Below are 72,089 nucleotides of genomic sequence, written 5' to 3' on the forward strand. Positions count from 1 at the left end.
AAAATTGGCTATTCCTTAGCTTCTGTTTGATCTTAAGCTTTTCCACCCTCAAGTTGTTCTTTGGCTTCTCCTTGGTCTATAGCTTCTCCACCCTCAGGCTAACCTTCTCTCTGATCTTCAACTTCTCCACCTTGAAGACCTTTCTCATTCTTTTGAACAGTTGATTAATCTTCATCATTGTCATTTGTCATCACTTGTCTCCTCTTAGTAGGTGTCTTATTTGCTTGCTCAAAGAACTTGATTTTCTTGAGGACTCTTTTCTCCTAGGGATTTAGAGGAGATGGATTAAATTTCAATGGAGAAAGCTCAAGTATCCCCTTCTTTTTGGACCCCTTACTTTTCAACCTTGAGGGCTTCTTTTGGTGGTTGTCTTTTGCTCACCTTTGCCCTTTGTTGCTGCTTTTTCATTGGAAGTTTTAGATGGGAGAGTGGAGTCAGGGTCCACTGGAGTAATTTCCCTATCCAAAATTAGTTTGATACACCTCTCATGTATCCACCACATGTATGACTCAAGGTAGTCTTTGCACTGCAACAAAGTATATAAGCTACTTGAATGAGAAGAGACTTTCAAAATAGAAAAGATAAGACATAGGAGACTTAAATTCACCTCCTCTACATTTAATAACTTTGAATCTATTGTCCTCGAAGCATTTAAACTCACTCTCCACCCACAACTATATATGTCATTTTGCAATGGAACCTCTTGAAGGAGAAACTTGAAAGGCCTTTGAGGATCAGCAATGTTTTCAAAGTTGGTATCCAAGTGGGTAGTAATAAGTTAAGCAGGACCGTGAATATTAACTTATTAGCAAATAATATAAACTTTAACCAATAAAAGAAAAAATAAAGAGTGTCCATTGACAATACATATTTGATTGGCCGTGAATTCCTGAAAGAGAATTCATAAAGATGACCTCTCTTGCATGAATGTCAATCACTAGATTAGGCTCCAATGCTCTCTGGGAACCAAAACACTCAAAAACTCTAAAGACAAATCATCAAGAGATAGAACATTGAAGGGATGTTCCTTTCAACATATGGAAAACATATATGATGGTTTGTGACACTATCAAAATGCTTAAAATTTTTTGTAATATTTGAACTAGATTTTGAAAACGAACCCACAAAGAGAAGTAGATCAACAACAAATATGCTCTTAACAATATCATTACTAAGAGAAGCAACATATGACCTATATACAAAGTAAAGAACGAATAAGAGAATGAATGCAATGTAAGGACCCTTGAAAAAATTCAATATAACAAAGAGAAGCAAAGGACCTTACCTCAAACAGCATAAAACTACTGAATCTATTAGTTGACAATCCTTTTTCTCGAATAGGGCCTTATCTTCAAGAGATATGCTGATGTACATTTACGAACATTTGGCCATACACTTTGCCCATCTTCACGTAGTTCACATGGCCAAGAGACTCAATCTTTCTTTTCCAAATCACATCTTTGTTCTCTATTATCTCTTTCCTCTTCTCCTCCAAGATAGCCTCTTGCTCACTTACAACCCTTGTAGGATACAAGCAAGTAACATACTCAACCTTGGGCACTGTGGCTCCTTCCATTTTCTAGAAACCTTGGGTGGAATATTGAGGATCTGAAATGCCTTTTGATCAGTAGTTGGTAGAGGCTTCAAAGCTTTTTCAAACCTATGCCCAAGTCTACTAACCATACTAAAGTCCTTATTCATCAATGTAATTCGATGTGCATGAGTAGATGCAATGTATGCATCATTCAAAAAATCAATTAAAATATTCCTATGTTGCCTCTTGTAAGCAAAGTAGGGCAGAAAACTACCATTTCTTATTGAGGCCATCCACAGAAGCAACTAAAGACAACCTATCAGATATCTCCGTGACCACTTTGAAAAAAGGAGCCTTATGAATGAGATGGCCAGTGGTCTTTTGAGATTTTTTTATCTCTCTAAAACATATCTACACGTAGAACCATCTAGATTTTCTCTTTCTCTTAAAAGGGGTTTCTTGGGAAGGATTAAGGAGGGAACTTGAAGGTTAAACCTCATCAATTGACTTGGAGTTCTCTAAGGATTCACCTTCACCTCCAACACAAGTAGGGGTAGCAGAGCAAAGAATGTATTCACGTGTCTCCTCGAGTGTTTCCTCTTCACCTTCCCTTGGAGGTTTCTTCAGGTAAACCTTACTTGCAATTTTCTTTGTCCTAGCCATCATTTGTGTAGGCTAAGGGTCAAGATTACCTAGAATAGGAAACAATCGGCGCGATGGGATGAGGCTCTTCATGTCTAACTAACACTATTGCATTGTATAAGAAAAATGCTAGAACCACAGTAAACACAGATGTTAAAGAAAAACAACACCAATGCCATGCATGAACAATGAACTTTTAGATTGAAACACATGCTTCATAATGGTGCGATAAGATCATGTTGTTGATGAAGAAATTGCACAATTGCTCCGTATCAAAAACATGCTAATACGAGGTGATTAGATGACAACTCTCATGTAGAAATCCCACAATCGCACCCATATCAGAAGAAATACCTATACCAAGCGATAGAGGTAATGAGAAGAACTCTGTTATGCATTAATCATGTCGCATGTGCATTGGTTGAGTGGTATCAGATAACGGATCAAGTGGTTGTGTTGGAGGATTTTGTGGGGCTTGTATTTGTAGCACTGTGTAAGCAAATCAGAGAGATGTTAGAAATTGTGAGTGTGTTGGATGTCTGACACGATGACAGATGGAATTGGCAGGAGTGTTGGACGTATGACAAGAAAGACAAAAAGTGTGAAACAATCTTCACGACGAGAAATGGTGGCCCTTATATATACCCGAGAGTTTTTGGACATGTGTCATTTATCCATTCATTCTCTAATTAGGGCTTCCCAATAGTTTGAGACTCTTCCACATTGCCTATATATTGAATCGATCTCTCACTTCATGCTCTTTTCGTGATTTTCTACCGTCATCGTTTGTCTGACGTCCCCTCCTTCTCCTGTCTTCTCATGTTGTCCTCCTTTTCGTATATTTGTCTCCCATTTATGTCACCTCCTTGCCATCATCGTCTTCTCACATCACCTCTTCTTGTTCACCTGGTCTTCTCCATGAACAATGATGTCCTTCAACCTACCCATGCTCCTTTGTGCTTATGTGCAATAGTTTCTGACATAGAGTGCTAGCACGATGCTGTGTCTTTTAGCATGTGACAATCACGTCGTTTTGAGGTTGATCTGATACGGCATGATAGGAATACATTCTAGGTCCTACTAGTATCCCTTCATGTTGTATCAGCTTGAAGTGGCATTGCATTAGCTCCGTAATTGTGCTAGTTCAAAAAGTCAAGTGAGAATACACTCGTGTCACCCTCCACAATTGGGAAAGGTAAAAATGGGCTTAAATCCACATTGTCCAGGGAGTTAGTTGACTCAAAAGTTTTAGTTACATCTCATTTTTCAGTAACAAGTGCTGTGACTACAAAGAAGGCTTCAAAAAAGGGAAAATCTTCTATGAGAACCCCAGGCCTCACTTAGATTACAGAGGTCAGAACATCAGAAAGACTTCTTCTCTTTCGCTCTCCCATCTCGAATTTATTCCACCTTCTTAATCTCTTGAGTCTACATGCGGACGATGGCTACTTGCGGATGATGGCCTCCAAGCGAAGAATGTCGCGTGTGGATGATAATCCTACAACCAGCAACAGAGCTTCGGGCAAAGGCATCACTATCAATCCAATTGTGGTACCGGTCATAAGTAATGTATTTTCAAATTGATAGATGCTTGTTTTAATGCTCGCAAGAGATACATTAGGCTCCCTACCTTGTGATGCTAGAATAGATCATTGAAAAGGATAAATTGCATCTCAAATATTCAAAGATGAAGTTTGTGAAGTGCTTGTATCAAAGGGAGTTAGTTGCAAACAATATTGACTTGTCCTTCTTTGCAACAGTTAGGGAGATTTTCAATCCAGAGTGGGATCTTAATAGGGTTGCGAACTACTCAAAGAACATTTGTAGGGAAGACTTTGTAGAGTTTAAAGAGTTGGCATATCTATTTTTCAGTTGGATTCCAAGTGTCGGGACCTAAAATGGGCATGACACTGGCTCTCTAGCACTAGCCCGGACCTCTAAGACACATAAGACTCCCCGCATGGCCTCACGATGAGGAGCATCTAAGGCTCACACTACACTAAACTCTAATATCGATTTTGCATTTGTAATAGGACACAGTCCAACATTTACCTTCCCTTCCTCCCCAAAGAGAGATCCCATAACATATAGGTATAATACCTCGTATCACATACACAAGAGGCAACCCCTCATCTGAAACACTGCAGCCTCACTGTAGTTCTCATACATATCGGCGATCCGCCCCTTGATGCGCTACCTCAAGATATATGACACATGATACATAGTCCACTCTTTGATTTATCGAATGATCCAAGAGTTGATGTTTCCTCACTCAAATTATCCCAAGGAACCGCTTGTCTAGCCTACAACAAAGGACTTCCTTACACTCTCAATGTTTGGCATATAGGTGCTATGAATCCAGGAGATTATACCATGTGGCATGAAAAATGCAAAAGTGTATGCTTATTGTGCACAAGCATTTATCATTTAAAAAAATCAGCAACGTGGAGTGTAAAATCAGCCCTTCAATGATTTTCAATCTACTCGTTGTTGTTGTATTGCTAGAGACTAGCACCGAGTTACCTCATACTACTAGCCTCTTAAAACTTAAATGTTTATCATCCTATATGACATGCACAAAAAAAATATTAGACTTTACTTCATTTTCTGCACTTAAACACTTACACAACCCTTTTTTCCCCCTACCGTTTATGTGTTGCATCGTTGCATAGGTGTAGGGTTTTTTTTGTCTTTTTTTAATGTATAAAGCAATAAAAATCCACTAAAACATAAAAATAAGGGTGATCTTAGGCTATATCTCATGCCTCAACCTTGCCAAACATGCACGGACATTAATCATATTTTCCCCTATTTTTCAGAGCACAAAAATCTATTTTTTGCTATTTTTCCTATTTATTTATCAAGAAAATAGAGTATTTACTGGTTTCTTCTGGTTTTTCTGATGATGAAAATTGAGAATTACTCATTTCCCACATTTCATCACATATGCATCTTTTTATCTCACCCAAAAAAAGTAAAAGCTTATTCTCCTTTATAAAATGCATGTTTCTCGGTCTTTCAAGAATTATTTTCAATACTATGACATTATGATTTTTTCTTTTTTTTTAACACAAGTATCAACACAAACAGTATACAATATTTCTACCAAATTTCCTCCAATATGAACACCATTTGACCAGTAAAATCTAAAAAAAGAGTCATTTTTCTTCATAAAAGAGAGTTACCATTGTTTTTGTTGCTTTCCAAAATCTGATTTGAGATAGCAAAATAGTCCAACATTGATGATCAATCCTTCTCCAATCACCCATCTTCAGCCCCACTCGATTCAGAAGCAATCCGGTACACCGTCGGACAAGCAATCTCACCAATCGGGCTTCTTCCACATGAATTTCCTCTTTACAGGAGAGAGAGGGAGGAGAGAGAAATATTGGTTTCTCATCTTCTAATTTAGGTAGCCATTTCATGGACCGAAGGTGGTAATTGGAAGTGAGAAGATAGAAGAGACTGATGGTAATATCAGATATATCAAGTGTATTGAGGGGCCATGTTGAGTCTCCCTCTCCCTCTCCCTCATTTTTTTGCGTGCATCATGAGGACATCTTTGTCTGCATCGCGTGTCAAAAAAATGCTTCCTCCCCCCCCCCCCCCCCCCCCGCCCACAAAAAATTTTTGGGGGGGCCCCAAGGGGAGCCCCCAAGGGTCACACCCTTTGGCATCTATAAAAGTAGTTTTCACACTAATTTCCCGGCCTCTCCCACAGCGTCCGACGGGCATTTTGCAAACCAAAAAATTATGTACACTCATCTCGGAGTCCCCCATTATCGGGCATTTCTTGAAGTCTCATCTGATATCCCGAGAAATTATGAAAACTTCCCAACCATCACTTGGTGGGTCTTTAAAGCACTTTTGGAACTCGTCGGCTGCTCGCTGCTTAAAATCGACCCAATTGCCTATGCTACCTTCGACGGAGTTTATTTTCCCCTTGAAATTCGGATTTTTTGGCAAATTTTAAGCACTTTCTTGGGCGAAAATCCATCACTCACCAAGGATTATGTTCACAATCCTATTGAGAGGTCAGTTGTGCCACACTGAGAAGTCTTCCTTCACCAATAAATGTGGTTATCATTCTCTTTGTAGATTCTATGCATCTGAGTTATGCTCTTTACACCCAAAAAAATGTGAGCTTATGCTTAATTTTGTTGCATTTATTGTATTTTCTCTTGTGAAGTACCCCATCAAATCTGATGAAAAGCTTAAGGAAACCTCAAAATTATCTAGCTATTGTCTTCTTAAAGAGTTAGCAGATGATGTGGATATTGAGGAGCAAGTAGACCCACAGATGGAAGTGTTAATTGCAAAAGACCTAGATATTGCTCAATTTAAAGCACAGACACTAATTGAAGAGAGCAATGCAGAGGTTGATGAAGCATCTGATGCCCCTTCCAGCCTCATTGTTCCATCCTTGCCAACTTTCCCAATTAAAGATAGAGAGTACATATTATTGTATGATCTACAAGTCTTTTTCAATTTGAGGGAGGATTATTGCTTGGCAGTTATTATAGAGGCATCTGCAAATGCAAAAGGCATAGTGGATATTGAGAATGAATCCAAGGAGGACTTACTAAAATTAGATACTCAAGTGCCACATGATAAGTTTATAGATACATCATATGCATTTTCCCTATATTTGAGCAAGGTAAGAGATGCTGAGAGAGAGTTATAGGCTACTAACAATGATTTTGACCAATTTCAAGAGAAGCTTGGAATCTCCAATTTTGGAAGGGAGGAGTCAGAATATGTTAAGGAACTCAAGGATATCAAGGAGACATCAATTAGTTTATGGAATCCAAGTAAACTTGAGAGTGATGAAAATCAAATGATAATGGTTTCTTCTGTTTTTGTGAAACCACATACATAATTTCATTTTTTAAGTTTGAGATTGTAGATGAGGATAATTTCTTGGGAAGAGGCAAAGGATCAAGAATTGGTGGTAGTTCCCTAAAGGATGTTGCACTTGGGAATTAGATATCAAGGATTGATCCCAATGTTCTATTGGTTTTGCATAGCACTTTCTCAGAGGAGGCCTCATGGACGATTGTCTATGTCAAAGCATTCACAAGGCTCCTTGGATACTCAGGTTTGCAGTACAATGTGCACAAAGTCATGTTCCTGGAAAAGGCAACAAGCATTTGAATAGTTGGTTATGGTCCTGGCTTCTCTACCTCCATGGCTGGATGCTTCCTAGCATTTTCATCTTATGATTTAGTAGCAAATAAAACAAATATCAAGTCCATAGCTAGATATAAGAGAAGAAATTTTTTACATTATAAAGGAAAATTTCCTGAGGAGGATAAGGATATAAAGGTTCTTAAAAGCTAGCCATGTATAAATTATTTTGAAAATAGTATGGGTATTCTAGATTCCATTGCAATTTTTTGTGTTCTTTAGTCTTTGAAGTTGTCTTCGAAAAAACCAATTGAATAACTCCTCAAGGGAATTGGTTTTAATTACTCCTCCTCCGTGTCTAATACTTTGAAAGAAACATGTACGTGCTTGGTGGTAAGATTTCTCCATACCTTGGATACTGTAAGTTGCTACTAGCCCTTGCTCTTCCACAAAATAAGGCCCATGAATAAGAACAATATGATGTGACAAACCATAAAAGAAAAAACGAGCTTGAATCATTAAACCTAGTTTTCAAAGCACAAAGACTCAAATTTATGTCTAACTTACCAAGTAAAAAGTAATATCATTTTCTCCCCAAGTTTCCTTTATTGCCTGAACAAGATTTACAATTAAACGTTTGTATTCTTGCAAATAATTGGATGTTCTCTTTTGTACCCTGAGTACTTTTAAAAATATTTCAAGATATCTCCAAACCTCAATTCTTAGGAATGCCACTTGTGGTGTACTAGCCATATTTGTTGTGACTACACACACAACTCTCTCCAACACTCCCACAATGCACTCATTTGTTTACCTCTATGATTTCCTAGAAATTGTTTAGCTTTTGCAACCCCATAGAGATGTGTGCTAAGATATCTCTTGTTTTCCCTGAGGCTATTGGATCATTTCTTAGGTGAACTTGACCTCCATGAAAACCTATTTTCGAGAGAAAAGCCTCATAGCATAGATCCTTCTGTATGAATATACTCCCCAAAGACATTTGGAATCCTACGATTCATGGATATCCTAGCAATTGAAACTGCAAAAGTCCGATGCAAACCAAATGCACTTATCCTATGACATCTAAGATTTGTAAACCACAATTTTGAGAGAGCATGATAACCTTTACGATACCCATACTGTCGCACGTCTTAACTAACTCTTTCAGAGCATGGCTTCTCAAGTCTATATTTTTAGGTGATTTTAGAATCCTAAAAATGTCCCTCTTTATCATGGTTTCTTTAATAATCTTAGTTCTCTCATCGTTCTCTTGAATATTAATGCCTGAAATATTAGAGACACATCTCTTCGCAAGATTTAGTCTCCTTTTTTTCACCTAACTACACAAGCCCATTATATTTTTTAATGGTCTTTTTCTCTCTCTAAATCCTATTGGAGTTTCATTCAATCATATTATTTTCTTTTGCAACGACTTGTTAGAATTTTCTAGAATATCATTCTTGTTTGTTAGTTGAGAAATAGTTTTTTGTGACGAGGTTAATGATTCCTTCGTTTCATGTATCTGTTCTCTAAATATATGAGATGCAGAATATAACCTCATACAATAGCCAAGCATCCCATCACAACCATCTCGAATGTACCTTATGAAGTCATGAATATTATAAAAAGGACAATGTTTAGCTGTAGAAGGGTTTGATGGGATAAATATTTCCATCCACCCATAAGTCTACATGCTTCTTTCCTTGTAATCATAACCTGTTAGCTTCATCCTTATCGAACAATGCTAAATGGTGTATACTCCACCAAGATGAATAAACATGATCTAGTTGAATAGTAAGTTTATACTTGTGTGGTGGGGTGGCGCTTGTGTTGCTAGAAGAGATACTAGCAAAACATTTTGGTGGAGAACCCTTAATGAGGCAACAATGTCGCAGAGAAGGGAAAAAAAATAGAGGAACAAAAATGAACATCGAGAAACAAACACATCTCTTTTGGTGAAAAAAGTTAAAAATACAATTTTTTGCAAGTTCAAAGAGAGTAAGACTAAAAAGGTGACCCTTAGCATCCATTAAACAATGAAGATATTTAATGGCCCACCTCTTCAATGAATCATATATTCTCTCATTAATCACATCTAGATAGCCAAATTTGGGGTTTTTAATCATTTTCTTACAAGTGCACTTTTGAAATATTTTTGGCCCTAATGTGGCTTCAAGGGAAGCATTGGCTATAATGGCAAGTGCAACATTGGTTTTTGTGAAATTTTTCATTCATTGATAGACATCACAGTTCTTATAGTAATCATAAGCATCTTTATGGAGAGTTGGCCACTAGTATCCTGCAAGTAGAGCTTTCCTAGTTGTTGCTTCTCCTACAAAGTGTCCACCACATGGCTCATCATGGCATGCCTTCAAGATGATTCCAATCTCGTCTCCTACTATGCATCTCTATAAAACTTCATCTTTCCCTCTCTCATACTACACAGTGCCACACCTTGCCATCTGTAGGGGGTTGATTTCAATAGAAGCTTCTTCTTCTCTCTAGGAATACTAGGGGGTATTGTTGTGTGGCCAATAGGTTGGCAATGTCTGCATACCACGGGGTCACAGGCTCTACTAGAAACAAATGCTACATCAATAAGTTTTGGATCATCTTGCTCCCCTTCATCTCTAAGGGATTCATGATAGATGATCAGCTAGTACATGGGAACAACCAGGTTTAATGACCACTTAAAAATCAAACTCCTTGAATAGAAGGAGCCATCTTGTTATCTTGCCTTTGACATTTGCCTTGTTCATCAAGAAAGATAGAGCTTCATGATCCACATAAAACTTGAAATGTGTTGATAGAAGGTAATATTGAAACTTCTCCAAGGCGGCAAACACCATTGCCAAGCACTTAAGCTCTATCACTATATAGTTCCAATCTCTATCAGTGACTTTTTAGCTTGCATAATAAATTTACTGGCCTATCTTTGAGGAGTCTTTTGGATAGAGATCTACACCTAGCCTTTCAATTGATGCATCAATGTGCACATGGAATTCTATTGTCCAATTAGGAGATTCTAGGATGGGTGCTCTAATCAAGAATTGATTCAAAGTATTAAAGGTTTCTTCATAGTCATCTGTCCAGTTAAACTTGGCATATTTCCTGTGCTATGAACCTCCTATAGTAGCCCACATGACCGAGAAATCCTCTCAACTATTTTAGATTAGTTGGTGTGGTTAGGGCTACAATCTTCTCAATCTTAGTAGCATCATCTATTACTAATCCTTATGGGGAAAAAATGTGACCCAATAAAATGCTTGAAGAGACTCCAAAGATACATTTGTCAAGGTTGAGGGCAATCCATACTCTTGGCATTGATCAAAGCACTTCTCTAGGTGTCCTTAATGCTTGTAGAGCAAATTAAAGACACAAAAATCATCTCAATATACCTTAATGAAATCATACATGTGGTTTTGGAATGTATCCATATGACTCACTAAAAGGTAGTAGGGGTGTTGTAGAGCCCAAACAGCATCACCCTATAAGCATCGGCCTCCCATTTTATGGTGAGGGTTATTTTGGATTGGTCTTCATTTGCAATCTACAACCTGATTATATCCACTAAAACCATCTAGCAAAGAATAGGGTTCATGACTTGTCATTGTGTTTCAGTGAAAGAAGGAATAGGGAAGTAATCTTTCTTTGTCTTGGAATTGAGCTTTCAAAAGTCCACACATATTTTGAGCTTCCCTATCCTTTTTGGTATGACCATGATTGGGTAGATGAATTTATCTTCCATTCATGTGGGCATAGCCCTTTTGAGTATATTTATTTTGGGAAGGTAGAACAAGCTGATACATCAATTTGGGAAAAATAGGATTGTGTTACATTCGGCCACAGGGACTGAGTAAAAATATGGCATGGGGTCATGGATTTTTAAGAATCGATAGGTCATAGGAAGCTTGGGGTATCCATTCCTTTGATACCCGTTTCTCTCATAGTGTCCCAGCACCTTGATTTTGTCGGCAGGGATTATTCGAATCACTTCCTCGTACACATATTTGTTATACTTGACCTTTCGATCGCCGACATGTAGGATTGCATTTGTGTGAGCCTCAACAAAGATGAACAACTTCACGATCTTTAAATCCTCCATCCACTTGATTCTCTTCAAGTGTCTGAAGATACGCAAGTCAGTGGGCCGCTATGTAATATATTCTTGATTCACCTGTCCATCTCCATTCCACGTACAGGGGTGAAGGATTGTAGATGTGGTCAAGAATATTCATCATGCCTAGCCTATATCGATAATCCAAAGCACGCATTGCAGTCATAAACATAACCTAGAACACCAAGAATTTGTTCCATGCTTTGTGACTCTACATCCCAACATCCATAAGTAAGTAAGGAGATGTTCTTAGCAGCAAAATTGCTATACTTCCCCTCGTTAAGTTCCCTTATAAATATTAGATCCCATTAGTTCGCTCTGATACCAACTCTAACATGTCTCCCTGTCCACTTATAGGACACGTCTTAGCAACCCATCGAGAAGAGAGTCTAGAAAGTGCCGCCCGGCACTCACAAGGAATGTCACGGGGTTTGCGATCTAGGTCTTCCTGAGTCTGCCACAAAGCGAAAGCATTCCGAACGTTCCCAGGGTTTTCCTAATGGTCAAGTTCCTAAGAGGTAGCTAGCGTCGAGCCCTATCCAAACTACTTTGCATAGAAACATCAAGGTCGAAGCAGATTTATACTGCACTTGGTTCAAGGAGAATGGGAAACGAGAGGGATGTGAAGCTCAACCTCTCTGCTCGTAAGGCATAGTCCCATTCCGTTCCCCTAAAACAGCATAAATTGGGACTCTAGCTCTATAGTTTCTAGGTCATTGTTACCTCACTGTCAATTCCTTTGAGAAAATGTCCTGGCCAATTGGGACCACCCTTTCATAGGACGGACCCAGAGTCACATCCACCGAACTTTCCTCAGATTTCTTTAGTTATCTAATTACCTACCACATTTAGTTTGACAAGAAAAAAACAGCTTCCTTAATTAATCAATTAAACACTAGATCCTTCACGTAACTTAAGCACTAAAACAGAAAAACAATGTCAAGCAAGTTCCTTTTTCAACATTTGATCTTTATTTATCTCTCCTTGAAATATATCAAATAACTTGCCCGAAGGCTATTCCAGCAATCCTCAGGGATCGCTATTCCAAGTTTCGCCCGTTGACTAGTATGCAGGCCTCAAGATCCCATCTCGAGTCACGTCGGCCTCTTGTGCAGGATCCGAAGGCAAGGGATTTACAGCCAGAGCCTCCCCTGGCACCCAAGCATCCTCTTGCTCCAAGTAGCACCCACAGAGAGACCTCTCGCGGCGGGTTCGGTCCACGTACCCGGCATGGCTAACAACCCCCTTGGATAGGGTTAGGCAGACAGTCGGAGGTAACTGGTACTGCCTCTCCTTCCAGGCTTTTAACCTGAAGCACTAGTTCATTTTCCTGAATTAGTTCCTTGAGCAAAGAAGTACAAACAGTGCACCTAAGTGTATAATCATGAGCATTCTAGTGGTCGTTTGAATGGCCAACTGCTAAGGTGTGATTCCTTCTCCCCAAATGCTTCCAGCATTCGATTCTAGATCAATCGCAACTTGGCAAGATTCCAAGGGTTTCGTAAGCTAAGTTGCTTGATTACCCTTTTTTCTTGGGTTAGGGTTTATACCTAGTTAACCCAAATTGTCACTACCTTAGGTTTCCTTATATTATAGTCAATAAATCTTGGGCAACCTTATCGCCCTAACTTGGTTGGTCAACTGCTTTCTTGGCAATTCGTAACTACCCTAGCTTGGAAAATCTGTTCCAAGGAAGAGTGATGTAGCAGGATGACTACTCAACTTTTAGAAAATTAGACTTGTAATTAGAACTCGCCAAAACTTGGTCTAAGGAGTAGCAATACTATTTTGTGATTTAGACACAAAATCATATGACGTTGTAGCTTGTAGCACGAGATAGGTGTCAGTATCTGACTTGTGGGGATTATATCTTTCTTTGCACGGTATTTCTTGATCAAGAATACCTTTGATCAAGATATAGGGTTTGGGAGTCCTATTGAGCCAATCCAAAACCCTAACCCTACTAGGCCGATAAACGTTTTGGTCCTAGGGTCCTTAAATTCATTGCAGAGGTCTACTATTTGGTCAACTGATCCTTAGGGTGAAAACCCTAGATCATTCTTGTACGGCTTTTAAATAATCCTAACATTTCGTGGATGTGGGTAGGACCTTTAAGATCAGAAATATTAAATCGGCACCCTAAGTGCGATACTAGGCAGAATTTTATCATAGCTTAACCCTACCTAGCACATTGAGGTGATCATCATTTGCTAACTAATCATACCTTTATGAATTTCATGTAAGCTACTTAATTACATGCGAATTACTTAATTTATCTAACCAACCCACGATTAAAGATGATCTTCCCTTTAAAGATGCAAATACTTTCTTCTAAACTTGCAAGTACTTTCCCTAAAAGATGTAATTAATTGCAAGATGAGTGAGATATATCATTCCATGCAATTTCAAGACCATAGACCTTTTTGCCTTTATGCAACTATAGGATCTTTCTTTTCCTTGCCCTATACTCTAATGATTTGCATTCAGAGCTAACTCTTATAAACCTATGTTGATGCATTGAATTCAAAGCTTTAGTATTTTAATGAAGATGCATTCTTTTCCAATTTCAAACTTTGATAAAAGAGCTCCATGCATGGGTGTATCATTCTTTCATGATGTGATGCCATGAATCCATCATTGATTTAATCATTTCTTTAGTACTTAATCCAATCTAGAATGTAACTATCATTACATGCGATTTTCAAAGTTCATAAATCCTTTCCATGCATTGCAACTATTCGGACATCATTTAATGGTCGTCTACGATTATCTTATACACGAGTCACAACCAAGAAATTATTACATAAGTGCATTATGTGTTATATGCCCTATCCTTTGCGTGATGCAGCAAGGACGCCTTTGCAAAATTTCATCTTTTTACTTATGTGTCATACATTCAAAAATGCAACTACCCTTGACCATGGAAGTACAAGCAAATGCAAGTGCTAGTCATGCAACTGAACTTTGTAAATCAAAAAAATATATAAATTTTACGATACATTTAAGTTTCCCTACATGAATTACAACATGCTTTATGCATCCTTTCCATGTGAAAATATTATTTGGAACCTGGGCTTTCAAAATCGGGGTGTTGTCCACTCTCGTACTTTGGGTGGAAGCTCCTGCGTGCGGTCCTCTCGACTTTTGCTTAGGAGCCATTGACGCAGCAAATTTCGACTCAGCGAACTCTCCTTTCCTTTTATCCAATTTCCAAAACTCCCTACTGCCTAAGATTTCCCTCGCGGCACGGAAAATAGGCCTTGGGGAGCATTGTTTAGAAACCCCGGGAGACGCGGGTGAACTTGGCTTAGAGAAGCTTCAATAGAAGCTTCTCAAGCTTCTGGATTACAGGGATGACATGGAAACGTGATGGGTTGAGATGATGATGATGGTGAAGATAACGATGAGGGAGATAATGACGACAACGACAACGAGGACGACGAGGACGATGATGATGATGATGATGATGAAGGCGACCGGGGGGCAGCTGCGGGAAACTCCTCACAGCGCAAGCAGCAACATGATCAATCCCCCCTCACCAAGCTTGGGAGGGGGGGTTTATATGAGAGGAAGGTGGGGGGTGGCCACACAAGTGGCAGGGTGCATGCCCTCTTCCCCATGCCCCTCCACAACTCTAGCTCATACTCCCTCTCCCTGCCATGCAACGGCTGAAGGGGAGGGATATTTTAAAAAATTTAGAAATAATCCTTTATCATTTTTTCCTTGAAGGGGTGTTCCCGCGGCGGACTATGGATTTTGAGCCACGACTTCCTATACACGACGCGGGGCTGGTGTTTGTTGATGCACGCGGATGGAGCACTTAGCCCAAAGTTATTTTATTGCGGGAGATTACTTTGAGTCGCTTTTGTGCGAAATCTAGGGCCTTTAATATTTTGTTGTAGAAATATTACATTGTCTTTGGCCCTTTCCTTAATCCTGTGATTAACAAAAGTGCATTTTTTGAGGCATTTTGACCCTAATGATATTTGACCATATACCTTATTCATGATAAATATATCATTACATTTTTTCATACCAATGATTAACCCACGCCTACAATATGAAGTCCTAGTGTCTACCAATTATCCTCCCTGACTATTGTATAATGGTAAAAATAGAGCCAAGTTGTTATGACAACTAACTTCATGGACTTCTACAAGAATAGAGTTAGATTAAGGATTTCACTTGAAAGAAAAGCCATAGTTCCCATAGAAGAAGGGTCGAACATGCAACATTTGTCATAGTCCATGGAAAATCAACTTAATAGAGAGATAACTACCTTCAATGTCTTCTACACAAGGTAGAGTGACAGGGATTTATTTGGAAGAAATGGCATGTTTACCATAAAAGCATTAGTTATAGCTCAAAGAGACATTAAGGGAGTTTTGAGGTCTCAAAAATGAACTATAAGTAATCCTAGAGAGAGAAAACATTTTAGGAAATAATTATTTTTAGAATTTTAAAAAATTCAATATTTTGGTAAAAAATATATCAAAAATTGTTAATAGGTCATTGTCATGATATTCTCGTGGTCACATCAAACCTAGAAATATAAGCTGCCATAAAGGTGAAAAAGATTGAAGATCTTACTCATCCTCATTAAAATGAAATATTCAATTTGAATTTTGTTCAATGTTTAATTACTTCTCTCCATTCTCACTCTCTTCTTTCTTTCCCATCCTTACTAGTTTCTTCTTTTGTTTTTCTTCTAATTCACATAGTTTTTCAATCCAATCTTCTAATCACATCCTTAGCTATGGATTATCCATCCAATTATCTCTATAGCTCTACTAAAAGACCGCTTTATCATCTTCATATTAAGTTGGATAGTAAGAGTATGAACCAATAAAGAAGAGAACAAAATCCATTACTATTACAAAGTCTACAAAACATATACTTATATTTGAAGGAAAGAAGAATCTCGATCTTTGGTTAGATGGCTATCTATATCCCAAAGATCCTAGCAAAAGTAGCACTCCGCCTTTCTATAGTAGTTCTTCATTGATGAGGTTCATTTGTGATTGTTATAATGGGTTTCTAGGTTATACTCTTGACTTGGTTGTAGAAAAGGATGTTCTCAGATTGGAGAACCATCTTTTATCAAAACATAACAATGAGTTGTTGCAAAACTAGAGGGCTTTCATCAAAGGATTCATTCATTGGAGAAACATATCAAATCTTATCAATGAAAGTAAACTATTTAGGTCTTTGAAATCAACAAAAGGCTCTTAAAAATATTGAGAGTCTCAAATGAGGAGGATGTGGCTATAATAAAAGAATCCTAGCAACAAGATACTTTTTTTTTCATTGCAAAAATATTAAATATGACTTGTTTATAATTAATTACATTGATTTGTGATGTTGATTTTTCTTAGGTCTCTTTTTCAGCCAAATGCAAGTGAAAGAGATTCTTTAAAAGTATCTCAATTTTGTTATCATCTTCTTTCTTTAGTAGTTTCAAAAGATATTTTGGAGAAGAATAAATTTAAAAAGGAAAAGAAACAATACTTGAAGTCATTTATAAAGGATCATTCTTTGCCTATTGAGTTAGTGCAGAAGACATTAGATAGTATTGGTATCAATTGAGATGCTTACATGTAGCTTTTCTAGCTTTTACAATCAAATATGAAGCAAGGATAGGTACGCAATTGCATACTTCCAAGGCCATCTATGGTTAGAACTATTAGACAAAGAGTGGATAACAAATGAGATTCTGGGTGAGCCTTTCCATATTAATGCTAGCTTCAAGGATAGGAAAAATGAATTTATTCAATGAATTTAACAATATTTTACTTGACTTGCCCATCCTAAAGAGTTTAATGATCATATTCTATGACTTGTCGCTAGAAGAGGCACAAGGAGTGGCTAGATTTGTGGTTAAACTTGATGAAAGTGAGATTCTGAAATGCACAAAAGTAGAGAGGACCTCAATTACCTTGATAAATAGAGCACTTTCATCAATTCAATGCAATCACTCAATGTCATTTAGTGTTCAATCTGAACACAACATCTGGTGGCTAGGAGCATTCCAAGTAGATAAAGAGGATATTGACATATTGTATTGGGTTTTTCATGGAACACTAATACATGATGTTATTAAGAGACAACAAGGAGGAGAAAAGCTATTTGTTGAAGGATTTGGAAAATATAAGATTGAGTGGCACATAGTTGGTGACTTAAAGACGCTCAAATGTATATACAATGTATCAAAGGGAGCCAAGTCTAAATCTCCTTGCTTATATTGCATGTTCCCATCTATAGAGTTGAACTCAAGAAATTGGAATAGAGCTCCCTCTAAGGACAATAAGGATCCATAGTTTAAGCTAGTCCTAGATATTCCTTTAGTGAATGCCCATATCTATACACTTCATGCACTTTGCAGGATAATTGAAAATCTTGTTTATCTTTATATAGGGTTTGCATGGAAGTTGAAGCCATTATCAGCTAGAACAGATGCTATAACAAAGATTGAAAAAGTCTTATCTACAATTGGTATGCATGGTGGTAATGCTATTATTGAACCAGATCTTTAAAAGTCTAAGGATAGAAATTGTGTCCCCAAAAAGTCATATATTGGTGGAGTGAAGGCTAGAAGATTCCTAGGCTTTCATGGGTGCCTTGGTAAGATGAGCTCTAGGAATGGAAGTTGAACTATTAGATACAATTAGTGATGGATGTCTAAACCTACATAATGTAATTAAGGATCATGCTAATAAAGGATAAGCTCGGAATAAAAGAACCAATGTTTGGGAAACACTAGACAAAGTATTCTTTTATTGTGATAAAACTGAATGGAATGATGATGATCTCAAAGACTTTGAAAACCAATTGAACCTTTTTAAAAAGGCAACGATAGAAGCTTGGGGTAATCAACACTTCACTTACTATATGGTAAGAAGTTTGCACATGTATGTATCTTTATTGTTTGAATCATATAATATTTTTTAATTAACTTTCTTTATTTGTTAACTATGTAGCATATTTTATACAACCATGCTCCATATTTTATTAGAAAATATGGATTATCTCACTAATCCAATATATAGAAAAATTGCATTATTAAGAGAGAACAAAATACTTTAGATACACAAGACATGGAGGTGGAAGATACAAAGCAAACATTTAATTAGAGGTCTTCCAATGGTTCCACAAACAAATTTGGCACAAATTCAAGCTCAAAGATACAACTATATCATATAATGCATCATCTTTGGCAAGGACGATACAAATTATCACCCAAAGAAGAAAAGAGGGATATTTAAACTCTTGTGTAAAGCAAAGATTTTCAAAATGGTTACAAAATAGACAAAGAGATGGAGAATGATAGGTTTCAAGAAACCCTTGATATCTTTTAGTCTAACTCTATTACAAAAGATTCTCTAATTTCAAGCAATTCACTAGGTCCTCTAGAGGAATCTTTTGTTTCATCCCACTCAATGAGACCTCTACATTTCAAGAACTCTTATTTTCTATGTCTTGGAAGGAGCTTCAAATTCTAGCATCTCCTACATGGGAGAGCAAATAAGAGCCAAGAACTCCAATGTATCCTCCCTTAGATCCATTATATCCAAGCATGAAGCCAAAAACTCTTAGAGCTTCTTCCTTCTCCACCAAAATTATCTTATCTGATCCTCTATTGAAAACTTGGGATCCAATCACCTTGGAGATAGCTTTCAAAGCCATCATTGGTAGGCTTGGAGAGCATGACAACCTACTATGATAAATTGTGACTGTTTGATTATTTAAGCTTCCAATATAATGACCAAGACCTTGGATTTTGCCAAACTTCAATGGCCTTGAGCCCTTGGCTCTTCGAAGAAAGTTGTCGAAATCTTCAACTTCTATTTGCACAATAAACCACAACAGTGTAAGATGTCAATAGATAAATATCCTATAATATTTGTCTATAATGCATAACAAACTCTAATATAAACCACAATGGATATCTTAAAATTATCTTTTATACCTTAGGGTTTTCATCTTCTTCAATAAGACTATCATCATAAAGATTTATTGAACTTTTTGGTTTCTTCTCTGATGGAGACTTCAATTTCTCTTTATACCCCATGTCATCAATACCAAGTCTTTGTTGAATTTGTGAGAACTCTTCCTCTATAGGTAGCCCCTCCTTTTTATATTCCACAATCTCATTAATACATGAATACAAGGCTACTGAGCTGTCTTGAAAATTCTGTTTCTCAACATTAAAACTTACTAGCAATCCTTGTTCATAACCTATAAAATTCTTATCATTTTGGCCCCATCCTGCAAGGATTGCTAAGTAGTAATCTTCTCGGAGATAAAAAATGTATTGAATATCATTTAGAAATACATATCTCTTTTTGTTGATGAGGTAAGTGGGAAATGTTGGGATATAATCAAGAGGACCTTCTTCAATATCTACACTCAACTCTATCTCCTTTTCTTCCACTTTTGTAATGTTCTCACTTTTAAACAAAGCAACGTAAAATCCTTGCACTAGTTGATTCTCAACATCCTCTTGAAACATTTCCCCCCTCTCTTCAACCTCTTTATCTTTACTTGCAATATCCTCTGTCTTGTTCTCTTTTATTGTATCTAAAGAATGATTGTCCATATATTGAAGATATATAAGAATTCCAACATCCTTGTGGACAAGAAGACATTGATACTGATTCTGATGAAAATGGCAATTTGCTTTCCACTTATTGAATTGCTCATCAATGAGGCTAAACCTTGTTTGCAAAGTTGTTCTAGCAGCATTGGTAGCTTCACTACATCACTATAGTGGGCAAATCCCTCAATCTCTGGGCCCTGCACATGTCTATCATAACACTCTCTATAATCCTTTAGTTTGTCTTCAAGATCCTTCCTAAAAATCAGAGGGAATATTGAGTATATCTCTGATGTAGTTGAATCTAGATGAATTTTTAGTTGCATGGATGAAATCAAAGAGCTTTTCATCACAAGTATCCTACACATCCTCTTCCTCCATTTCCTCTGGAAAAATCTTCCTTTTAGTCATCCTGATTACTCACAAAACCAAATTTTGAAAATAACAAGACAAGTTTAGGAATACAAAGTACCAATCCACATTTTCTCACAACTAAAAAAGTAATTTAAATTTATCTAAGCTAATGCATAGAACATTAGAACCACATCATTTTACATATGTACAAGATCAAAGCAAGATTGCTAGAACAATTCAGTCAATCCCTTCATGCCATTTTTGCCTTTTTGATATTTTGTGAGGCACTCACTCTTGGCTTTGAAGTTTACCATTTTCATGTAAGACATGCTCATTAAGGGAACTTGAGAAAGGCTTCAATGTTCTCTTCTTGCTCTTAGACCAACAAACACAGAACAATGGGCCACAATGACGCTTTATTTCATTCATCTCGCATGTCTAAATCAATATATCATACTCCACATTGAAAATGCTTGCATAACATATCATACATGTTAATATTCATTTTCATTACAACTCATAATTGGATGAAATAAAACAAATGTGCCTTATGAAATGTGAATTGAGTCTTTGGGTAGAAAAGTAGGCATGAAATTTTGTGTTTCATCAAGCAAAGTTAATTCTAGTTGGAATCCTTATGAAATATGATAACAAAGGTCAAAAAGCCTTTGTGGATTGATACTATTGCATTTCATAAGGCAATGAAATGCTTCAGAAAAAACATAACAAATTTAATCATTTTTATTTCCTAAAAATAGCTCATTCAACTATTTTTCAAAGCCTTCAGAAAAAAGTGACAAATATGAGTTTGTTACCTAAGAAATGTATTGCTTCATGAGAATAAATAGGTTTTGTTTGGAGTGTGCGTACTTTCAGCTTTTACGATACACAAAGGATATGGTTATAGAAGAGAAAACAAAATGCGAGGAAGAAAATTTTGCACAAGTATAAGCCTAAGTTCGTATATATATTTGTCAAGGATCATCATATGTTTATTTAGGTACCACACACTAATTCAAAAGAGTTGTATTTATAGTGAAAAGAAAGAGGCTAAATTTTCTATTTTTCACCTAAAAAGGAGTGCGATAAAGGTGCACGCCATCATATTAGAAAACATTAGTGACATGGCACAAGTTTTTAGGCAACAACTGTCTACCCACGGCATTTGTCAGTAAACTACACATTATAATAGCCACACATGTGAAGAAAGGTCCTTTTAAAACCAATTTTTGAACCACAAAAGCATTTTTTTGAAGACTAATTTATTTCTTACTCCAAAACACCAGCACAATGCAACTTCATCAGAGCTCGAAATTCTCCAGCACGCCCACCACACAGGGTAAGATTTCATCACCCAGCATACGTGCTTAAGTCTTGGAAATGTAAATTTTTCTGAAAAAACTTGGTTAGCTCAATAGTGATGTCATTTCCCAAATTGCTACTGAATTTTTCTTCGAAATTTTCTGTGAAAATCTGTCCAAATTTTCTCCAAAAAAAGTTGACATATGAAATGTGATATGGCATAGCTCTCCCCCATGTAGAGTACCCAATTTATGTTTCATATGTTGGGAGGGACTACAACGTTTGATGGAGATTCAAGCTAAAATGGTAGAACAACTATCATCAATCATTAAAACTTTAGTTTTATCATTTGGGAAAACAACTCCATTGACAAATAGTGAATGTAGGATTGTAGCCATTTTACTAGTGTTAGTTTACCACTAAGTGATTGCAAATGACATCATATCAAAGATTTGGAGGTCTTTGGCTAAATCTTGCACTACCTTGCAACTAATTTAGATAGCCAAATTTGATATGGTCCACTTGTTTTTGCACTTCTAGCTAAGTTTGGTTTAGGTAACTAAATATATTAGTCACCACACTTGTGTGTTCAAGGAACTGGAAATTAAAAAAATCTTGGCTAGCCCAATAGCGATATCATTTTTTGAATTGCTAGCAAACTTACTTTCAAATTTTTCTCTGAATCTGTCCAAATTTGACCAAATTTTCTCAAGAAAAAATTGACGTATGAAACATGAAAAGGCATAGGTCTACCTCATGTAGCGTACCCAATTCTTGTTTTATATGTCACATGGGTTGCATTGTTTGATGAAGATTCAAGCTAAAATGACAGGACAACTATCATGAATTATTAAAACTTTAGTTTTATCATTTGGAAAAATAACTCCATTGACAAATAATGAATACATAATTGATGTGGGAATGAGGCTATCTTAATAGTATTTGATTGCAAATGACATTATATCAAAGATTTGGAGATCTATCCTAATTTTGAGTTCTTTTTGTTTTATCTAGAGATTTCAAATGGCTAGAACTAAGGCCACTGTAAGAAATTAGAAAGTTGATCCTAGAGGCCTTGCTTCAAATATCCATCAGTCCTCCAAGCCTTCCAAACTTGCATGGAAATCAAATCTAGGGAGAAAGTTTTCACAACGTAGATGCTTGAAAAAGATTAAAAGTGCAATGAAGGCTCTGGATAATGCAATTCCAAAATTGCATTTTCAAAGGTTTGTCAAAGAAATTTGTGACAAGCATAGTCTTGATAGTTTTAGATGCATAGGGAAACTCTCAATTGTAGTCAAGAGGCTGCAAAAGATTTTTTGATGAGTTTTTTCAAGATTCCTATATCTATGCTGCTCATGACATAGGCTTACACTTATGGAAAAATACATGGTAATTCTTAGGAGGTTGAGATACATGTTTTCAGAGTCCTTGAGCCAGTCCCCCTTTGTGATGTGAAGACTTTCAATATTTTAAATGTGCCTCCATATAGAAAAAATAAAGGTGATCCAAGTCCTAAGGTTGAAGAGGTCGCCCATGAAAAGAACACAAGACTACATGAGAAAGAGGAAAATGCCATAGAACAGTAGGTAGATAAATGGAGGGAGTATAAAAGGAAGAAGACAGAAGAAAAGGAAGCAGAGCAACTCCCATATTTTAAAGAAGAACTATCTACCCTTCTTGAAAGGGTTGATCCTAAGAGCTTCAATGTCTGTTGCTTTTTACATGGTGATATTAACAAAAGATCCAATATGGTATTTTTTGACTGTGATAGTGTTCAAATTCTCAAGAATAAAATGAGAGAAGTAAATCACTCTCTTCTTGTTGGGATGAGGTATAATATACCCAGATTTGCTTTTAGTTACTATATTTTTCTAGCAATAGGCTTTCATGTTCATGATCATTATCTCCATTCCTTTGCTAGCTTCTCTTTGATATGCAACAAAAAATTGAGGTTCTTGATCCATCTATCTCATACTATATGAGGAGTGAGCTTTATGCAAGTGCATTTGATCATTGGTTCAATCCAATTGACTTTGAAACTTTAGAGGTTCTTTTAATTCCATACAATGAAAAGCAACTAATTTGATATTTTGTTAGATATTATGAGGATTTTTTTTGCTAAATTATTAAAATATATTTGTTTTCAATTCTCTTTATTGGAGCCTAATTGGAATAGACTATGTAGAGAGGCAATGTTTCCTCATCAATTCTATGAAGAGAAGTCATGGAGATGCCAAGTTGTGAGTTATATTGTCCAAGGTCTCCTTTTTTTTTTACAAATACTCTAAATATTTTGATCTTTTTTTACAATTACTCTTTTTTTTTGTACAAAGCTATAAAAAATTTGATTGAAGTGCTAGAGAAAAAGCCTCCCATACCTTCTAATTTATTTGCAATTATGCAATATAGACAAGTTGCAATAAGATCTTGAATTGAATGGTTGGAACACAATTATAAGAAAATTTATTTTATAAACTATCATAAACAAGTTTCATAGTTTTACTTTATATTGTTGGTTGCAGTGTCATTATCAGGATGATAGTCACTCTTGTGGCTAGAGAGTAATTTCAAATGCCAAAATATTGGTTAAGTTTATTTATCTTAATGATGATAAACTTATAAAGATAATGTGAAAGATACTAAATTTTAAGATAGAGGCTTATTGTAAAATAGTCAATTGATGATAATAGTATAGTCCATTGTAAAAAATAACAATGAACTAAAAATCTTTTCTTACAAATATATGACACTTTACAAGGAATTGCTATGCAAGTGAGCATTTTTGGTATATAAGAGCAAAGTTCATGAAGTACATAATGGTCAATTGTATGTAACTGACAAGAATGGACAATAGTGGGGAAACTTGGAAAATAAAGGAGAGGAGGTGCATGTAACTATAGCAGAGGTGAAGCTATGCCTTCAACACCCAAGGCAACCAAAGCATCAAAGAAAGGCAAAAGAACTCCTAGAGAAAGGATATCCCTTCTCCTAATAAAAGTTCTAAAAAAAAGTAGCTTTGCATCATTTCTTGTAAGCCCTTATGTGTATAAGTCATGGAGATGACTGACAAAAATTTACCAAAAATTTGTACATGTATTTTATATTGATAGTAAAGAGATATTTTCTTCAATATCCTTGCACTGTATATTCTTCTCTCTCCTTGTTGATATCTGTAAAAAATATGTTACAAATATTTATTAATCAAGAAGTGAAATTAGATATACACCTAAGTGGATATAACATGATATAAAAACTTACTCGTTTGTTATTAAGTTTGAACACAAATGATCATGGTAGTTCAATATCTTCATTCTATAAATCCATCCTCACTTGATGTAGCATACATGATTATATAGCCTTTAAGATTGCAATAATGTCCTCATTGAACCAAACATTAAGATCCACTATAGAATCTTTGCTAAAATTATCAAGATTTTGGTCTAAAGCAACCAAACTACCACCAACATAATGCCGCCTACTATAATAAAAGCTAAGGATGAAATTTTGAGTAGCAACCATATATTTACAAGCTATGGAGTCTTGATCTATCTTACATATAATTTTTCCCTCTATCCTAATGTCCCATCCCTCATCAACAAATTGCATGACATGATCACAGGTTAGTCTCTTCCACTGAAAGCATAGGCTTTGAAATTCTTATCTCAGCAATAGAAAATAAGTCAATAAATATATTAATAGGAATGAACAAAGTAACTTTGGTTAGCCTACTTAAGATATTAGGTTTTAATGCTCTCTATATCTCAAAAAAAAAAATTAATATCTATAGCCCTCACTAGTAGCTGGACTTGGCAAAGGCCACTCAAATGTTGAAAAATCTGGCAAAGAAAGGGGGAATATTGATTCCCATTGGCTACACTACATGGGGACAATATAAGAATGGCCATAAAAGAATATTCCATTCTCTACAAGCTATGTCTTCTTCCTACCTTTGTACATTTTTTCTCCAATCAAATCACACATAACATCGATAACATTAACAATAGACTCGACTGGTTGCCATTCCTCAAGATTAGAGGGGTAGACATCTACAAGATTAAAAAACAAATGTTATAATGGAAAACCTTAAACCAAGTTCAAGAAAATAAATACTTTAAGAATCAAATTCTTACAATTTGGTCTATGCATTGGAAGATTTCAAGTTCTATGTTCCAAATATAGCTATTTATGCATAAATATGTGGCACCAGTGAAAGTGGCCAAGACTGTATATTATTAGTGTAAAGAATGTCATAATCATGAATATAAGAGGCTAAAAATAGATATTGATAATACAAATTTGTAATATTATATTATATTTATTTATTTATAAAATGATTTTTTACCCCTTTTAAAATAGAAGTTTTGCTACGGAGGCTTTGCTCCTATTGGTATATAGCACTCTCTCTCTATCTCCTAAAAGCCATTTTTGAGACCTCAAAACTCCCCTAATGCCAAGAATGACTTGATATAATCAAGGTACTAAGGCATTTCAAAACATAGGAGTGGCCTTGGATTTTAATCCCATATAATACATTATTGAATGTTCTCCTAATGAGGCTTAGCTTCGTACCTTAGAAGCTTCAATCTTCATTCAAGACAATAAGGTAAGTTGAGGAAGTTTGCAACTTTGAGCCACCTTCATCTACTACTATAGAAGATGGGAGGTATTGCAACCCCGTTTAACCAAGGAGAAACCAAGATATAGAGCTTTGATATATAGGCATTATCATAGCTTGCTATGCATGTCGACGAGATTGTAGGGAGGCTATAATCAATAGTAACTAGGATGGTCATGAAGAAAAAGATGAAAAGTACAGTAATTGTGCTATATAATGGGGGTATCAAAGATAGCTTTGAATGGGGTAGTAGCCATTCGTTGAGAAATAGAGCCAAGAGGAAGTCCATGTCATTTGAATTGCAAAGTGGCATAGAATCTATTAAGTTGGTTGCCTTCATAGGATGTCTTCTTATCAAAGTGGGTATCATCATGTAAGGATGCACATCTTTTTTGTTGGATAGTGGTATATTGAAGAGGTATAGACCGTAAGATGAGAACTTAAATAGGTCAGTTGCAATCATAAGTGATTGCATAGTTAGCCAGCTATTATCAAGAATACTTAAGTAGCCAACCCACCTTAGTTAGTTAAGTACCCATCTATTTTTAATAGTTTGAATAGACCGTTCAAAAACTCCCCCATTCATCACGATAACTTTTTCTTTTACAATCCATTTTCCTCATGTAGAAGAGAATATTGGGTTTGGTAACCAATTGTGCAAGTATTGTTATTGATGCAAATCAAAGCTTTAAAAAGCTAGTGGTATGGATGCATATGTAAACAATTGTAAGGGATTTTTAGTTGTAATGATACTCATTTCCATTCCATTGTTTGATGGAGATGCATACTTAGAGGGTCCAAGTGAAGCTATCTAGCCAGTCAAGTGTCAAGAAGACTGGTGACCTATTTGCTTTACAACTAGAATTGTAAATCCCCAAATTGTTGGCAAATAGAAGAAGAGGAAAAACCTCAACTAGTATGTAATTGTAATGTTGTGGCATTTATTGAATCATGCAAGATGGATTCCATTTGAAAAAAGATAATGTATGTCATCATGTTAGAGATGTAAACATCATTTCCATTACAACATGGTGCAGAGAGTAGGGTTGATTAATTAGACTTCAATATTTCAATTTGGTGTATGATATGTACTAGACATGAACATGTATAGACAGGGAAGCCCCGCCAAGCATCCCATACTATATGTATGAGTGATCTAGGTCTGGGAGAGGCACAATCAGATGGGACCACCTCCCAACAAAGGTAGTCCCATGGTACACACATTTAATAATGTAGATTGCAAGTGGTATATATTTGGAGAAGGCTCACAGCTAATTTATCAAAGTTAAAGATTCCATTTTTTGAAGATGAACAATATATTGATTGTAGTACCAACTTGACAACATCACTAAGTGTTGGTAGACAAGCAAGAAGCGTTGTAGCTTGAATATTGGGAAACCTTATGTACCTCAAATTTCCTTATTTTAGGGTCTTGTAAAGGTTCCTTCAGTTAGATTTGCATTTTTCTACATTGGACTTTGAATCATATAAGCTATATTATACTTTGAAGTTTGGAATGGAAACAAGGCTACAACGAAACCTTTTTAGAGAAGATATGAGAGAGAAAGGGACTAGTGCAACTATTGTTTTTACTACTAATACCCCCTCATGGATCCTCCTTATAGAATCCACATTTCTCTACCTCATACAAGTATTGTTGAGAAATAGACAAATTATGTATGCTCTAGGAGGAGTTGTCCTGAATCCCATATGCACAGTGAGGAGAGTGGAGAAGCTAAAAAGCTATAAAGACATGTACGTGGTTCACTTTTCATATAATGTTATTTCGTACTTTGTACTTCATTGTGAGTCTTTTTCATGCCCTACTCCGGATTGTGTTTATGAGTCCAAGTATTCTATCTTGGAACCTAATTCAACCGAGTAATAGTTAGTGACAGTTACCTACATTGTCATGGTTCTAGTCAATACATTCAAACCTCCCTAGCTATAGCCATACTCAAGATCCATGTTTTATCATAAGTATTTTGTTGGTAGCACAACAATGTTTCAATAGCATGTTATCCCATGCAAGGCCCAGGATGGACAGGAAACCTTAGGTAGCCTACCCTATCTCTATTAAGCATGTTAATAACATGCTTCCATGACCCTAACATAAATCATCATTGGGTCAACTTTTACATAATATGCATTTGGTAAACCTTAATTATACATACCCTTATGTAAACCTAGTTTAGCACCTAAAGTCACAATATTAGCACAACCAAGAAAAAAAAACACACACACACACAATATATAAATATACACATGCCACAACCAATGAAGGTAGATCTTAAGTCAATTGCCTCACCATGAAGCAAGAATAAACTTGTTAGGTATCTTTACATGACCACCAAAACACCCACCATAAAACACATTGTTGAAGGCCATCAAACTTCAATATGACCTTCATATGTACCTTTGGGTGACCTTAATATACCAACATTTTGGCCTTCTATATGCTTACATCCAACTTTCATGCTTTACATTATGTAAGCATCTTGATATAGAGAGCAATAGACACACATTATAAATGAAGACATATAAACACCCACACCTCCATATGATATGTCATGGAAAAACTTCTTAAACTTGATACCTCCTACATGGTTTTCATATGATTACTCATATAACCAACTAGCTTTACATCTTTGAAAGAAAGTAAAAATGAACTCTTAAAGTACTCTCTTTCCCCACTAGCTAATATAGCTGCATCGAATGATATATATCTCCATTCCTTCACTAAAATTGCACCAATTCTCTCTCTCTCTCTCTCTCTCTCTCTCTCTCTCTCTCTCTCTCTCTCTCTCTCTCTCTCTCTCTCTCTCTCTCTCTCTCTCTCTCTCTCTCTCTCTCTCTCTCTCTCTCTCTCTCTCTCTCTCTCTCTCTCTCTCTCTCTCTCTCTCTCTCTCTCTCTCTCTCTCTCTCTCTCTCTCTCTCTCTCTCTCTCTCTCTCACATTGTGAATACCATATAACATGAAAGGGAGATTACCTAAACCCTATATCCAGTGAAAAAATATGTATCCATAATCCAGTTATTTATAGAAGGTGATTGCTCCTTTAACAACATGGAACTTTAGTGCATGCACTTTAACAATGATGATAGTGGCTTTTAGTATCAATGACCTCAAAGGTAGAATCCTCTTCTTCACTTTCAAAGAACATCCTCTTCTTCCTTTGAAGTCTCTCCACTCCCCACAGTTATGTATTTGTGACCAATAACCTCGAATGCCCCTATCCATTAAGCTTCAAGGCTATCCTAAATAAAGAGAAAGTAGAAGGGAAGAAATCTTATCAAATTATGTCCTAACATTGAATTATGATGAGCAAAGAGAAACTATTCGGAAGTTGGGACTTGCCTTGCATTGTGGCAAGGTTGGATATTATGATGCCTTATTGTCACAACAAAATTCAATGTAGTTTTATGGTGTCATAATAATGTGCATAGAACATATTATTTTATAATGTCACAACAATGTGTAAAAGAGCATGAGCAAAGAGAAGAGAAAATGAGATAAATTAACACCATGCAACTTTCTTGCATTGTAGGCTTGTGCTACGTATATACGTAAGAAGGAAAGAAAACCAAAGAATTCACAAGTACTACTTACTCTAGTGGAATTTGAGATCCAATTATGCATACGTATAGATAGAAAAAAACCCTAAATCCACAGGAATTTGGGTGGGTTACAATAATAGCCAAACCCCCTTATTCTTGTTCTTCTTCGAGCTTCCTTCGTTCTTTTCTTCCTTCCTTCCTAATTTGTTTGCAACACAATAACCTCCCCCCATAATAGTTTCAAATATTTTTTGCACTTGGTGGCATTACATAAGCGACACTATTGCTTATGCCACACTTTGTAATTTGCAAGCATCACTTATAATGCCTGTTGTTTGTGATACAAAAATATCATCACATAAGCAATGCAAAAAATGCATCACTTATGCAATGCTAAAACCATGTTTTCATAGTGCATCATGTATGGGAGTTGCTTATGTGATGTGTGCTATTTTACCTCACATCACTAAGCCCCCCTCTTTCTTGTAGTGTTAGCTAAAAGGGAATGCGCTAAGTCCTACGAGTGGAATGCCCTAAGGGTGAAACTAAGGTGGAAGCTCTACCTATATGTATAGATGCTAGTGTTGTCATGGAATGAAACTTAGACACTTGTAGTTGGAGCCAAGGTCCCCAACTAATCCAAAGGTAAGTCAAAAGGGATGGAAGTGCAAAGAGAGTGTAACATTAGGAGAAATATGGACTCTCTTTTTTGCACCTTAAGGAATTTCTCTCACCTCTCTCTCTCTAAAAGGAGAAAGAGATTCCAAAATAATATTATAATAAGAGTTCTACAATCAAGCAAATCTCGTATTTGTATTTACAATAGATTTCATCTATTATTTTATTCCCAAGCTCTAGGATAAGGTCACTTTTTCTCAAAATCCTCATGACTAAAAAATACAATTCTATTTTCTCTAAAAATGGAGCCAATCATTGATATATGACTCTTTAATGCCCTCATGACTTTTCAACATTAAAATATACTAGAATCATTCTCATTCTCGCTTCTTAAAAGGATGGAAGTTTAAATATGATATAAAATGATACACACATAATATTTTCAGATTTCTTTTACCAAAAGACACCTTTTTGACTCAAGAGTTTCCTTGTAAATATTTATCTTTTTTGGACAAGTATATGCATTTTTCGGGGCATTTTTTCATTCCCTCTCAAAGCTTTAGTTTTGTCCCAAATTTTGTGTACTCTTCTCCTATCCTCCAAAATATGGTTTCTTGCATACGAATTCTTCTAAAGTAGCACTCAGTATTATCTACAACATCTCTACCCTACTACAAGCAATATCAGGAGTGGTTTTGATACCATTTGTTGAAATCAAATAATCTCTATTTACAACACTCTCTACCCTCCTACAAGCAATCTCCCTCTTCAGTACTATTAGAGCAATTTGGGATTTGGTTTGGGTATGAGTTACTTTCTTGGCTTGAGGACTCATCTTTCGAGGATACATCCAAAAATGTCACATAATAAGAACCTTTTGATTTTTGTTTGAGGTGCCAAACTGGTGGTTATTGGCAAGGTGCATCGTCATCATCTTCTCGTGAGAGGGGTGGATTAGGGCAGCAAGAATCACTACTGAAGGAAGGCTTATTCTTCTTAATCCATTTCTTATAGAGATTTTTGCATAATATGTGACTCATTAATCAATCCAAAGGGTACCATAGTCATTTTGTCGAATAGCATGGGATTTTCTACTTCTGAGGCTTCTAGAACTTCTCCCTCATCTCTGTCTTCTACGAGTAGGATAGACTCTTCTAGATTATTTTCATAGTCTTATTCTACATTGTTATTTTCTTCCCCTTTAGACTCTGTTTCTACCTCTGTGGGGGCTTTCTAAGAGAAGAACATATTCTTTGTTATGCCCTCTACTTCTTCTATGTCTATCTCTGTCTCTACTTCTAGCTCTACTACAGCCATGTAACAAGTAGAACAGTACATCCATGCTTCTATCTTGCTGTTAGAGGTGGCTTCAGAAGTCAATTTGGGTTTGGGCAGGAGGTATTCACCCATTAACAAAGACTTTTCTTCCTTCGAGAGTTGGCTTACAACACCCATTGTCATGGACTGTGCCTTTGTTTTCTTTGAAAATATCTATTTGACGGCTTCTTCATCTCCTAATGTACCATCTATAACTTCATTGGAGGAGTTTGGTAAGACTTTGATAGATGTGGATCCATTGCCTTTTTGTGATGCACACAACTTCAACACCGCTTTTTTAGGTCCTCTACGTAGGGTTAGGGTTCCTTTGAACCAATATGTTCATACCCTTGCTTTAAAGAGCCAAGGTCTTCCCAACAATAGAGGATATGAGGTCCTGTAGGAATTTGGTTTGACCACCAAATATGTCAGCTAATAATCTCTTCCTACGAGGGTTGTCTTCACGTACGGGAGAATGCCCAAAGTTTTGATTCTACTTTGGTCCCCGCCAATCGGATAAGCCACTACATAGGCTGCATTCCTTGTAAGACTAGATCCTTCACTGTCACATTCGTTAATATGTTTACTGATGAGCCACCATCAATCAATGGATTTAATATAAAACATCCTTCAATACATATGCCAATCTCTAGGGTTCTAGGATCCAAGAGGGTGTTAGCCACATCCACTTCTTTTATGGGTTCTGGGGCTCTATTGGACTTGGTTGCTATAGAGGGAGCAATCCGTAAGCCTTGTCTTCTCATCAGTATGCTTTTTAATTTCTTTCGACAGCTAGGAGACAACATCAACAAAACTATTGGAGTGTTAGGTTTGGTTTGAAAGTATCTAGGCCTTTGACCAAGCCATATTTTTTAACAGGATCCACAGGCTTCTCCAATCGACTAGCGAATGGGGCCACAACCACTTTTATCTTCCCTTTTTTCTTCTAGGAGTGGCAACATCTGCCCTTCTTCTCCTTGAGGAGGTACTTTAGCATCCTCTATCTCCTCAACCTCTGGTCTTGTCTCTGCAATCATCTCTGTAGCTCTTTGTGGCTGTGTAATGCTTTGTACTACATTGTTCTATGTTGCATGGTTTTGTTTCTCCCTAGGAAGTTTGAACTTCACTATCTTGGCAGAGTGAATATTCTCCTTTAGAACTGTGCGTTCTCCTTTCTTTGCATGCATTATTGTAGAAACTTCCAATTCCACCAAATTGGAAGTAGGTTCTTGGATCTTCTATTGGGTATCAGGAGTAGATTTCATGGGGGTTGGACTTGGACAATCTGTGGCAGTGTGGCCTTCTCCTTTTCATCGATTGCAAAAGGGCTTGTAGTCCATAGACCTTTTAGGATTTGGACAGTTCGGTGAGATATGTCCCTTTTCTCCACATCTGTAACACTCCACCTTTGATCTCTAGCCACTGCTAGACTATTGTCCTCTATAACTGTGAGAGGGAAGCCTCCTTGGATCAAAATTAGGACCGAACTCTCTAGGCTTTGGTCCAATGTCTTGCGTTTATTATTTTGGATTCCAATAAGTTGAATCTTGCTTCCTCATCTTTCTTTCTTCTTCCATGCATCTCCTTCAAAGAGCAGATATCATGTATATGGTTCTTCCTCAAACAGCATGAACAAAAGGCTTAAGGAATGGTTGGTTTTCGTGTACATTCAGTGGTGACTAAATGTCGCGCTTGATGGCACTTTCCACACCATGTATTAGAACGCATCACATCTCTCCCGTCTCTCACACGAGTGGATATATTTGCAATATTTACCTTAAGCATCTGTAGTTGTTCTATAATCACATCCATAATCTCCTTCTTTGTGCTTGCAACTGAATTGGACAAGCAGTCCTTCATATTTTCACTTCCTATAGGACTTGTAGTAGGATTTTGGGAAGCTTCTATGATCACTGCATACACTAGTTGAGTTGATCCAGAGAGGGTCCTCCATTCAAATTTTGATTCAGAGCTCCTATTGAGACTACTGGTTGTTGATTCGAGATGGTAGGATTCCACTATTATTGAATCACCATTGGGGAAATTGTCTGAGGCCACTATTGTTGTGATTGAACCATCATTTAAGGCATTGTAATTTGTGGCCACTATGGATTTAGTGCATTGTACTGCAACACTATATGCATCTGAGGAGAGGGATAGGGAACTGTCCTAGGGACTGCATTTGGTGGGTATGCCATTCTTGGCATGGAAGGAAGTAGGACTCCTCTTCTCCTGAGGTCATCGACATCCTTGCTTCAACTTCATCATACAATCTTACACCTTCCACTACAGCTTGCAGATTGACTAGTCTTCTCAGTTCCACAAACTTACAAACTTTTGGTTGTAGGCCTCTAATAAAAACTCCCTTCTAGATGCCTTCATCCAAATGATGGTTGATCCATCTCTTAGTATGGATTCCATTCGCGAGACATAGGCTTCTACTCGTTCATGAGAGGACTGACTTAGGTTCATGAACTCCTCTCCCATCTGCTCTTCAAAACCTTCAAGCCTGAATTTAGTGAGGAAGAGCAACTTCAGGTCGTCCCATGTGCCAAGAGTTCTTGCTACTTCTCTCTCATACCACTGAAATATTGCACCTTTGAAAGTGGCAAAAAATATTGCTAACCAATGCTCAGGGTTTTTGGCATTGTTAGCCACACATGCTACCATAAACTCTGGTACATGAAGATCATGGTCTTCATTGTACTCTCCCTTAAAAGTGGGCAATGGGACTGCATTCACTTTCCTGCTCTATCAATATTTCCAAGATGGATATGACTAGCAAGGGGACCTTGAGTCGCCATGGGGACTTATGTAAAGAGTGCTACTAGGGTGTCAAAGGAGGCTTCTGCTATGCTAGCTCATTCTCGGCTTTGATTTTTTCCTTCTCTCTTCTCATGTATCTCTAGACTTATTCTAGTGCTTCTCTCTTGATTGCGTCATTCATCAGGGAGTTAGCTCCACCCAGTTGGTATGTACTCAACAGAACAAAATTAGGGGAGGTTTCAGTCTTTAGAGGACTCTCTTGCCAACATTCCTTCTACTTCCTTCTTTTTTATGTCTCTGAATTTAGCTTTCAGTCTACTATAGAGGGGAAGATATTCCATTCTAAAAGTATCAAAACACATTCTTTTGAGATTGTTTTGGTGCTATCATCATAGTAATCCCAGCTTCTTATGATGGTTTTAATAGTGTATGTTGTGAAGAACACTCTATCTACTACATTCCAATGGGTTGCTAATTGGACAAACATGAGATTATCAGTGCACCATGTGTCATGCGTGTCCTACTGTTGAGGATCCACGAACAAATTCCAACTATTTTCTTTCTTATTTTTGTGAACTTCCACTGACCACGACTCCTGAAGCTTCTTCATGATCTCCCACTTGATGATGTCTTGAAACTTCTTAATGAATGCCAAATCTCCCATGGATGATCATTCTCTCAGTTTTTGCACTTCTATTTTTTCCCAAATAGTTTGCCACCAAGATGCACGTCTCTGTTGCTTCAACAAGTAGAGGAAATAGTCCACCACATAGAGCCTGCATCATGATGGTAATATGTTTATGCCATGGTGGGATGAATTTCTTATAGAAAGTGGCTTGAGCAATGAGAATCTCCAATTCTTCTGTAGTAGAAGGAATTTTGCAAGCATCCATTGAATTCTTCTCCTCAGCAATGCCATTTCCTTCTTTTTGAGCCTCTTCTTATGCTTCTTGATGGTAGTTTTCCTGGCTATACACCAAAAGCATGGAGTCCCAAGAGAGACACCAAGGAAAATTGGGTTTCTACTATAAGAAAATCTATCTTTTATCATCAACAACCATATTTTTCACATTTTATATGATCTCAACAAGGAAAAGAACACCATGAACAAGAAATCTTCACTTAGCTTCATAGAAACAATTCTCCCACATCTTTAACTTTAACAAAATCTATCATACTCTTCATATTCTTCATAGAATTCTTTAATAGACCACAAAGACACAAGATAATATACCACTTTCAATGGAAAGATATCACATATGATTCATCTTCAAATATTCCATAGCTTTCTCTCACAATCGCTTATAGATAGATACATTGTCTTTCATAGAATTGGCTACCTCTCACACACTCTCTCTCAATAGTACATCATATCCTCACTACAATACTCAATAATCACTCAAAATAACCCTTATTTGGTCATGAATACCCCTCCAAATAGGTGTGTCTAATATGAAAGGTCACCAAAGCCACTACAGTGGCTTTTCATAGCTCATTGTTGTCACTTCACTCCAATCTTCACTTGAGAGTCTTCAGCAGCTACTTCTTCCACTTCTTTGAGCTCTTTTGAACTTGAATTCACCTCTTTCCAAATCTAGAAAACCTTTCCATACTACATCCTCATCCAACAAAACACATACAAAGGCATATAGAATATAACAGGAACAGGAACAGAGGCTCTACAAAAACTCAACAAAGGGTTACATAAAATCAACAGAAAGCGTCCAGCTTAACTAAAACCAATCAAAACCATCAAAAACCATTCAATGATCTTTCAAAAACCTCAAAGTTCATCAATCATTATTCCATCTTTCCATATAGAAGAAAAGCAAAACAAAACAAAAGTTGAACAAAAGCTATCAAAACCAATCAGACATTATCATGACATCATCAGAACATAACAAAACATCACAAGACCTCATATCTCTATTCAAAAACATCATGAGCTTATCAAAACCATTCCACCCTATTCAAAACACTCTCAAACCACTTCCAAACCAATCAATCATCATGTAAAATCAACCATTCAATCCTCAAAAACCACAAAATCAACCAAAAAATATGTCATTTTAGTATTCAACATTCATGCCTAAAGACATTGGGGTCTTGAACACTAGCAACCATGCCATGAGCCACCATGGAAAAAAGTGGCCGAGAACTAGTACTAGAGAATAAGTAGAGTAGCTTTGAATGTCAAAGCAACACTATTTTCTCCAAGCTGGAGTTGGTCGGGATGGTTTTGAACGGCCAGTGCCCTCAACTTCAGGAAGTTCTCAGCAAAATCCAAAGAACGTATCTTATGAAATACAATAATGTCACTCACATGCTAGCCAATGTACTTCTTCAATGCCGATTCCTACACCCTTCCTTGGCTACCAGATTGGCCACCTTGCCTAGATGAAAACTCATCTATATAGACAATGTCTTGTATCATACAAGTTCACTGTCAAACTCACTATGCATGGAGTGGGCTAAAGATATATACATTGGATTCATATGAAACTTCACCAGTAGGGCCTCTAGGGCATTGGGACCCTTGGAGTAAATTTTTGTTTTAGGTCCCCAGACATGAGCCTCCGACCACGGTTGCTCTAGGGGGCCGATCTTGACAAAATTTTACTCCAAGGGTCCAAATGTCCTAGAGGCCCTACTGGTGAAGCTACGTGCGAAATTGAGAACATTACCTTCTCTACATCATCTATCTGTTGCTGTAATGGAGCATCCAAGTCTGCTCTTGCAACTAGGCCGCCCTTATCTCTCTCCTAGGAAGGTACTGTGTAAGGTTTTCTTGCAACCGCTCAAACTCCTCATCTAAGATCTCATACTGTGGCGTCGCATCCTCAATCTGCTCTTGGATGTTGACAATGGCAGAGATATCATTGATGCTTGTGCCATCATATCGAGCTACCTGATCAACATGTGCTAGGACATCCTGTATATCAAAATATATAAAATCATTAGGTGCATCATGCACCATGATATAGTATAGTTTTCCTTCTCATAGCTCCAAAATTTCTAGTATATCATGCATGAGTAGATATTTCACCCCCTCGATGGTGTAACAACATGGAGAGAAGCGAGGGGTGGCTCATCACTCATCAGTGTCTCATCAGTGTAGGGAGGTGGATGCACAATGACTAAGCTCTATGCTACCGCTACGCTTGGATCGAGAGCAATCTCCTCAAGCTCCCTCTTGAAATACTCTAGCTATGGCCAAGAGGGTACGTTGATGTCTTAGTCATTGTCCTCTTGCACTATAGTACACAAAACATACATGGCAAATTCTACATCATGCTTGATGAGATCCATTGTGGCATGGCCCTAGGATGAGGTGGGCACTGCTCTGGTGCGGACATGCTACCCCACATGCACTAGGGCTCAATTTATCACCTTTGCATGGCTCAATCCGGCATATAAACTATACAAGAAATCTATAGGGGCCCACTTGAGAGTAGAGACTAGGAATAGAGCAAGTGAGAGGGTTTGTCGCATCACAAAATGATGCCACTATACTAGAGCTAGGGTCTACAGCAAAAAGCAAGCTCTCTAGACTCAAGGTCACGCAAAACCTAGGGTATATCTAGTCTTCTATGTGCACGTAGCATATGGATCTAATCCATGTGGCGAAGGCGGGAGTGGTAGCCATGGCACACAAAGAGAAAAGGAAGGAGAGCACAAGTGTAGGGAAGTAGAGAATGAAAGTGAAAATGAGTTTGGAGTTACAGCTTTTATATATCTAGGGTTTTAAATAAAGGTTCTTATAATTTTTTAAATCCTAAAGTTACAAATTAAAACTCTTACCTTAGTTTCTTTATTTCAATACTTTAAAGTCACCGCTAGAATTACTCATATAGGCAAATGCTTCGTTCTACATTATTATATCCTTGAATATGCTTAGATCGCTAAGTATATTCAAGTCCAATTAGAGAAAATATAAAATTTAAGAAAAGAAATCTAAAAGACCTTCAAAATCCCTTTGGATCCAATTTAATATTTAAATTTAAGAAATGAGTAGAAGAAATGAGCTACAATATATCATTATGCAAAGACAATATTCCATTGATTATAGAACCCCAGCCTGCCATTTATAAATTATGACTTTAACTAGCACGATTGACTAGTTATAGTATGTATTATCACACCCTCGAATCACAGTAAACTAAGATTATCAAAATTGAAAGTACTCAAAATTTAAAAAAACTTTGTATTCGTTCTTTATATAAAGAAATTTTACAAGGATTCTACTATCTCAAGGATATGTGGAGATAGACATTGTTTACATATCAAGGATTACTTACTACGAATCCTAACTTTTCTATTATTTAACTTGAAATAGAAGTTGCAGAGGGGCTCATTGGACATTCATTGGATTTCTTGTCTCAGAAAAGAAATGGGCCAATGACTCTCTACACTGACCACAAAAGGATTATGACCATTCCACAAGATAACCACATCTATGAGAGTTGTATATGTCTCATCTCATGTATCTTGATCCAAGTTGATCCACTCCCCTCGCAAAAGCTGCCATCTTCTATATCAAGAGAGAATGCACAATTTTTTTCCAGCCATGAAATACCTGTAATAAAAATAAAAATAATGGTAAGTAAATGTGACTAACACAATAATTCATCTAAGCAAGACCTATGTCAATTAAATCAAGGCACGCAAAGTAGTAGAAAAGATTTACTTGAATGTGAGATCAGATTGGTTGACCCTACACTCAATCATCTCATCAAAATGTGTTCTTTTGACTTGCCAAGACTCACCTAATAGCTAACTCATCCATTCCTCAAATGGACACTTACATTGATAAGTAATCTTTGTTTTCTTTAGAATATCACATGGACTAAACAAATGTGCAAACAATGAGAATGGAATAAACCAAGTAAGATACATATCTTTGGAGCCTGTGGTGGTTTTCATAGCACTATTGATGTCAGATTTTATCTTGGACTTGCATGCTCCTGACAACTCCAAGCTACCAATCAACCATTCACCACTAGATAGTGGTAGCAATGGGACATGCTGCAATCTTTGGCTTTCTACTACATACAATGAATTATAAAAAAAGATATTTTGAGTTGCAAGTTGACTTGCACAGTTATTATCACAGATCAAAGAACATATGTCTTCATGCCAAACATATATCTTGCCACGCTCAAACATTTCACATTCTACCATTCATGCAAAGTTGATGGATATAGAGCTATCAATAAAATAAGATTGAATTAAAACACTGCAAAGATTTTTAAAAGCAACTCTGATGCAAAAGAATAAACAATGATAAAATTGAAAAACTTAATGTTTTGTTTATAATTTTAAATGTAGTTCTTATCATGTACAAATATTTGTTTGTGCGTATAAATATGTTGGATCAATACTTCTATTACTGTACTTATTCCATTAAACACTTTTCTGAACTCTAAAATTCAACATTTCCAATGTTTGCTAGGGTTTGCAGCATCCTTATCCCTGACCTTGAAACTTCCTCGAGTACTTGGGTGCATCAAAATCCAATCCAACTTATAGTACTTATCACAAATCCAATTACCGCCACTATCTTTCCTATTGAAGACCTCCACTACAAGTAGATTACTAATGTTTTTCCTCCGTGAAGACATCTATAATAACCAAATAGAAAAGTTACCTATTAACATGTGTATAACTTGTAAATGTTCTCTCCAAATGAAATGAAATTTAAATGGAGTAATTTTTTTAAAAAAACATTGTACTTGTAATTCTTTTCACAAAGAAGCCTAGAGATGTTGAACAAGAAGTTGACTTATAACAAGACCATTTCTCCTTCACTGACAAATTCCTAGAGTACCAAAACAAAAGAAATATTGGGTCAATGCATACATATAACTTACATAGGCTTTATCCAAATGAGTTGAAACTTAACCATGGAGCAATAGAAAAAAATGACAATATACATGTGGCTCTCTTTGTAAAGAAGCCCAAAGATGTTGAAGAAGTTGAGTTTTTTAAAAAACATTTTCTCCGCCCTCGGTGATTCTTGGAGTTAACAAACAAAGGAAAGCTTAGTATACATATAGCTTGCATACATTTTGTCCAAACGAGATAAAATTTAACTATGGAGGAGCAACAAAAAAACAAGACAACATACCTATAACTTTGTTTACAGTGAAACCCTAAGATGTTGAAGAAGAAGTTGAGTGTTCAAAATATCATTGTTCTTGACTATAAGAGACTCCTAAAGTACCAAAACAAAAGAAATTACATGTCAAAGAATGCACATATGAGAGCTAGATTTTAGGAGTCGATTTTGAGCCATGCCTGAAGCATTTGAGGCCATTTTTAGATCAAGAAATGCCCCGTAAGTGCTAAAGACTGAATTTTCATGAAAAATCAAACATTGTTGGATGGCCAAGCTAGAATTTTTCTAGATGCGTTTTGACATCAGGAATCCAACGCAAGTCTCAATTTGTCGATCAGAGGTTGTTTAACCCCCCATTTAATCCCCACAAGATTTGGCATTATAAAGTAGCTACTAGATCTGAGAGCTGAAAAGTGCGCGATAGAGGTCAAGCTGATGGATTTCGATGTCTTGGAGCCGCCTGTCTAGACGGATCTCAAGTCTGTTTGCCCACCCAAAATCGAAATATCCACTTGCGGGACAATGTGAATACAAAAGACCGAACCGGTTATTTTAAAGATTAATCACCTTATGCTTAATAAACAAGGCCAAAACTAATCAAAATTTGACAAGCAAGGGGCACAAATTTTTTTGTGCCCTCTCCAAATCTGCTCGATGACACTTCAATTATGGGAATTCTAGAGAGAGAGAGAGAGAGAGAGAGAGAGTCTTAATCTAGACAGAGAGAGAGAAAGGAAATGGCTATGATTTTGCTGATTTTTAGGGTGAAATAAGAAATCTGATTTTCTAGTCTTTCTCTCTCCTCTCTCTTTGCTGTTGTTCATATGCATCAATTCAAGAGAGAATGAGAAGGGTTATGATGATGAATCCAGAGCAAATGATGGTGTTGGAGCAATGGAAAATGTAGATCAGGTTGAGAGAGTGCATTATTGGCAAAGGAGAAGTGTTAGTGACCTCCCATCTATGAGATACAAGCCTCGGAATTGCAGTTTCTATGCGTAAGTGAGCAGTTTTTTTGTTTTGTGAAAAATGATTGAAGAATGTACTTGATTTTGGTTGTTCTTGGTTTTCTATGTTGCATTCTCTCTAAAATATGAAAGAAAACTAAAAAATACAATGATGTAATAGTTTTTCGCAAAACTCACAAGTTGCGATTTTTATAAAAATAATAGAATTTGGAGTTTTTGTTGAGTGTTTTGGGGTCATATGGGATAGAAATGGATATGAAAATAATGTTAAGTGTCCTTGATCAATAAGGACTCATAATTTCAAAATATCTCATTTTTATCAATAAACAAATGGAAAAAAATAGAGAAAATATGAAAAATTTTAGTTTTTCTTTCAAAAAATTAGAAAAAAATACATTTTATGTTTGTGAGCATATAACAAGGTTGGAGCATGAGGATTGAGCCTTAGTCAAGCCTTTTTTCTATATTATAGTGTATTTTTATCGATTTTTATATTAAAATTTACATGAAAATGAACCCTACACCAACCCAACAAATGCAAAATCTAAACGGTAGGAGGGAAGAGGGTTTATGAGAGTGATTAGTTGCTGAAAATGATTCAAATTCTGATTTATTTGTCTATGAACAACATATAGGACGGATTATCGTTTAAATTAAGGAGACTAGTAGCATGAAGAAATTCGATGCTAGTCTCTATCAACACCGCACGTACGCTTAGTTGAAAAATCATTGAAGGGTTGTTTTTGCACTTCACCTAGTTGGTTTCTAATGATAAAATGCTTGAGCACAATGGTAATCCATACTTGCCATGAGCATAACATGATATCAAACTTGGACACATTGCAATTGCTTTCTAAACATTGATCTACGTGGAGTGTGTAAAGAAACTCGAGCTGTAGAGTAGATGAACGGTTTCTTGGAGCAAGCTTGGTAAGAAAATATCAAATCTCCTGGATTGTTCAAAATATATAAGAGTGGAGATTGTTTGTGTGTTCTTTATGTTAAAGCAATGCATCAAGGGGCCAATCCTCTCGATGTAGAAAAGCTACAGTGGGGCCACAACATTCAGTCGAAGAGGTGCCTCCTTTATGTTTATGTTACATTGTATATTATACCAAGATGTGTGGAATCTCCCTCTGAGGAGTAGGGAAGGGCAATCATTGAACTACGTTCCATTACAAATGCAATATTTATAGTAGTGACTAGGATAGTGTGCCCTTGGACGCTCTTGGCCGCGAGGCCGTGTGGGATTATCTTGTGAGTGTTATAGAGGCCTGGGTAGTGCCTATACCAAATGTCAAGCCCGTTTTAGGTCCTGACAACATAACTTGCACATGTTTTATCCAAACAAGATAGAACTTTTCCATAGAACATCCATGGAAGAGAACAATATACTTGTAAAGGTTTGTGAATAAAATCTTAGGGCTTTGGTCGCACAAACTCTACTCTCATGAAACATGTGAAACTCACTTTGTGTTTGTGTAAAGGAAATGAGATTTCACAGGATTACAGATAGTGCAAGCAACAATGAGGTTGTAAAATTTCATTAGGAAAGAAGAAGCGGGGAAAGAGATATGATAAATTTGAATTCCGCCTAAGAAAGAGGGAAAAATTAAAAAGGGGATAAATAAAAAGTCAAAACATTAAAAAATAAAAAAATAAAATTTAGAGTCACAAACTTCCAAGAAGTGGCAGCATTGTATTCCCCACATTTCCCCTTATTTTATTATTGAGGGAAAATTTGGGCCAAGATATGGCTAGAAGATTCATGTTACATGAATTTGGAATCCTAGCTCTCTCATTGGTTAGGCCTATATTTGTTTATTCACTCCTTGAGGGGCAAAAAAGAGAGTCCATATTTCTCCTAATGCTTGCACTAAGTGCAAGGGATTGGGATCATGTTGTGGTTGTAGGTGGTGGATACTCTAAGATGGGAAAGTCTAGGGTCTAACCCATGTGGCTCCTATGTATGTACTAAGAACCTTATGCCCTTAAGGTGAGAGGCTCATTGTGTCATTAGCAAAAGGAGGGTGCTCCTTAAGTAAGGGGGTATGGGAATGCAAGGACCAATGCAAGAATGTTGGGGCAAGTGTGGAGTAGAGGATAGAGACGTATGTGTGGGAGTTGGGTTAGGATGGGAGTGCAAGGGTATAGTGTGAAAGTCCTAGTGTGAAATTCCCACTGTACCAGTGCTAGTGCACTAGTGCTAGTCCTAATGTGCAAGTGCTAGGGTGTGAATGCTAGTGTGCAAGTACTAGTGTGAGAGTGCTAGAGTGCAAGTACTAGTATATAAGTGCTAGTGTGCGAGTGGTGATAAAACTTTGAGAATGAGGTGCCCAACACTTCTAAAGTAGATGATAACTTGATGACATATGAGAAGTAGAATGATAAGAAATATAAATCAGGTATGCTCACACTTCATCACTCTCTGTCTCTCACATATAGTCCCTCATACAATACACCAAAATAAGCTCAATATATATAGTAGTGAATTTTGGCACACTATTGTTGTGCCTGAAAATTATTGGAAGAGAGAGGAAGAGAGACAATGTAATGGAGCAACAACCTCACCTTCAGGTCATTCATCATCTTCCATTATTTTATAGACTACTAACATAACATAAGTGTATACAATAGTACTAAGGTCCGTAGGACCATTCACATTGGGTCTAAGACCACCGACTTATTTAATGTCCCACACTTGCTGATACAACTGGACAAGACTAATGTCGGTCATACATACTAGTAGGAGAATAGTATGAGCTTGATATTCTAACACTCCCCCTCAAGCTCAAATCATTTGATGAACTCCAAGTAGCTATCTAAAACTACTAAACTTATCTTTACCCAAAGGCTTGGTAAAGATATCTACAACCTATTCATCAGTCTTCACATGCATAAGATCTACTCTCCCTGCAAGAACCATCTCTCTGATAAAATGGTAGTGTACCTCTATGTGTTTTGTCCTAGCATGGTATACTGGATTCGTTGCCAGGAGTACACTACTGAGATTGTCACATAATAAGGTCACTGGAGCATCCACTTGAATATCCAAATCAGCCATAAGCTTGAGCAGCCATGAAATCTCACATGCTGCCAATGCAACACCCCTGTACTCTGCCTCTATGCTAGACAATGCAACCGTTGGTTGTTTCTTGCTACTCCAACTGATCATGCCACTTCCAAGGCCAAAAGCATAATCACTCGTAGATCTGCGATCATATGAGCATCCTGCCCAATCTGCATCTATGTATCCAACTAGTTTCAAGGGCTTATCTCTCATATAGAACAGCCCATAATCTATAGTGAACTTAACATATCTCATAATCCGCCTAACAGCATCCAAATGTGGCTTCTTGGGCTTCTACATAAACTGACTTATGAGCCCAACTGCATAACTCAAATCCAGCCTAGTGATGGTCAAGTAGATCAGACTTCCAACCATCTGCCTGTACATAGTCACATCCTGAATTTCAGCTCCAGTTCTAATGTCCAGCTTGACATTCTGATCAAGGGGTGTATCCAATGGTTTGCATTCAACAATGCCATACTTCTTCAGCATTTCCATGGCATAATGTTTCTGCATCAGCCATAAACCATTTTCAGCCTTGATTACCTCAATACCCAAAAAGTATTTCAATTCACCTAGATCTTTCATGTCAAATTCATATTTCAGCATCTTCGTTACATGCTGTATGCCCAAGTCATCATCACCAGTGATTATCAAATCATCAACATATATGACCAGCACTACCAAGCCACTGTCAGTCTTCTTTGTAAATAGGCTGTGATCAGCTCTACCAACAATAAAACCCAACCTCTGCAAGTAGTTACTGATCCTAGCATGCCAAGCTCTCGGAGCCTGCTTCAGCCCATACAGTGCCTTTTTCAGCTTGCATTCATAATGCTGAAAATCAGGGTGAACATACCCTTCTGGCTGAACCATATAGACATCCTCTGCTAAGTCACCGTTAAGAAATGCATTCTTAACGTCCATTTGCTGTAATTTCCATCTTCTAGCAACAGCCAAAGCAATCACAGTGCGTATGGTTGCCATTTTGGCAACAGGACTGAATGTTTCCTCATAATCAAGTCCATACAGTTGGGCATACCCCTTAGCAACCAGTCTGGCTTTGTACCTTTCCACACTGCCATCTGACTTGCATTTGATTTTGTAGACCCATTCGCAGCCAATGGTCTTTTTTCCTTCAAGTAGTGGCACAAGATCCCATGTCTTATTTTCAGCCAAGGCATTCATTTCTTCATCCATAGCTGCACACCAGTTCTCATTTTCCACTGCTTCAACATATGTACCTGGTTCTTTGATCTCCATCACTTTTGTCATGTAAGCATAATGCTTTGCAGTGTAGCCACTATATGTCAACCTATCAGCAGGGTATCTAACCCTCTGTGAGAGTCTAAGCTGTGGTGCACTGCTCGATTCCCCTCTCTCATGAGGCGGAATGTACCTACTCTGCCTTACGCCAGGCATATAGACAGTCAGAATACCAAGTTCACTGTCTAAAGTGTCAGTAGACTCATATCCAGAAGTCATCCTACCAAGTGTCATCATCCCAGATACATCCTCAGTAACTTTTTCTTTTCCTTTGTCCGTGACATCATATCTCCCCCTCACTGACATACTGGTGTCTGTGGACGGTGAGCTCCTAAATCTCCCTGTCCATGGAGATATTGTCTGACTACTAGATCTTGTCATAGCAGTGCTCTACTGCATATCAACTGTAGATACATGAGTGGAAGGCATATCCAATGGCACTGTTGCCAGTGATACATACCAAGAACCCATCTCATTAAAAATAACATCCCTACTCACCAAGGTCTCCTTGGTAGAGGGATTATAGCATTTGTATGCCTCCTTCTCTTGCGAATATCCAATGAAAATACACTTCTGCGCTTTTGGATCCAGCTTCTTCCTTTTTTCATTTGGAATATGCACATAAGCAAGATAGCCAAAGACTTTCATGTGACTTACATCTGGTTATAGCCATACAACTTCTCAAACGGTGTCATCTCATGAATACCTGCAATGGGAGTCCGATTCAAGATATACATGGCTGTCATAACATCCTCATCCCAATAATAGAGTGGCATCTTCTTTTCATTCATCATGGCATGAGCAGCTTCCATCAAGACCATTCTTCCTTTCAGCTACCCCATTTTGCTGAGGAGTGTAGCTGCAGGTAAGCTGCCTACGTATGCCATTTTCAGCCAGAAAGTTGTCAAACTCATTTGACACATACTCCCCACCGCTATCTGACCTCAAGCAAGAGATATAGCAGTCAAATTCCTTTTCAACCTGCTTTTTAAACTGCTGAAAAATAGCAAACACCTCATCCTTTGTCTTCAGAATGTAAATCCAAGTATAGCAATTGTAATCATCAATTAATGTAACATAATACTTCGAGCCTCCCATGGATGCATTATGGGCTGGCCCCCAAACATCAGAGTGCACTAATTGCAATGAACATGTACTCTGCCTTACATGCCTGACAAATGGCAACCTTGACTGCTTACCAAACTGGCAAGCATCACATACATGACCAATATCTGAATATTGGAACTTGGGTAAACCTGTAACAAGCTGTTTTTTCTGCATAATTTGCAGCCTTTGCAAATTTACATGCCCCACTCTCTTATGCCAAATTTCCAAGTCTCTGATAGTGCCAGAACCATGGGCAAACATGGCTGAATTCAGCTTTGGCAAGGTAGCATCAAGAGTAAACATTCTGTCATTCCTGTGACGACGAGCTATTAACTTGCATCCATTACCAAACTCTTCAATAAAGCAGCCATGCTTGTTGAACCTAACCTGCAAGTTTTGCTCCGTCCAACAGACAGTAGGTTCTTCATAATCAAAGGAACATGCAATACATCATGCAAATTTTTCTTTTTGCCATCATGAACCACAAGAGGCACTTTGCCTTTATGCTCAATGCTATGCTGCGTATCATCACCTGTACAGACATAGCCATTTTTATCAGCCACCATATCAATGAACCAATCACCATGAGGAGTCATATGGTTTGATGCCCCTGAATCAACATACCAAACTGCATCATCAGTGGATTTTTCAACAACTCTGTCTTTTACATACTGCATGGCAAACAATCTATCTATTGAAGTATCATATGCCTGACTAGATGTAGCAAAATGCCCATGTTGTTTGCATGTCTGATTGCCCTGCTTTTTCCAGTAGTCCTTGGCAATATGCCCATACTTTCCGCAGTAATGACAATCCTTATCCTTGTTTGGATTGTCAGATGGATGCTGTTGTTGCCAGGATCCTCTACCTCTAGAGCTAGATCTCCCCCTGCCTCTAAAGTTTCCACCACCTCTTGCATTCGATATCTGCTGATTGTTATTGCCATAGGATGCATTTTGCTGGCCTCCTCTGCCAAATCCATAGCCTCTACCACAGTTTCCGCGGCCACGTTGATTGGAATAGAAAACTACATCCTTGTTTTTAGAACTGCTAGATCCTACATCCAAACCAAGCTTAACCTCTTCATGGATAAGCAATGCAACCATCTCATTGAAATCAGGCATTTCAGCCTGCACAGACACAGAAGTGTCAAAAGACTTATACTCAGGCCCCAAGCCGTTCAAGATCACAACAATCGTGTCTTCATCTTCAACCTGTGAACCAACAAATGCCAATTGATCCGCAATGGTCTTAACCTACGTGACATAATCCTGTATAGATCTGCTCTTCCTCTCCATGTTGTTGAACTTTTGCTTCAACTGTATCTTCCTGGCACTTGTGGTTGTGCCATAATACTTGACCAAAATGTCCCATGCATCCTTAGTAGAGCTGCAGTTCATTATCTGCATTACCATGGCATCTGAGATACATAAAGAGAGCCAGTGAAAGACTCTACGAGCTCTTTCTGTCCAAGGTCGATGTAATCGTCTCTGATCACCTGTAAGTCGATCTGGGAGCTCAGGTTCAGCTTCCGCTCCAGTCACAAACTCCCAATAGCCTTTCCCTATTAAGAAGTTCTCCATGAGAAACTTCCATATGGCATAATTGTTACTATCAAGCTTTTCCCCCACTATCTGGGTTATGTTGTCAGTCCTTTCTACATTTGCCATGTTGTACCAGAAACTATTTAGTCACTGTCTGACTTCCTGCAAGCCAACAAGTCACTCTGACCAACCTCAGTCCTTGACTATTTATGACAGTTTTCTACAACTATTCTCTGCAAAAAACCAGGGTATTTCAGCCCTTTACAACCTCAAAAACATCCACAAACATGTGGTATAACCGGTAGGTATATCAGTCAATACATAGACTTTGCAGGTATTGTAACTCTATGTCATGCAAGCTTATTACAGTAAAGAGAATATGCAATCTGAAACCTGTAATTTTTCAGTAACTAGCAGTGAATTTACTGTCAAAAACAACTTTAAAGCATGTCATACATGCTCCAAACTTTCCCAGACATTTGCTAGTATATGTAGGCAACTAGACATAGTCATACGAGCACAAAACAGTGCATATCCAACAAGTACAAGTGACATAAATCTGCTCACACATTGTATACAGCCAATAAACTGTCAAACCAAGATGTATTTCAGCCCAAGAGATCCTCAAGCCACTTCATACATATGCCACTATGTGTAGGGATCAATACATAACCATACGGGCATTCGCAGACTCTCTGTCTTTAAGAAGTAATGCCAAAAAGTACATGGACTGTTTATGACCAGCCAATACACTGTCAAAGCATTTGTTCTCTGATTCAGATTTCAGTTTTTAAGAGCCTTCAATGCTCATCTCAATGCTCATAGCATTCAACAATCATATCCCGTACCATACAACTCCCTGTAGGTAACAAAAGGCATGTATTTCTTCAAGTCAATGAATGTATGATGATGACAGTTTTATGACAGTTTTCAGCCTATCCTAAAATTTCAGATCTGAATATTTTATCAGTAAAATGCAATCCAAATGCATCAAACTCAGTACATATGCTTCTTGAATGAACCCTCACTTCAGTAGAACTCAAAATGCTCATCAAATGGCTTCAAATCTTCAGGAGGACTCTAGTGTATGCTACCCTGTTCAATGACAATTTCCAGCCATTAAAAAATTCTAGATTTGAATATTTTTGCCACCTAGACTTCAGCTCATAAGCATACCGACCAATACATATGTCTGCATAAGCATATATATGCTCAAATCTCATGTTGGAGATACATACATGCTGTGTATTCCCTGTTTGTAACAGACTTGGACTGTATTTCAAATCTGAAGCTCACTGTTCCAGCTCATACATCACCTCCAGACCAAGCAATGGCTTATCAAGGCATCAAATGACCTTCCAAGAAGCATTTTCAAGCTGGAGATCAACTAGGTAGTGATTGATATCTTCATTAGCAGTAGAAAATGACCATTCAAGATCAGGCGCAAACACATCAGCAGCCCTGGGGATTTTAGTAACAGGTATACTCCACAAGGATAGTTAATGCTTGCTCTTGAGTGCTCAATGAAGCCTCTACAATGCTTCAAACAGGCCAAGACAACCCTCTTGTATAATGACAACCCAAAATGACAAAATGCATACCTTCACAGATACAATGACAGCCTGCACACTGTCAGCTTGCTTCTTTTCAACCACTACCCTGAGTCTTCATGTTGCAAGTCTTTCTCGTAGCTTCATGCCTTCAAGAGCCCATCCATGATGGCTCTGCTACCATATTGGAAGAGAGAGGAAGAGAGACAATGTAATGGAGCAGTAACCTCACCTTCAGGTCGTTCATCATCTTCCATTATTTTATAGACTACTAACATAATATAAGTATATACAATAGTACTAAGGTCCGTAGGACCATTCACACTGGGTCTAAGACCACCGACTTATTTAATGTCCCGCACTTGCTGATACAGCTGGACAAGACTAATGTCGGTCATACATACTATCAGGAGAATAGTATGAGCTTGATATTGTAACAAAAATTACAGATTAGTAAATGTTGGTTAAGTCTCAACTGGAGTAAGATCTTGATGATTCCAACGATCAAGATGTAGATCATGTGTAGGGGAACTACAAATATATTAATTAGTAGCTATCTATTAGTAGTTGTTTGATTGCTAGTTAGCAGTTTCCTACATACTAATTGCACATGTTTGAGTTGTGCTACTTAGCATCAGAATTTATGAGTGGGATTATAGTGTGTGAGTGAGGGTATAGTGGGGAGTATGTGATTGCGTGAGTGGGATCGTAGTGTGTGAGTGAGGGTATAGTGAGGAGTGTGATTGCGTGTCAGAGTGTGAATGGTGCTGTACACACGGTAAGTACACGAGCATGTGATACCTATTGTGCAAGGTGCACAAATGCCTATTATGGATCAAGCACTAGCGATGATCCTTGTGTATGCCCAACTACTGTACGAATGGACTTGATCTGCATGCATGAGTGAAGGTATCTCAGTGTAAGAGTGCACGACTATCTATCCAACCTGTAAAGGATCAGGATAGTGAAGGGAGTGTGATGAGTGCACGACTCACTTGAAGCCCATGAGCACCTGAGCAAGTGCATAGCTCAAGATTAGCAAGGCCAACCGGCGCGTGCACAATCGTACAAGGTATGCACGAGGGAGCCGAGCCTTTATGCATGAGCAGGTTAAATGATGGCCGGTACAAATTAGCAGGAATTAGATGATGGGGTGCGAATGAGTGCTCGTGACGTACCGTCAGGTGTGCACGAACGTAATGATGACGGCCGGTTGCTATGCATAAGCAGTGGCGTTGGCCGAATGTGCACAAGCGTGAGCAAGACTTCATGCACGGGATTGATGAGCGTGACGATGGTGACATTGTGATTAACGCGCAAGCCTGCAGGTAGCTGTTATACGCAGTGCACGAGTCCACCGAGATGGTAGGTGTGGTAGCGTGCGGGGCGGTGAGCATACACGAGCAAGTAATTGAAAGGCACGAGGCCATAAGCCGCCCATGTATCATGACTGAGGATCGCCACCTTATGCCTTCTCAAGTCACCGCGTGAGAGGAGAGCAAACTCCATCCATTGTGAGGTACTGAAACCCCACCCGAGATTCCATGTGATGAATAAAACATCACCTTACAACACTTTCCTAGCGTGGAGGCACCTCAAGAAAAAAGGGTCATCACATAGAACTTCTTATGGTCCATCTAATGGTTAGAAGTTAGAACCATCGGCTGGTCAAAATATAATTGTGATCATGGTGGCTGCTGAGTAGCTACCCACAACTTTGCTCCCATCAAGGCATCCAACACATTGCACATGTCAAGAGAATTGAACCAACCATGTTTAACACGAGCATCTCTCAACTAGGCTGACACGTGCAACCATGTTTGGGTTTTGGGATTTTTTAATTAGACAATTCGATGTGAACATTGGTAATTCTACTTGCCTTTTTGGGCATCCTTGCCAAAGCAGGGAAATAGGGGGCTCTTAAATGACAACATCACCACTATATTTAGTTATCTCTTGCAAATATTTTTCCATATAGGCATCCATGATGACCTATAGGTCCCTTCTCGATCCATCTACCTACACGTAGATGATGATACACATCATGAGGAAAAGGGAGGTATATCATGCTACTTGGGTAGAGAAAAGTTGCATAGTAGTGCAACCTATGGCTCCTAAGAGACCCACTTGGGTGGAACCATATGCCCACCCCCAGAGCTTCATATTTTTCCACTTCTTGAAGGTCTTGTAAATACTTCCTAGAGAAAGGTTACCAATGCCCTATAAACATGCCAAAGAACCTCTTCACGTATGCTTTTTTTCAGTTGATTCATGGTAATAGCTCCTCTGATAACATTAATTTGGGATACATCTATAATCTCACCAATAGGACTATGAGACTCTAAAGGCCAACTAGATGGTCCTAGCTCATTGGATGTTTTTCTCATAGGGGACTTTCTGTCAAGATTGTGGGAGAGAAGGAAAGAGTCTCACTTGTAGTTTTCTCACTTACACAATGGGGGAATACACACAAAGATGGAGGCTGAAAACGGTTTTCCTCTTCTTAGTTGTGTAAGCCAAAAAGAACTCTAATACATAGAAATACAAGAACCCTATATATGGGTCTCAAACCAAACTCAACTAACTAAGGTGGCATACTAACTGAGCTACGAACTAGAGTAGATAAGGATAGCTGTCATCTAGCTATTATTCATGGGCGGTGTACCAATCGCATCTGCAGCTAACAAGTCGACATAAATGCACAATGGTCACCCTGACATATCACGAGTGGAGCTCGATATCTCAACACTCCCCCTCGAGCTCAATCCCAATTCTTGCACACCAAGCAGGTCTCTGAACTTGTGCAACTTCTCTGTACCCAATGCCTGTGTAAATATGTCAGCTACCTGATCCTCTGTGCTGACATAAACTAGATCAATAAGACCTAGTAAAACCCTCTCCCGCACATAGTGATAATGCACCTCAATGTGCTTTGTTCTAACATGATAGATTGGGTTATTTGCCAAGTGTATACTACTCATGTTGTCACAATAAATGACAACTAGCCCATCTGTAGGGCTGATGCATATCATAGAGTAGCTTATGCAACCAAGCTACCTCACATGCAGCCATTGCTACGCCCTATACTCAGCCTCTGTGCTCGACAAGGCAACTGCAGGTTGTTTCTTGCTGCTCCAAGTGACAGCAGCACTCCCAAAAGAGAACAAATATCCACTGGTAGATCGTCTATCAGAAATACTACCAGCCCAATCAGCATCAGTGTAGCCATGCAACTGTATCTGAACCCCAGTCTCATAAAGTAGTCAATACTGCAATGTGGACTTTCACATACCTTAGTATGCGTCTAGCCGCATCCAAATGCGGTTTCCTTGGAGCCTGCATAAACTGACTTACCAATCTAACAGCGTAGCTCAAATCTGGCCTGGTAATAGTCATATAAATCAAACTTCCTACTATGCGTCTATACATAGTAGGGTCTTCCAGAAGCTCACATGCATCTGCGCTCAGCTTCACATTCTGCTCCAAAGGAACTGAAATAGGCTTATAGCCTGTCATCCCATATTTGGACAGCATGTCCAATCCATACTGCCTCTGCAAGAGCTGTATCCCACTTGGTGATCTAATCACCTCAATGTTCAAGAAATAATGTAGCTCTCCCAAATTCTTCATCTCAAACTTCTGCTTCAATAGCATTTTCACATGAAGGATATCTTCATCATTGTCACCTGTCATAATCAAATCATCAACATAAATGACAAGTAGCATAATACATTTCTCTGTTTTTCTCACATAAAGTGAGAAATCTACCTTGGAAATCTGAAAGCCAATAGTGACAAGATATTGTCCTATCTTGTCAGACCATGCTCTAGGTGCTTGCTTCAAGCCATACAAGGCTTTCATCAACCTGCAAACAAACTCAGGATGAACAGCATGCACATAACCTAGTGGCTACTCCATATAGACCTCTTCTTGCAAATCACCATGCAAGAAAGCATTCTTTATATCCATCTGATATAAAGACCATCCCTTTGATGCAGCCATAGCAATGACTGCTCTTATGGTTGCCATCCTTGCAACCAGACTAAATGTTTCTTCATAATCAATGCCATATGTTTGTGCATACCCCTTGACTACTAATCTTGCCTTGTATCTATTCACAGAACCATCTGCATTGTGTTTCACCTTATAAACCCGCTTACAACCAATTGCATTATTATCTTTAGGCAAAGGTACCAATTCCCATGTAGCATTTTCTTCCAAGGCATCCATTTCTTCATCCGTGGCTTTCTCCCATTTTTCTTTTCCCATGGCTTGCTCAAAAGAAGTGGGTTCTGGTTCCTGTATCACTTTGACCATATAGACATAGTGAATGGCTGTAAATCCATCATATTTCAGCCTATCCACAGGATATCTAGCTCTAGTAGACCGCAAAGTAGGTTCACTCCCAGGTGCTCTCAAAACATCCCTAGTCTTCCTTACTCCAGGTGTAACAATAGAAGGAATACCCAACTCATCATCAATGCTCTGTTCTGAGCCACTGGATTCACCATACACATAAGAGTGACCTGCATTTACATCAAACATGGGCTGATCTACCTTCTCTTTTCCTTTTCATGATACCTACATACCACTATCTGTATTGCTTTGAGAAGATTCTCATGATCTTAATCTGCATGTCCATGGCGAAGAATGTGAGCCACTGCTAGAGGACACTCTAGGTCCACTAATATCTTGTGACTGCTGCTGTGAATTCTGTGCAGCATTACCATTTTGTGCATCTACATTATCAATCACAATTACTGGTTTATACCAGCTACTCATCTCATCAAAAACAACATCTCTGCTCACTGTAAACTTACGAGTAGAAGGGTTATAGCATCTATACCCTTTTTGCTACAGAGAGTAACCAATAAAGATGCACTTCTCAGCTTTTGGATCCAACTTGGATCTCAACTCATCTGGCACATGAACATAGGCAATGCAACCAAAAATTTTCAAATGAGAAATATCTGGTTTCCTACCAGTATACCTCTCCTCTGGAGTCATGCCATGTATTGCTGCAGTGGGAGTCATGTTCATTATGTAGACTGCTGTAGCAACTGCCTCAGCCCAGTAAAAATCTGGCATGTCTTTTTCATTGAGCATGGCACGAGATACCTCTCCAATATGCCTATTTTTTCTTTCTGTAATTCCATTTTGCTGTGGGGCATGACTACATGAATATTGCTGCTTTATGCCATGCTCCTGCAGGAACCTTGCAAACTCATTTGAGAGGTACTCTCCCCCTCCATCTGACCTTAGGCATTTTATTTGTAGGCATGTTTCTTTTTCAACCATAGCTTTAAGAGTTTTGAAATGCCCAAAAACTTCACTTTTCTTTTTCATAAAATACACCCAAACTTTTCTGCTATAGTCATCAATAAAAGTGACAAAATAATGACAGCCTCCAATAGATGCAGCTTTAGTAGTCCACACATCAGAGTGGATTAATTCCAATGGCTTCTTACTCTCTTGAACATGTCTAGGAAATGGTTTCCTTTCCTGTTTTCCAAATTGACAGGCTCCACATACCTTATGCATTTCTGCAACCTTGAATTTAGGCAATCCTGCAATAATATTTTGGGCTTACATTGATTTAAGTCACTGTACATTAACATGATCAATGCGTTTATGCCAGATATTAATATCTGCAACTACACCAGTCCCATGTGCAAGCATTGCTACACTCAATTTAGGCATGTCTGCATCCAACGTAAACATCATGCCCTTCTTCTTTCCTTTTGCTATCAAGCGACCTGGATTTTTCATATCCTCAACAAAGCATCCATGAGAATTAAATCTGACCTGCAAGCCCTGCTCAACCATTTGACCAACAGAAACTAGGTTCTTGGTGATATTTGGAACATGAAATACATCCGACAGGTATTTCTTTTTCCCATCCTGCATAGACAAAGGAATTTTTCCAATCTGCACAATAGGATGTGCAGTATCATCACCAATCTCCACAAATCCTGGTTTTTCCATTTTCCTTGCATCCTGCATCCATTCTGCATGACCTGTCATGTGGTTTGATGCACCTGAGTGAACATACCACACTTCGTTGCTTTCTTCTGCACTTATCACAGAATTGTTCATGTGCTGCACCATAAAAAAATGCTCATTTCTGTCATCACCCTATCTACTTGAAGATGCATAATTTCCTTGTTGCAATTTTCCATTCATGATGTCATTTTACTTTTTATAGCAATCTTTAGCCATATGATCCATTTTATCACAGTAGTAGCATTCAACATTGCTGTTTGCATTTTGGTCTCTTTGCCATCCACCACGACCTCTTTGGCTCCCCCTGCCTCTAGAGATACCACGTCCTCCTCCATAGGACTGGTTTTCTTGAGTTTGCTACATATTCTGATTTCTACCACGACCTCTAGATCGGCCTCCTCTACCTCTGCCTCTACCTCTTCCAGCATTTGAGTAGAAGACAGCTTCTTTTGAGGTTCCTCCTGAAGAAGATACACCACCATTTCTCTGCTCCTCAGAAATTAGAAGAGCAATCAACTCCTCAAAATCAGGAAATCTTTCACAAACGAAAATCGATGTTCGGAATTGTGCATAATCCTTTCCTAGACCATTCAAGGTCACAAAAACTAAATCATCATCTTCCACTGGCAACCCAATGGAAGCAAGTGCATCTGCAATCTTCTTTACCTTCATGTGGTAGTCATTGATGCTCATACTTTCTCTTTGCACATTGTGCAACTCTTGCTTGAGCTACATTTTCCTGACAAAAAAACACATAAACATGCTATAGAAGCAGCATGTTGAAGAGCTAATATAGGTTATTTCATTGTTTTATAATTATAGGGAAAGGCGTCATTCCTCCATCTTTAATTAGACTCCATATGAGTGACACAAAAATGCCACTAATACCACACCTACCAAGATGCCGCCCAAAGCCAATGTCCACATCAATGCCACTAACACTATGAAACGTCACTACTACCATAATGCCACAACATGCTCAACACCAAGAGAGTAAAGACTAAGATGCCACATGAATGCCAATAATGCCGCAACTATGAAGACATCACCAAAGCGAATGTAGACACCAATGCCACTAACACTACCAAATGTCACTAATGTGACAATGTTATAACACACTCAATGCCAACATGTCAAAGACTAATATGACAAATCTATCAATGCCGCCATTGCTTGGGATTGAAGCAAAAGAATCACATTATAAGGGATTAGGTCCGTACATGTTGCATTAATGCATTTGTTGATCTATGAAAAAAACTTACTATGGCCGTGAAAAAAGGTGCGTCAAGAGACCCCATCCAAAATCTAGTTTTAAATGTTACAATATAAACACAATTTTTTCCAAAATATAACATGCAAGTAAGCATGTAATTTTAAGGTTTAATTAAACAATTGATTATATGCACTATGACTTGTATTTTCGTGCTTAGTGACACCTGAACATAAGTGCACTATTTTTTAAAAAAATAGGGAGTTGTTGGCTACAAACTTGTGGCTTGCAACGTACTTCTACAATCAGCGGCTCCCTAGCTGTTTGCACTTCTTGTGTGCTCCTCATTGAGATGAGAATAAAATTTATAAATTATATACGTATATTAAGAAAAGGTTACATACATTAATATAGATTGAGACAATCAAAGTATATAACAAAAATGATCAAGAATAACTAATTTTACTTGAAATATACAAAACATGTGTACATGATTTTAATACAAGCTAGTATACTATGTATATCAAAGTTTATATGTCTACAAAGATCATTCACCACCACCCCTTCTCTTTGTATCATCAATCTCACCATCCTCATCATCATTACTTTCTTGATCGTGGTGCTCTTTACTCTAAACTGCATCATCCCTTTCTTTGCTCCCTCATGCCTCTAGTCACTTTATTGTGTTGTTATATCTATAGATGAAAAAAATTCCATCTTAGAATAACTTAGAACTTTCAATATATATTTTTTTAAAATGGCTTAACAAAATCCTTATACCATGAATTTACGACATTGCTACTTAGTGATAACACCTTGCTACTATAAGTTACCCATGTTTGATCATAGCTCTCTTGTTTATGAAGTAACTTTCAGATTTTGTCTCAAGCCCAATGGTCTATAAATCTCATGTCAAGACAAGGGTCTTGGGTGGACATCGTCCATAGGATTGCTTGATTGTAGCACTAATAGTAGGTAATGGGCTACTATGCTAAGGCATTGACATAGTTAAGGGATCAAGAGAGAGTCTACATTAGGGAAAAAGGGTCTATTTACATTAGGGACCAAAGGATCGAAGGATAGGCAATCAATGTAAATAGACTCACTAAAAGATGGGGTTTAAGAATAGTCCATGGATCTACCTAAAGATATCGATGTGATGCTAAAAGAGGCTATTATCTTGAAAGGTTGAGAGAGCTTTTCCTAAATTTTGTGCTATTGAAGACAAGGTATCCACACATGCATGATAGTGGTATCAAAGTGAGGCTACAGTAAAAGATCAAGGAGTTTGTGACACCATTCTCGATAGTAGCAAGCCGCCCAACCTTGTAACTGCACGACTGTTGCAATATTGCACAGCAACGTCCTTATACATACAACGTATAACCAAGCCAATGACCAAGGCATAAACCTTGGCATACTTAGCAATGAGGCCACACAGGCTTCATTGGCACCATTGGCTATGTGTGAGATGGAAGTGTTCACTTGAAGACAAAATTTCATGGAACGTCACCCATCCCACTATTGTCTACACCCAAGCACACTTAACTGCAACGCAACTAACCATCAAGTTAAGCCTTGGAGTTTCTCCAAATAATAAAGGAAGTTTTCAAAAGCTTGCTTGGGTGGAGATAAAGAGTTGTTTAAGGACCTTGCAACTATCTCTTGGCATACAATGTTTGTGGAGTTCTACCGCATCACTCGTATAGTTTTGTGAATGGTTTCATTGTGAAGACACTAAGGGTAAGTGGTAATTTTTATCTCTCAGTTTCAAGCATCACACCATGTCAACACCTTCACATTCACTACATGATGAAAGTGTAAACATACATGAGGATGAAACCATGAATTATTTAGATAATTTAGATGCATTTGAACTTATGGAAAAGGGAGAGTTTAGTGCTTTAATGGCTTGCAGGGTGGTAGTAGAGAAAAATTTTGCTATTCGCAATGAAAATGTTACACAGGTCTTGGTGCTTTTAAAGCAATTGGTACAACAACAAGCTTTAGGTATCTCGACTATGGGACTTTGAAGTCTGGGTGGATGGTCCTAACTCATTGGATGTTTTCCTCATAGGGGACTTCCTTTTTGGGGATGATAATGGATTCATAGATGCACTTTGTAGTGATGTGATAATAGGATAAAATGGGTCATTCTTCTATTCTACACTCACTGAAACAAAAGTAGTAGGGATACAGCCTTCACAAAGTTATGTATACTCCTATGTTTCAGGGATGCTTATGCATTTATGGCTCCAAGGCATGCTTATGATTTTATGGCTATGAGCTATAGTGGTTGGATATGTCATGATTTTGTCTGCTAGGCTTGTCCGTGTGGGAGCTTTTGCATCCATGGTTGATGCCTTTGTGTTCTCCTCTTTTGGTTTGGATGAGTCCCATTTGTAGTATGATATGACGACTTCCAGCTCTTCTAGTCATGCAGACAGTCCTCTTGATGAGCCTCTTCTCTCTGATGAGAGTTCCCCTGATTCTTTGAGCTCCTTAGATGTATTGGACAGCCCTACTCATGCTTTTACAGTGCAGTTGTCCTCTTCTACAGGTTTTACAGGTTATGTTTGCTTTCATTGCGGAAAGACAAGGCATGTGAAGCGTAAATGCTTCAAGTGGATTAGAGAGCAGAAAAGATTGCACCGCATTAGACATGAGAGCAGAGTCAGTGATACAGTAGATGAGACCACTGTTGATAATAGTATGGTGCATGTAGTTACCCATGATGATGCAACTGAGCCTAGACTCCTGGCATCGTGTTACCCTACAGATTACTTGCTCAGTGATACGGCCTATACCTTTGATTGGCTTTTAGACAATATGGCATCTTGTCATGTTACTCCACATAGAGCTTGGTTCTCTTCTTGCAGGGAGGTTGACGGATGTATTTTTTTGGGCCTTGATCAAGATTGTCATGTTATTGGTACTACAGGGGATATATACTTCGCTTTACCAAATGGGTCTTCTCTTATGCTCCATGATGTCTTGCATATACCTACGCTCAGTAAGAGCCTGATCTCTATCAGAGTCAGCTGCATGGTGCAAGATATTATGTCTCTCTTGGAGATACTTCATGGAAAATCCATCGTGGTTGCTTGGTATTGGCCAGAGGTGCTAGATATGGTAGTGATTAGGTACTGCATGTCTCTCATCTGGGAGATTCTATGGTCGCAGTTATACAGATACCACATGCATTGTTATGGCATTGTTGCCTAGGCCATGTACAACACACTGAGATGGATGCTTTATGTGATATGGGCTTATTTCCTGCTCTTCCCCATGCTACTTGCGCTCATTGTTTGCAATATATGAACCTATGCCTTCCCAATCACTTGGTGGAGCGTCGTATTTTGTAACCTTCATGGATCATGCTACCCACCGTGTTTGGGCTTACCCTTTGGTACCAGATTGAGATGCTGTTACTATGCTTGATAGGTTTATGGATTCTGTGGTAGCAGGCCTAGATGCTTGCAGATGGATTATGAGAGTCATGCTATCTCTCCCAGCTTACGGATCTCTTGTCAACAATATGGCATTGATTTCTTATGCCCACGGTATTATGGGATTGCTCATGGCATGTGCCTAACTTTACAGGCAAAGGTTGCTTCTATGCTTACCACAGTTAGGTTGTCTTATGGCTTTTGGGCTGAGGCCCTTATGACGTAGTCTACTTGGTTAATCGGATGTCGTGTTTCTCTTTGGACGGTATTACATTGCATGAGGCATGGAGTGGTATGAGACCCTCCTATGATCACTTGAGGATATTTGGCTGCTAGGCCATTGTCAGTATGCCACATGAGCCTATGTCACGCAAATGTCTTCTCCTTGGTTATGGAGATGGTGACTTTACGGCTTACAGGTTTTGGGATTTGGATGCCCAATAGGTTCTATGCAGTTGTCATGCTATCTTTTATGAGACACAGACACCTCTCAGGCCTCTTGATGCACGTTCAGTGCGCTTTATGGTTGATTATACAGCCATATGTCAGTCTTCCGCTTTGCTAAGGCCGCATACTATCTTGAGACCCCGTCTAACTTGTGTCCGGGATGCTAGCCCACTTTCAGTGATTGACTCTGGAGAGTTTGGATCATGGGAGATTCACTAGTAGTAATAAGGATATGCCACTTGTGTGCAAGAAATATATGAAAATACCCCTTATCTACCCCCTATTTATGAGACCTTACCTTATAAAATGTACCTTCCTTTCCTTAAATAAACCCCCTTCTTTACACTCACGTGGTACCATACGGTAAACCCTACTGGACTGCCCAGGGTTTGAATGCTCTTCGCTCTCTTGTATGCGCCACGCTGATGCTACGCGCTACTCTAATGATGATGATGTACAGCCTTGCACTCATGACTTGTGCTGGATTGCTCCGTTGTATGGAGCTGCGAGATCACTTGCCTCCTAGATGCCTTGGACTCGGAGATTCCCAACACTTATTGCACAGCTCGCTTTCCGATTGGGCGTTGGCTGAGATGTCATGATTCCTCACCCTGTCTCTTTTCTTTTGTTTTGTTTTTTCACTCCCTAGCCCATTGGCCTTTTAGTGGGAGGTTGTTGGGGTAAAAGGCCATTGCACTTGCCTGTGTATAGTGATCGCCCATATTATTTATTCATATATATATATATATATATATATATATATATATATATATATATATATATATATATATATATATATATATATATATATATATATATATATATATATATATATGAAAGTGCAATAAGGTTGTCATAACATTGTTGACAACACCTACATTGTGTGCTCTCTTCTCTCCCACGTCTCTTGCATCCCTTTCATAACTTAGCTAATGATGCCTACTTCATGGGCTAGTCAATGGGGTGTCTATCAGCCACTTGTGCGATGGATTGGTCTTGTGGTTCAATTGGTGTGCTACTTTCTATTTATTGATGGAGCCCCAAGAGGAATACCAAGGAAAAAGGAATTCTCTTGCAAGAAAATAGCATCATGTAGATCTCCCACGGATTTGATAGAATCAACCATATTCTTCAATATCTTCACAGAATCCATCAATAGAACAAAGAAAGCAAAGGAATACACCATCTTTGAATGGAAATACATCACATAGTATTCATCTTCAATATCTTCATAGTCTTCTCTCCCAATCTCTCATATACAATCACTCTGTTTTAGTAGAATTGGCTATCTCTGACTCTCTCTCTCTCTCTCCATCAATAATACATCATATCCTCACTACAATCTCTCAAAAATCACTCTGAATAATCCTTCTTAGGTCGTGGATACCCCTCCCAAGACGTATGTCTGATATGAAGAGTCACTAGAGCCACTACAGTGTCCTTTCATAGCTCACTACTGTCACTTCACTCCAGTCTTCACTTGAGTCTTCAACAGCTACTTCTTTCACTTCTTTCAGCTCTTTTTCACTTGTATTCACCTCTTTCCAAGGCTAGAAAACTTTCCCAAGCTACACTCTCATCCATCAAAACACATACAGAAGCATACAGAACAGCCACAGAACAGTACCAGAACAGCTACAGTACAGAACAGAACAGAAACAGAAGCTCTACAGAAGACCTACAGAAGGTTACAGAAGGTCATCAAAACCACATAACTCATACTCAAACCATTCCAAACTCTCACAAACCATTCAATAAACTTTCACAAGATCTCAATCTTTATCAATCAATACTCCATCCCTCCTTACAGAAGACAATCAGAACAAAATAGAACAAAACAGAAGCTATACAGAAGCTATACAGAACCTATCAGAACATCACAGAACCACTGATAAGCATCATAAACTTCCAAAACACAATCAATATCATCCAAAACACTCTCAAACCACTTCCAAACCAATCAATCATCTCATAAAATCAACCATTCAGATCTCAAAAACAACAAAAATCAGCCAAAAAACAAGTCATTTCAACACTCAACATATCCCCACACTTAATAAGGAAGCGTCCTCGCGACCCAAGAAAAAGGGAATACAAGTTCATTCAAAATCGCAACTTTGATCTTCAATATCACTTCAAAAATAGTCCATCCAACCACGACCCCAACTTATAACATGTATCTAATATAAAAATACAACAAAAGGAAAACCCTTTATACATTAACACTTCTTATCAAACTAGAAATCACAACAAATTTGTAAAGGATATAAGAGGTTTCTTCTTCTTCTTCAGCATCATCTTCAACTCTCCAACCACGATCCCATCACCATAATTCTCCAAAATTTAGCTTGCACGAAATCCAATCCAATAGGAAATCACCACGTTCTTTTTACATAAATGAACTCAAAACACAAACACTACACACAACAGAACCATCTGAATGACTCCTCCAAAAAGAGATATTTTCATTAAAAAGCATCCACCATACATTGGAAAGGTATCAATGAAGATGATCCCTCTTGAAAGATTGATGATTTCGGAAACGATCCATAGACAAGGATTCATCTACAAATGTTTTGGGAGGACTTTGAAAAAACTGAAGACAGCACATCCTTTCCAACATGACCAAGTATCTGCTAGGCAAACAAAGGGCATGAAAATACAATATATCCAACTACTGGGAATCAATGCTCACATTGACATTCATGCACAACTTTGGAATAGGCTTGGAATCATTATGAGAGTGCCTATGCATATACGCCAAGTACCAAGCAAAGTGAGCAGTTAATCTCACTGAAGGATCTGCAGACTGTGAATACTGCTGAGCAAAATGAAGATAGTTTTGATAAGCTTGACTGGAAGATGTCCATTCTCCTGGAATTACTGGCCAATTTATCTGAGGTCCTGTAAGGGAATCATTCGAGCTCCATCCCCTTCTTCTAGAAATCTGATGATCAAACCCGTCATAGTCACTAACCAACTGAGGTGGTTGAGAGATAGAAGTGTTAGGAGAGGGAAGTGGAATAAGGAAAAGTGGATGAAGTAAGGGATAGGAAAAATCATAAAAGGAAGAAAAGTTTAAAGAAGGAGTGGCAGAAATTTGTAGGGAATCACTAAGGAAGGGTGTTAACTGATAAATAGGAAATATGGAAGGTACATGAATGAATGGAGAAGGACATAGCGGAGAAGGGGAAAATACTCTATCCTCAATAAAGGAATAGTATGTAAAAATGGAAATTTGAGGGAAAGATGAAGGTTGGAAAAGAAGGGGTAAAATAGTGGTGGAATTAGATTGACAAAGGGAAAGATATAGATCATATCGGTGAGCCATTTGTTGGTAATATAGGAGGGTAGGAACAGAAGGTCCTAAGAGAGATCGTCTATGATAGGCATCAAAGAAGATAGAATCAAACAGATTATGTTTTGAAAGATAAGCTAAGAGATCCATCCTCAGTTGATTAGTACTCTGGGCATAAGTAGGGGCTGTGTTTTGTCTTTGATTCAGGACCACAGAATCAATCATGGGATGCCAAAAGTTATCATGACAATCAGCCACTTTGGAGGAGTAACTCTGGAACATGTCAGCTATGCGCAACTCCAAATGGTTGACATACAAAACAGCTTGTAGAACCACATCCCCCACATACCATGCCATATCCACCTCATCTGGAATTAACAAGTCTCCTCATAGATACGTGTATGACATCAACATGGTATCTGTCGTGACAGAATCTTCAAACACCATCCTTACTACCTCTGTCAGTAACTCAGTAGACCAAGCCCCACTCCATCCATCCTCTGGAAGAGGTAAATCCATCGTGGAAAGCTTCATGTAGAAAACCAACTTCTGTAATTGGTAGTGGACAAAGAATGGTCTGGTGGAACATATTCCTGAAACCGCTCAAATGTAGACCATAACAAATCCATTCTAGATTGCAATCTTTCCACTTTATCTTGGAATAGAGGACACAAGGTAGCCTGTCTCTGAAGAGCAGCCAAGTCCTATTGTGAAAGAGAAGGAATCAAGGGAACATTAGGGCTTGGAGAAACAGACCGTGACTTTGCCAATTGATCTTGCAACTGCTTGATTTGGGAGGCTTGGGATTCCACTGTGTCATTAGCAGTCTGTAAGGATGAAAGTTTGTCATCTAAGAGAGTTTGGAACTCCTGCGCTTCTCTGGACATCCTCTCCTTCTCCTCTGAAAGGCTAGTAACCTCTGATTGAGCCTCTAGTAACTGGATCTTCAAAGAAGAGATCTCATCTCTTTGGGTGGCAACCAGTTGGGTTTGTTGTTCCATCTGCTTAAACAAATCTGCTAGGGTATCCTTAGTAGAAGCTAACTCGGATGTTGCCTTATGCAACTAGTCCTTAGACTGCATCAACTCTTCATAAAAGGACGCATACAGCTGTTGAACACAGGCTGTCACTGACAATTCAATGGAACTCTGAATATCTTTACAGAGGAAAGGAATTGCATCGCCTGAGACTAGACTGTTCAGTGAGGGTACTGATATATCCAACGATCCTTCGCGATGTGCTCTGAACAGGTTATTACAAGTGAGATACCCAGGGAGATCACTGCCAGAGGTAGCAGGAATGGGCACTGAAGGAAGTACTGAAGGAGCTTTATCCGCTACCCGCTTCAAGCGTTTGCGCTGGATGACCAGGGGAGACGGAGAATCATCATCCTCTATATCAATGGGTTCTGACTCATCTGAAGGTGGAGGAGGAGGTACTGGATCTGATGGAGGAGGTGGAGGCACACTCTTCTATAAACCTGAATAGGTCAAGAAGGTAGACAAATACGATCCATATGTGACATTGGTAACATTACCCCTGGTGACTTTGACGAAATGTTGATCCATTTTAGTGAGGAGGTAAGTGCTCCAATCAATAGCAACTCCTTTCAACACCATCCTGGAAGCTGTAAAAAGCTCTTTGGACAAGTACTGGGATGGCGTTTTGGCAGGCATAAACCTGTCTTGGAGAAACTGACATACCATCTTCCATACGGGATCAGTGATCATGGAAAAGGAAACTCCTGAAGAGTTTATCACCTTCTTAACATCCAGCATTTCCCTTGTCTGTTTTTGTAACAGCTTCAAAATCTCTTTATTAGAGAAAAGCTGATGAGTGGTAACAAAAGGTTCACCTTTGAAGGGAAGAGACAGAGCCTTCCCTAGGCCTCGAGGTGTCAAAGTCATAGAAATACCCTGGACTAGTCCTGACTTCTTGTTATAGGAGGCCAAAAACTCGTCACATAATGACAGATCCTCTGGAAGCAATGGAAAGGATGTAGCCACAAAAGCAGCAAGTCCCGCCTTCGTGAGAGGCTCAAAAGTGAGTAGGGAAGAGTAATCCCTACTAACTAGTGGGATGTACTAGATAAGAGGAGCGTGAGAAGGCGCCATTCAGATGGTTACACACACACCACAAACACAGACAATCAAGGAGAATGCCTGCAAAGCAACAGAAAAAAAACCAAGGATAAGATAACAACCAAAACGATAAAACGTGACCCGACCAACTAACCCAAGCAAACCACAACCTAGAAAAACTTCGACATGACCTCTAGACATATGCGACCGAAATCTTCATGCTATGCATCATACAAACACCCAAATCCCCGTATCAGGCAATAAAAGAAAAAAACTACACACCGTACCCTTAACCGTAACAAAGAAGCGGAACCAAAACATCACAACAACCTACACACATCAAGACCACAACTTGGATAAACCAGTGTTTGACCATGGAAATAACTCCAATGACTACGGATACCCATCCCACGAAACTGGGTTTGTTAAAAAGGGGAATTAAGTACAGTGAGGGGAAATTAATTTAATGAAGTCATTTTAATAAATTATTAAGAAATGGGTGAAGTTTTATTAAGTAATAAACCTTAGCAAGAAAATGGCGGTTCCTTCTTAAAAATTTAATTACCAATTATTAAGTAAAAGCGGTACTTTAAGTCGAATCTCAGACTTCGATACCCAGACTGGATCTCTAAATGCAAGTTCATTGATTACAAATTAAGGTGATGTGGAGCGCTTTTTTGTCAGCGCGTGCTCTTGTGACGGCTGGTTCATTTTAATTAAAAATTAAAGTGCCTCTTTAGCGCACTTAGCGCGTGCTAAGTGAACGGCGGATTTATTTTTATTAAAGAAATGTGGTGTGTTTAGTGCGAATGCGCGTGCCATGGTGGTGTGTAGGTTCATTTATTTTAATTACTTGGGTGTTTGTGTGTTTTTTTTTTGTTTCTTTGTCTTTGTTATTTTTTATTTTTATATCAACCGTGGGTTTTGGGGTAGCTGAAAAAATAACAAATAAAAAGGAAAATACCTGGTAGTGGGTGTATGGAAATGAAAAGAATGCACTCTCCTCAATCCAAAAATATCTGGATTTTTTTCGAGATGTTTAGTTGGTGTGTGGATGAAAAATGATTTTTTTTGTATTTTTAAGGAATTTAGGTGGAAAATGAAATATTATGACAGCTTAGAAAAATATGCCAAAAATAAGTAAAAATATTAATGGAAGTGTTATGAAATTTTTGGAAATTAATTTGGAATTTTTAAGCATTTTTAATGAATTTTTGTCATATTTTTGAGTATTTGAAAAGATTTTGGAATTGTAAAATGGTCGAAAATGTTTTTTCTGAAATTTACAGGTTGAGAAAAATATGGCCATGGGTTGTAGAAATAATATGAATTTTTCTAGATTTTTTTGGAATTTTCGCAGAATTTTAAGTGTTGTTTAATGATTTTTGTGAATTTTTCAATGTTTTTGTTTTTGTTTTTTTTTTTTAAGGGTTTGCGGGTGTGTGAATTAAAAATCTGGGAAAATACCCAGAAAGAAGCTGCGTGGCAGCTGCGTGTCAGCAACTGACGATCAAAGGCCCGCACCCGCGCACGATCAATCACACGATCAACCGCAAGCTCGTACACACCCGCGCGCGTGTCGAAGGACGGAAAATGTTATCGGCGTGTGTGAGGGGAACAGTGGCTGAGGAAGGGGTTCTGCGGGTTCAGGGGGTGAACAGTGTGTTAGGACGGGGGACGATGGGTTCGGCTGGTGGGGTTTCTGCGCGGGAATAGGGGTTTGGGAAGGGGTACGGCGGAGGTGGGTTTATGTGTGATGGGATGGGGGCTTGCAAAGGGTAGGGGGGTGGGTGTTGAAGTGTGTTAGCTGGGGGAATAGGGGTTTAGGTGGGGGTGAAGAGAAGAGTGTGTGTTCTTGGGGAAAAAAGGGCTAGGGAGGAGATGGGTGTGCTTATGGGGTAGGAATAGGGGCGTGTATGGGTGGGGTAAGTGGGTGTGCTAGGGGGTGTGAAGGGGGATTAGTGGGGGGGTGGGGAAGGTGGGTTTGAATTGGGGGGGAAAGGGGATTAGTGGGGGGGTGGGGGAGGTGGGTTTGAATTGGGGGGGAAAGGGGAAGGCGGGTACGTGGCAGGGCGGAGGTGGAGCAGGGGCGGAGGGCGCCAGAGGACAGCGACTGCAACAAGCGGCCCGGGCGGAGCGGCGACGTCCAAGAGGCGTAGGCAGGAGGGCCACAGGGCGGGCGACGGCGGGCGTAGGGCCAGGTGTCAGAGGCGCCAGCGAGGGGGGGCGAATGGCGTGGAGGGCCACAGGGCGGCCGACAGCGAGGATAGCGAGGGCAGAGGCGGGCGCTGCGACGGCGTGGCCGCAGCATCAGGAGGCGGGCGCTGCGACGGGCGTCCAGGAGGCGGAGGTGCGAGGCTGGCCGGGCGACGCTGCAAGGCGACGCCAAGGAGGACGAGGGGAAGAGGGAGAGGAAGGAGGGGAAGGAGAGGGGAGGAGCTGCAGGGTGGGAGAGGAAGAAGGGAGAAGAAAGAGGGGAGGGAGAATGGCATGGAGGAGGGAGGGAGAAGAAGGGAAAGAGAAGAGGAGGAGGGTGACTGGGAGGAGGGAGGAACAGAGGAGGAGGAGGGGAGAGAAGGAGATGGAGATGGAGGGAGGGAGGGGGCACACGCAGAAGGAGCGGGAGAGGGAGAGAGGGAGGGGATGCAGTTGGGATGGGGAGGGGTTGGGGTTGGGGGGAGAGAAGGGTGGGGGGGATAGGGGAGGGTATGGGGAAGGGGCAGGGCCCAAGGGGGGTGCCCATAGGGGGAGGGGGTGGAAATGGGCAGGGGCCCATGGGAAGGGGGGGCATAGGGAAGGGCAGGGCCCATGGGGGGTGCCCATAGGGGGATGGGGGTGAGGGTTAGTGGGCAGGATGCCCACAAAGGAGGCGTACCCCCTCGTACCGCGCGCGTGCACGGGGCGGGGGGAAAAAAATTTAACGTGACGAGATTGAAAGGGCGCCCGGATGCGGGGACGAGGCACGCGGATGCAATCGGGGCGCGTTAAGACTCGTAAAATTGAAAAAGGGCGCGTTCACGCGCGGAACGGGGCGCGTAAAAACTCATAAAAATAAAGAAAAATTAATAACTCCCAATCCGGACGTCAAAACGAAATGACGTAAAAACAAAAAGTGGGCAAGACGGTAGGGGGAAGACAGGAAAAATGTGCAACGGGAGTTCCGGGGGGGTAAAGAGCGGTCACATACAAAAAACACAAAAAATGGACCAAAAAATGCAATTAAAAATTAATATCAGAAGATCCGCGCGTCGGAACGAGGTACAGAAAAAAGAAAAACTATGCAGAAAGACGTGCCCGACAATCCTATCACATCAAAACATAGTTCCGAATGAGATAAGATGCATTCACATGGGAAAAACCCAAAAAACAAACCGGAAAATGGGATCGAAAATTAATACTGGACGAACCGGTCATCGGAATGACATGCAATAAAAAGGAAAAATGTCCGCAGGAAGGGAGGGCACAAGGTGGTCACCTTAAAACGCAATTCGGTTGAAGTAGGAGGGGTTCACGTGCAAAAGACACCAAAAATACACACATGAAAACTCATTTAAAAATTAATAATAAAAAATTCAGAAGGCGAAAAAGGGTGGAGGAAAAAGGAAAAAGGTGGGGGAAGGCACGAGGGACACAGCTGTCAAATCAAATTGGAATTCCGATGCAAACTGGGCAGGTTCACATGGAAAAATATCAAAAGACGCATGAAAAAGTCTCGAAAAACCGAAAAATTAATATTGGACAAACCGTGCATCAAAATGACTCGGAGTAAAAGGAAAAAATGTCAGGGAGAAAGTGTTTGTCAGGGCTATGACGTCAGATCATGGTTCCGAAGCAAGAAAAGTGCGTTCATATGGCAAACCGGCTAATGTGCGTAAAATGCTGCAAAAATTAATAACTCAAAAACCGTGCATCGGAACAAGGGTAGGTAAAAAGGAAAAATGATTAGTTTAGAGGGAGGAACATGGCTATAAGGTTTGATTTGGACTTCGGAGAACGTAGGGTACTTTCACATGTCAAGACCTCAAAATCAGGGAATGAAGGAAAATTGCAAGGGAACAGCCCCAAGGGTGGGTGGAAAATGAACGCTTGGGTGGGAAGGGACCCCATTAGGGTAAAAGCAATGCATGGCATAGATGCATTAGCAGGTTAAGACATATGCAGAGGGGTATGCAATGTAAACGCGCAGGGACGCGTCCCCACACTTAAGACCTTAACAGATAGGGTTAACCGAGCAACAAGGACCTAGGACCATGCCACAGACCATTCACTAACGTCCCCACACTTAAAACATGAACGTCACTAAGAAACAAAAGGTGTAGGGTTAGGAAAACTTGGCCCATTTTGTTGAGAATCACGGTTGAGTGTCGATGGCATGTCCTGTGTTGTTGTCGGCTGCTGGAGGTACCAAGGCATCTTCTCGGCACACGTCCGTCATGGCAGGGACCACGCAGCAGTTCCTAGGGAGGTAGCTGATTGAAAAAATCGCAGGAAATTCGATGTCGAAGGATATTGCACTCAACTCACAGTCACTCAAATGGAATGAAAGAACTGTCACTTGCCCCATGACTAATATCACTCAAGGAATAAGGATTGAAACCCATATTGCATACCCAGTTTAGAAATCGATAGGGGAATGGTGCAGAGGGAGAGTATGCCAGGGTGCTCAGTTGATGGTGCATCAGTGCGTTTAACCCGTTTGGCATAAGTGCAAGGAGGAATGCAAGGGAGCCTTACAGTGCAGTGTACAGAACAGGGTGACGTGTCCTGTGATAACGGCAGAGACCCATCCCGTGGGTGCATAGGGAAACGGAAACATACCTTACTCCAAGTGTCATAACGTCCCTCAATCTCACCTCTTGGTAATTGATTGAAGAAACTCCAGTCACACTCAACCCACCCTCTGTCTCACGCTCTGTTGATAGATATAGGATGGCAACCATGTCCTGAAACCCATTGATGTAATCCTCATGGTCACTTGTGTAAAGGTTGTATGCCTTGTGCGCATTTGATGGTGCAACTATGCATCCTGCCCTGTGCCGACATACAGTGTGAGAAGGAAGGCGAGGGAGCCTTATGGTGCAGTGCACAGAAACAAATTGTGCTTTGTGCATTGAGAGGCCCATCCCGTGGGTGCAACACTTCATTCACACTACTCACCTCTCATTTGATTTGAAGGGAAAAGACTGGTCTCTCGCCCCACCCTCTGTCTCACACTCCGTGGATAATTACAGAGGGCAACCCATACTCACGTCCCCATCCGGTTAGGATGAAAGCTCACATCACTCGATTGGTTGTCGATGAAGATCGCGTCGTCAGTTTTGAAGAGGCGTACCCAGGGAGGTAGCTATCAAATCGAACATTGTGTTGGATAGGACATGTTGTCTGCTAGAGGACAGTTAGACGCTCTACAGAGAGACCCAGGACAGCGTACCA

The sequence above is a fragment of the Lygodium microphyllum genome, chromosome 5 (genome assembly GCF_053477565.2).
Source record: "Lygodium microphyllum isolate KBCC chromosome 5, Lygodium_microphyllum_v1.1.10, whole genome shotgun sequence".
Lineage (NCBI taxonomy): Eukaryota > Viridiplantae > Streptophyta > Polypodiopsida > Schizaeales > Lygodiaceae > Lygodium > Lygodium microphyllum.